The sequence below is a fragment of the Nymphaea colorata genome, chromosome 11 (genome assembly GCF_008831285.2).
Source record: "Nymphaea colorata isolate Beijing-Zhang1983 chromosome 11, ASM883128v2, whole genome shotgun sequence".
Taxonomy (NCBI): Eukaryota; Viridiplantae; Streptophyta; class Magnoliopsida; order Nymphaeales; family Nymphaeaceae; genus Nymphaea; species Nymphaea colorata.
The window spans coordinates 16,129,139-16,201,227 of record NC_045148.1 but is presented as its reverse complement, the minus strand read 5'-3'; the positions used below and the strand labels follow the sequence as shown (position 1 = coordinate 16,201,227).

General features: G+C 41.1%; 3 protein-coding genes across 3 annotated transcripts; 1 reads left to right on the top strand and 2 right to left on the bottom strand.

The window, feature by feature from the left end:
- The first annotated feature begins 14,665 nt into the window (after positions 1 to 14,665).
- Positions 14,666 to 16,076, top strand: LOC126410549 (protein NEGATIVE REGULATOR OF RESISTANCE-like). The gene is made up of 2 exons (XM_050080604.1): positions 14,666 to 14,706; positions 15,215 to 16,076. The coding sequence occupies exon 2, from the start codon at positions 15,259 to 15,261 to the stop codon at positions 15,775 to 15,777; it is 519 nt and encodes a 172-aa protein (XP_049936561.1). The 5' UTR covers positions 14,666 to 14,706; positions 15,215 to 15,258; the 3' UTR covers positions 15,778 to 16,076.
- A 24,136-nt stretch (positions 16,077 to 40,212) lies between these two features.
- LOC116264636 (uncharacterized) lies at positions 40,213 to 41,022 on the bottom strand. Its single transcript, XM_031644965.2, has one exon. It carries the CDS (start codon positions 40,890 to 40,892, stop codon positions 40,341 to 40,343), a length of 552 nt encoding a protein of 183 aa, XP_031500825.1. The 5' UTR covers positions 40,893 to 41,022; the 3' UTR covers positions 40,213 to 40,340.
- A 24,964-nt stretch (positions 41,023 to 65,986) lies between these two features.
- LOC116264236 (alpha-xylosidase 1-like) lies at positions 65,987 to 71,608 on the bottom strand. Its single transcript, XM_031644344.2, is given in 5 exon segments — positions 65,987 to 66,742; positions 66,745 to 67,058; positions 68,213 to 69,161; positions 70,489 to 71,192; positions 71,282 to 71,608. Coding segments are annotated over 5 exon segments (2,814 nt in total). The 5' UTR covers positions 71,488 to 71,608; the 3' UTR covers positions 65,987 to 66,101.
- Between the last annotated feature and the right edge of the window lie 481 nt (positions 71,609 to 72,089).

The following is a 72,089-nucleotide window of genomic DNA, read 5'->3' as shown; positions in this document are numbered from 1 at the left end:
AGAGTCGCCGAAGGCATGCACTCTTTTCACTTGAAAACTCAATAAAGAACGAAGTCCTTGTATGAGGGCTTCATATTCAGCCATGTTATGGGTACATGGAAAATCAAGTTTCAAAGAGTACGGGATCATTTCGCATTCTAGAGTGATGAGTAAGATGCCTATGCCTGCTCCCATCACATTTCTGGACCCGTCAAAGTACATCTTCCATGTCGAAACCGTTTCCAATCTTAGTACATGTTCACCTGGAAACTCATCATTTGTTCTGATTTCTTCGTACTGAGGGAAGTCTGCTAACTGATCCGCAATTGTTTGTCCTTTGATTGACTTTTGAGACACATATTCAAGATCATATTGCATCAATAGAACTTGCCATTTTGCGATACGCCCATTAAGGAATGGTTGTTCCAAGATGTACTTCAGAGGATTTAGTTTGGAGATTATCTTGACCTCACAAGCCAATAAGTAATGTCTCAACTTCTGACACATCCAAACCAATGCCAGACAAGTTTTCTCTATTGGAGAGTACTTCTTTTCGTACTGAACAAAAGTCTTGCTAATGTAATAGATTGCATATTTGATGCGACTTCCTTCCTCATATTGTGCCAAAAAGCCGCCACATGCTGACTCATTCACTGTGATGTAAAGCAGCAGTGGTCTTCCCAACGTTGGTGGTTTTAGAATTGGTGGATTTAGAAGGTATTTCTTGATCCTTTCGAATGACTGTTGGCATTCAAAACCCTATTCAAACTATTCAAACTTGACACCTTTCCTCAGTAGCTGGTTGAATGGCTCGCATCTCATGGCCAGATTGGAAATGAATCGTCTGATGGATTGGATTCGTCCTTGCAAGCTTCGCAACTCCTTGATATCGGTAGGTGGTGGCATATCGATTATTGCCTTGGCTTTTGTAAGATCCATTTCAATTCCCTTCTTACTGACCATGAAACCCAACAGTTTGCCTGACTCGACCCCAAACACACATTTTTGAGGATTCAGGCGAAGCTTGTACTGTAAAAGCCTCTCGAATACTTGGGCAAGAGTTTCAATGTGATCTTCTCTTGTCTTGGATTTGATCAATATGTCATGGATATATGCATCCATGATTTTATGCATCTGGTCATGGAAGATGGCGGCCATGGCTCTTTAATAGGTTGCTCCAGCATTCTTCAACCCAAATGGCATTACCGTGTAACAAAAAGTACCCCATGGTGTAGTAAAAGCGGTCTTAAGTTGATCTTTGACTGCTAATTTGATTTCATTATATCCCGAATATCCATCCATGAAAGAAAACATTGCATGGCCTGCAGTACTGTCTATCAATAGATCAATGTTTGGAAGAGGATAATCATCCTTTGGTGTGGCTTTGTTCAAGTCTCGAAAGTCGATGCACAACCTAACTTTGCCATTTTTCTTGGGGACCACCACGATGTTCGCCAACCATTCGGGGTAATCGATGGCACGAATGAATTTTGCCTTTAGCAAGTCCTCTAGTCCTTCTTTTACAGGGCCTTCTAGTCGAGGGTCAAGCTTGCGCAATTTTTGCTTAATCGGCTTGCAATTAGGATTTAAGGGCAAACGATGTTCAACCAATTGGGGGTCTAAGCCTGGCATATCTTCATAAGTCCAAGCAAAAGCTTCTTGGTTACTTATAAGAAAGTCCACCAATCTTTTCTTCTCATTCGCTGACAAACTGGTGCCAATTTGAAGAATTTTAGGATCTTCACTGGTTCCAATATTAATTTCTTCAATTGGATCATTCACCAAAGATGAGGGATGCTCTTGTTTCTGAATCTGAGTGAATTCTAGTAATTCTGACTCGGGTATTGCCATACGTTCCATTTCACCGACTGCTTGTTCGATAAATGCTTTCTGGGGGGACTTTCGTGGAAAAAGAATAAACTGAGACATATTGAGTTCCGACATCCTGTAAAGAGGATAAAGGAAAGAGTTGGACGAAATTGACAACAAAAAAATTACTTGCATTTGCATATATATAAAAAAAAAGTTCTTAGTTCATAGAATGGGTTCTCTCATGAGACGAGACAAAAAGATGTTCAAAATTACAAAATTCATGGGAGGATTTTGAAACAAAAGTGAATACTATCAGCCCCCAAGATCTTCTTCAAATTCCTTCATGATATCCCAGTCCTCTCATGTTCATCTGAAAAGATATGATAATCGGTTGCAAGATGCCATCTTCATTTTTCCCAAGGCCAGTGAATGGACGGTAGCCACCTTTCAGAAGCAACTGAAAACCCTTGGGGTTTTTCATGAAATGAACATACAATAGGTGTTCTTGGTAACTTGCACGATTGCTTGAAATAGCATAAGCATTCCCGAATGGTTTCTCTATCTCCATGTTCTGCATCCATTCTTCCAAAGGTCTGTCCTTTGTTGTTCTTATGCTCGGTACATCTACCGGATCAATTGGCCTAGGGAGCATATGTTGCATCAACCTCTTGACCGGATCCTCAGCACGGACAGTGATGACTGATGGACCAAAATTCCATTTTAGGCATTGATGAAGAGTGGATGGGATCGCTCGTACTTGATGGATCCAAGGTCGTCCCAAAAGCAGGTTGTATGATGGTGGTACGTCTACCACATGAAATACAATGCAATGGCTAGTATTTTCAATGATCACATTCATGTCGAGGGTACCTTTGCTGTTCAAGCCTCGGCCATCGTATCCGTAGACCTTGGTATTATCAGAACGATATTCGTTTTCACGAAACCCCAATGTTTTAGCCGTGAGATCAGGACAAATATTCAAACCACTTCCTCCATCAATCAAAACATGTGGCACTGTCATCCCATTAACCTGAACAACGATGTAAAGAGCATCTTCATGGAAATATCCCCATTTTGAGAGGTCTTTTTCTGAGAAGGTAATTGACTGATTTTTAGAAGCTTGAATTGAGTCTCCCTCATCCGTACGCTCTTCCAAGGGGAGAACGTCCAAATAGCATGGATCTTCATCTGAGGAGTCATTTGATGATTCGTCGCCTTGTAAGATAAAAGTCTTTGGAATCATAGGAAGTTTCTTGGGCAAACTTTCTATCCTGCCTTTCATCATAGCAATGAAATCTAGAGGTTCCTTACCTTGGTCTACCACCATGATTTTGTGTGAGCTGCTCCCAATATAAGGTCGAATGTGCTCTTGTGGATGGTACGGAAGTAGAGTGACTGTAGTGATCATGGCTACTACCGCCTTTCTGTGGTCAGGGAATGGATTCCTTAGTATCTCAGGGGTACTATCATCACAAATCTTGAGATCTTTGTTGATGAAGTCTTGAATAATATTTTTGAGAACAAAACAATCCTCAGTGTCATGACCAGGGGTACGATGAAACTTGCACAGTTTTTCTTTATTTCCTCCCATCATTTTCGGAGGCTCTGACACTTTTGGCAAGACGATAGTTCCTTTGGCGAGAAGGTATTCCAGGATCTTCTCCCGAGACTGGCTCAGAGGAGTGAATTTTCGGTCGTAGCTCCAACCTGGGTGTTTGTTCTTTCTTTCATCGTCGCCTTTGAGAAACTGTGTGTTCTTCTTGAAACTGACTCCCTTGTCATGCTTGTAGTTATTATCATGGTCCTTTCTAATGCCAGCATTGGCTATGAATTGTGCAGGCAGTTGCGTCCTTCCTCCTTTCTTTCCATCTTCTTTGTACTTAGGAGCAATAATTCCATCAAAATCTCCTTCCTCAATCCCTTCTTCTATCGAGTTTGCTTGTTCAATTAACTCAGCAAAGGTTTTGATCGGGGCATTGCGGATGAGACTTTTCAAGGGTTGGGCAAGATTTTTCCTAATGAGTGACAAGACTTGTGTCTCAGAAATGGGCTCCTTCATCTTATTGCATTGCATTCTCCATTTTTGGATGAATTCTCGAGCCTTTTCTTCCTGTTTCTGACGAAGACTGCAAATGGTACTGAGGGTTGGAGCCATGGGAGCATTTTGTTCAAATCTTTCAACAAACAAGTTAATCAACTTGTCAAACTCCTTCAGCTCGATTGGATTGATATTTTCTTTATACCATTTTGCGGCAATGCCTTCAAGACTTCTTGGAAAATATCGGAACAAAGCTCGATTGGATTGAAAAAGGTTGAAGGATGAACGTGTGGACAGGTGGTTCCATCATATCTGATGAATTCTTTGGGCAAGCCTTTCACGTCTTCGTCTCCTTCAATGCCAAGATAGTAGTCCTCACATGAGTATGAACGTTTCCCCTTCCCCCTAAGCTCAAGATTGTTCATTCTTTTCTCCATTTCGTAGAATCTGCGCTTAGTCGGACTTTCATTATCACTTGATTCGACCAATTCTGGCCTGGTCTTTTTCTTTTTGCCCTTGATCTCCTTTACTTTTTCTTCAGAACTCTCACTGTCTGAGCTGCTCCTAGTGATGTATTTCTTTGTCTTTTTTACTTTCTTGGTAGGTTTTCTCTTCCTTTTGGGCTTCTCTTCCGAACTTTCAGTGGTGATAGGACTGGGTGAGCTGTTTTCTATCATAACATCTTTTCCCTTTTTATTTTTCTTTGTTGTCTTTTTCTTTTTGAGAGAAGACAGTTCGGGTTTTTCTTCATTACTAGTTGTCGAATCTGAACTCAAATGGTCTTCATCCTCAACAAAAGACTTGTTTTTCTTCTTTCTTTTCTGCTTGGCAGTCTTTTCATTATCCGTCTCTGGAGTAACCATCAAAGCCTTTTGCTCTTCTTGCTCCTTCATAAATCGCTCCATGAACAAACGAAACATATAGTAAGCTTCTGGCTCGATTGCTGGGAGGCCAAGTGTTTCTGGACGGAGTTCAGAGGATGAAGCCTCGTTTTGAGGAGTCTGCTTAGCTTGCGATCTAGTTTCAACCATCTTGTTGGCTTTCAAGTATTCACCTTACGACATAAGGAAATAGAGTTATTGGATGGAAATGATGACAAAATGAAGGTTCATATTGCATTACAAGTTTTAAAAGTTACATCCATAGACACTAATAAAGATGACAACGACAGAAGGAATACAAAGTTGACAACATAAAACTTTTAGGGAAGGATGAATGGTGGTCGGTTGGCATCCCACCACTCAGCATATTCCTTCTTCACCACTGGGCCTATGAACCAAGTGTATGATATTTGTGTCTTCCATTCTTGTCGAGCTACTGCAAACAATGCCGTCCATTGAGGAGAACTAAGGTCAAATTCAGGAATAGCTCCAATTGGTGCATGCACTGAGACCATCTTCTGCCTTTGAGAGAACTGTCTCATACATCTATCAGCACAATAATCAACTATGAAGTAAGGGCCCAAGAGTGTGGTACGCCCATGATGATGGTGAGTGTATCGAGGTAGGCTTTGCCGACGATCACAATAATCCCAAATGATCTCTCCTTCATTCAATTGCTCGATCAAACGACGGTATTGCTCCAAGGTTGTTAATGATCCATCAGTGTTTCTGAATAGACTGGCTTGGGGTCCCGCATGCTTGAGGAACCACAATTGTAAAGCATATGTGCATCCTTCTATGAAGTCGATATCTCCAATGGTAAAGCGAGTGAGTCCTCGGTAAAGGAAGGCTAAAGCTGTCATTGCTACTGACAAGTGTCGGGTCCCTCTATGCCCCCATACTCGAAAAAGTTGGGCAATACGGACATCTAAAAGGTCACTTCCATTGGTAAAAAGGGTCACTCCTACTGTGCAGAGCATCATACAATGTTTAATTCTCCCTATGGCTTTTCGAGGTAGGGTAGAAGGTTCAACATAGGTTCCAAATTCTTCATACAAATTTTTCATGTTGATGCTTTGATTTTCATGGTTTTCTACTAAAGGCCAAGTTTTCCGTCCAGTAAAGTGAGCAATGAGGTCATTTGCATTGACCTTGGTTGGGTTCATAAGGAATTGTTTTTCCAATAGATCATTTGGGTCACAAGTTGGGGTAGGGAGGTCTAGTATTTCGGCAAATTCATCTAGTAATATTGTCATTTCTCCCCATGGAAACCAAAAAGAGGAGGTCCTTGGGTTCCAACGCTCGGCGATTGCATGTACCAAATTTCCATCAACTGACTGCATTCCTCCAGCTGCCACTGTCTCTAGCCCACATTCTTCAAAGTAAGAAGGAAACATCCGAGAGAAGGTGGGATGCCAAGTCCAATACCATTCGGGAGCCAAAGGTTGAGACTCAAGAGAAATGTAGGTGGACCGTTTGGGACCTTCCCCAAAGAGGATGTGATAATAAGGGAATGTGACACCACGTTGGAAAGAATACATCTTGAATGATGACTCTAAAAGATAAAGATGGAATTAATGGAAAACATTGACTATGTTGACAAAGACAATATGAGGTAGATGTGCGGAATGAGGTTGCAAATCATCACATAAGGTTTCACGCACATAAACATTTATCATGATTTTTTTTTTTTTTTTTTTTTTTTTTTTTTTTTTTAGAAAATTGGGTATAGGAACCTAATTGAGATAATTTTATATCACGATAATCCGATATCAAGTTATGCTTATATACCTTACCCAAATGGCTTAGTATGAGCATAGATTCTTCCTTAGGCAACTAAAGATATAGCTCATCAACTTCTTCTTGATCACTCGTCGATATACCATAAATTACCACTCATGGTACTAACGAGGGGGCGTTCCCGCCCAAAGTGTGGTCTAGTTGTAAGGTTTAGTCTTGTGCTACCGCCAAAGACCAAGCCCGGCAACATGATGACCGGGACAAATAGGTATGAGGAATTTTGAAATATAAGAAATCATATAAAATGAGTTGTCTCTAATGCAATGTTGCCTAAGTTTGAAGATTAAAATAGAAGAGCAAACATGGTTTTCAAACAACTCCTAAATTGAGAAGGGTGGTATGTGATCATAGATATGTGTGAACATGATTGATCCTTCTCAATTAGTCTTATGTGCAAGAAAACAATCACAATCACAATCACCAAACAATACAATGAAATGCCAATGGGGTCGAGGCCAAAAGAGGGGACATGCTTTATCATTGGCAATGTATGAGATGTTCAAATTATTGAAAATGCATCAATTATAATCATAGCCAAACGATAACGGGTCCCATCACGGTCGCCATCTGTTTGCATCCCAAAATTTTCATTGGTTTTGGAGTGCTCCAGAAAAATAAGGTTTTTGTTTTGAAAGAGGAAAGAAAGGGACTCGCCCATCGGTACGAGGATCGACCATTCCCGGTGCCTTTACCGGGGGTAATCAACCCAAGGACTATGTTTATCATTGATGCATTTCCTTTTAACTTAAACATCTTTTTGATTCTATATGCGGTGTAGAAAATATTGAAAGTTTGGAGTTTCAAACTTTTGAAAAGGTTCTTGAAGAATTGCTTGAAAAAGTGAAATGTTTTGAGGAAAAAGTGAAACTAGTAAATATCATTTGAAAAACTTGTGAAAACATTTTGAAATCACTTTAGTGTTCTCTTAAGACTTTAAGTAGGTTTGAGATTTTGCTCTAATTCGGTTACCACCTAGCTAGAGCTCCATCCCTTCTTGCTTAAGTTCTTTTAGAGAGGTGCTTGTGATCATAAGTGAAATAAAGTGGGTGAAAATGCATGAATGCATTTACCCTATATGATTGAAAAAAAGTAAAACATTCCTACCACAACATTCATCTAATATCATTCCTACCACAACATACATCTAAGATTTCGTTGTTATAATTATTATATATAAGAAAGAAAAGTTTTTGAAAATGGATAGAGATTGTAGACCATCAAGCATGATTCCAATATTGGGTCATTACTTGATTTGTGGTGTTATTGAAGTTGGTAAATAGAAAGTTCATGAGATGAGAATGTTAAGAAGAATACAAGAGATAGAACACTCTTATGAAAGGAAAGAGGGAGATATAGAGAAAGACATGCATATTTGTGTACATATCATCACATATAAAGAGAAAAAGATGTATTGATTCGAAGAGAAAGAGATATTTTAGAGGAAAAGAAAAATATCATACGCATATATGGGTATGAGAAATGTTATAAGAGAAGATATTTGTCTTGAAAAGAGGAATAAATATTTGAAAGAGAGGAGATGGAACACATGTACATACGTATTCATGCACATATGAAAATTTATAAAATAGAAAGTGAAAGCATAGAGAGAGAAAGATGGGGGTCATCATGTTGGCATAAATGTATATAACATGTGTATACATCCATACCTTCACAAGATTAAAAAAAATCAAGGAACAACTTAAAATTACCAACTTCAAATTTAATGTGGGCCGAAGGGGAGCTTGGACTCATGCAAGAGTCTAAGCTAAGTCCCTAAGGCCATATTAGAAGGTTCTTTTTCAAAATGTTTTGGAAAATATGATTTATATAAGTATAGAATGTTATTATTTAGTTTGTTGTAAGGGCTATATTTCTTCCACCGTTGGGTATGAAAGAAAACAAGCAACATAACGAAGCACTCGTTAGGGTTCCTAATGTGATGATTAAGAAAGAATCTAGCGCAAAATGTCATGAAAATGCATATTAATATGTACATTTTCGTGAGGGTTTATCCCGGGTTGGACAAGTCCCAACCTCAAAAATTAATATGAAAATAAAGAGTCCCCAAACCACACTCTCATTCCCGCCATACATTCACATGTAAGTAAAGAACCAAGCAATCATGCGTGCATAATTTATAGATAACATTCAAGGAATGAAAGAAAGAAAGAGAATGATGAAAAAAGCAAAGTTCAATTAGGAGGGAAGACATGATGTAACTATGAATTGATATACCACTTCATCTTCTCATGTTCCCGGTGCACTTTAGTATAGCCTCTTGACTCTAAAATAGAGATTGAGAGCTATCTCTTTTGGTCATGGAGAAATGAGGAAGAGAGGAAAATAAGAGGAAACAAAAAAAAAACAATAAGAATGTATTCATGAAAAGAAAGAACATGATTAAAATGAAAGATCATCTCATCTTTCCATGCTCCCGGTGCACTTTGAGTATAGCCTCTTGTCTCTAAAAAGAGATTGAGAGCTACCTTTTTTAGCCGTGGGGAGATGAAGATGAGAAGAAAATATAGAAAGAGATACAATGTTATATTTAATAAAAGAGAAAACATGATTCAATCATGAAACGAAAGATCTTCTCATCTTTTCACACTCCCAATGCACTTGAGCATAGCCTCTTGTCTCTAAAAAGAGATTGAGGGCTATCTCCTTTGGTCATGGGAAGAGGAAGAAGAAAGAAAAAAAAAAGAAAATAACAAGGACAAGACTATTGAAAAAATGAAATAACAATAACAACAAAAATATATTCATTAAGGAAAAGAATAACAACAACAAGAATATATTATTGAAGAGAAGAAAGAGCAATAAGATATTAATATAGAGAAAGAACAAGAACAACAAGAATATTTGAAAGAACATGATTTAATCATAAAATAAGATATCATCTCATCTTCTCATGCTCCCGGTGCATTTGAGCATAGCCTCTTGTCTCTAAAAAGAGGTTGAGTGCTATCTCCTTTGGCCATGGGGACATGAAGATGAGAAGAGAAAATGAAAACAACAACAACACTATGTTTAAGAGAAAGAAATAACATAATAATAAGAACATTAATGAAAAGAAAGAAGAGAGAAATGAGAGAGATGAAGATTACATACCTCTAATAGGAAATGACTTAAGGAAGATGAACACCTTCACTTGAAGATCCCATTTTGAATGAAGCTCCAAAAGTGCTTGCTCTAAGTTGGAGAAGGAAATGAAAAGAGGAAGAGGGAGAGAAAGAGAGAGCTCAAGAGAAACTCTAAGTCTTCAAGTGAGAATACACTAGAGTTTCTCCCAAGGACCAATCTTACCCAAGAGGGGGGATATGGGGGGTTTATAGAGGATTTTGGAGCCAAAACCCAAAATTTGAATTTTTTTGACCTAAAAAGACTAAAATCACCCTCCAAAAAGAGATTTTTTGGCCAAAAGGAAGGGCAAATGAGTCTTGTCCACCCAAAAAGACTAAAATCACCCTCTAAAAGAAGGTTTTTTGGTCAAAAGGAGGGGCAAATCGGTCTTGTTTGAAAAAGACTAAAATCACCCTGAAAAAGACTAAAATCACCCTTTAAAAGAAGGTTTTTTGGTCAAAAGGAGGGGCAAATCGGTCTTGTTTGAAAAAGACTAAAATCACACTCTAAAGGAGGTTTTATGGTCAAAAGGAGGGGCAAATCGGTCTTAAATGATTGATTTCGATCTGAACTTGGGTTTTGGATCTAAAAGTAGTATTTTGGATTTAATTTGGATCTGAGAGTTCTATTTTGGATTTAATTTGGATCTGAGAGTAGTATTTTGGAAATCTTGTGCCTAAATTTGAATTTCGCATTTGGATAAAACATCATAGTCCTTTAGAAAAAATTTGGGGTGATTACACAAACTCAATACATATGCACGATTATAGATAAATTTTGTTACCCTTTAGCATTGGTCAACAACTGATTTCATAGCATACACATCTCACTAAGATCTTGAAGTATTATATTAACACAATGGGTGACATATGAACTCTAATAAAATGTTCTATACTTTTGTAATAACATATCTCCTACAACTCTATAATTTGTAGCATTATCTGTAATAAACTGTACAATGTTTGCAGGTCCAACTTTTTGTTAGTCATTATCAAAATGTTAAACAAAATCTCAGCAGTCTTAAGAACATAAGACAAGTCAAAAGATTTCAAGAACATTGTACCTTTAAGGAAATAAACAAGAAAATTTAAAATGTTCTTGACCTGTTTAGATACTTCTTTCACTTTATCATCGCAATGTTTAGATACTTCTTTCATTTTATCATGCAGAATTTTGCCTCTCAACTGATGATTTGAAGGCATTTTGAATCCGGGGCCTATAGAAGCAATCGCATTTGCCATGACTTGGAACTGAAAAGAATTAGCTACATTAAATGAAATACATGCATCATAAAACCATTTAATTATCATCTTTTGTGCATGATATAACATATCTTTAGTTATCATAGCAGCACGAATCTACGGTCGACCACCTGAACTAGTATATGAAAGGAAAAAATTCTTAATAGAACAAACACTAGACCTACTAGTAGAAACTCTACCACTAGGTGGTCGCATTCCATGTCTGGCCCTAATATCCGATGTGCCTCTTTTCTTCCTTCCGATTATGCTAGATCTACTTCTTCTATACATGAATTATTTCCCTCTAAAATGTCTACCTCTTGAGCTCTCCAAATTTGTTCCTGCTCTCATTTTTCATCATCATCAACATTTTCATAAGTTTTTTTTTTCTTCTTCAACTTCTTAAGGCTCATTATAGCCTATATCTGCCTTTTTCATTTCTTTTTGTATCTTGCTTTGATATAAAACATTAAACATATCAAAACATTGTGACGCACAAATAGAGGCAAAAGTTTGTTTGGTTTTCCAACACATTGAACCACATTTTTAGATGTCCCTCCCAAATGGTGTTTCATTCTAATAATTCTTTTGAAAAGATATTCTTACAAAAGTTGTATTTGAGTTTTAATCGGTTAGTCTCCTTCACCCTTTTGCACCATTGCCATGTAGGATCCCTATCTTCACAGTAAACTCAATGAAAAATAATCAAAATCTTTCAATCTAAAGTAAAAATATTTAAATATATGGTAAAATTAAGAGATTTCATACATTATAGAGAAGAAATCAAGAAAACCTCATCCCTCCCAACAAAAATCAACCACCCATGCACAAATCGATTATTTAATCTACAATTTCACGGTGAAAATCGATGTTTTCATGGTGAAAATTGATGATCTCCCCTCTTGGATGCACAATTCCCATGACAAACGAAGAACCCTTGAACGTTTTAAAGAAAAAGTGAAAAAGGAAGCGTCAGGTGTTTCTTTTTAAAAATTAGTCCGTATTGTGTGATACGGCCACTGTATCATGATAGTTGCAATATAGGATCGATACACCCCCATTTACGATACGATAGGTGTATTGTATTGTAAAACGTGATCGATACGATGCGTATCGTACAATATGAAGGTGTATCATACGATGTGTAGAACACTGGTTTTTGGACTCGAAGCAAAGTCAAACATGATAAATCATTATTTGTTTCGACCCCCATTTAATTATAATAGTATCTTAGAAGGTTAATTTTCTAATATTACAAAATAAATTCGACTGGTAAGAGTTAAGTTATACACATATATATTTTTTTGTATAGATAAAAAAGGTACGGTGAGCGGCCAGTAAGCCGCCTGTCAAGGTCGCCCTGTAGAAATGTGGAAGGGAGAGTAGAAGATGAAAGGCTTTTACCAGGAAGCAGCGGCATCACATGTGGTTGGGCATGCATCTCTTTCGTGGCGAGTTCGGGAAAGTGGTGCTTATTGGTGCCTTAAACATTCTACGTCGGCCGGCGGCGTGGAGTTGGAAAATAGAAACCAATAGTGGAAGAAACCAACACAGAATATTGGAAGAAGCAACACTGCGATGCGGCAAGAAAGACTTCGTGGAGTCTTCGCATATTGTCATCTTGCTCCATCCCATGCGTAGCTTCTTCTTTTTCCTGTCTTTAGTTCCATCTGGCAAGGTAAACCTCAACACGTTACAGGTTCTTGGCAGGCCTTGGAGTAATTTGACCGTCCTAAAATTTGAAATGAATTTTAAAAGTGGGGCTCCAAAGATGTATTTGATAAAGAATAACTGGACAGTTTCAGAATTTTCATAAGTGCATCTGACACGCAGAATTCTTGGTATATATTTCACTATCTTCATAAAATATATGATTTTTTCCCCCTTGTATTAGATTCCTTATAGGATCATATATATATATACATTAAAATTGATGTTCCAACTTAAGATGGGGTTTTGTAGATTCGGTCATCTACTTCTTGCTTGCTGGTTCAATTGGTGCCCTTCTGCCATCCAGCTATTTGCAAACCTATGATCGTTCAATATTTCTGAACGTTTTAAAAAATATCATCTCTCATGTACACGATTAATTTATTGATTTTAAAAAACTCCGAGATTCGGGCTCTAACAAAAGTGGCCCTGAGGTTTTGAGAATTAAAACTTTGCATGTCATGATTTTGAGAAATATTAGTTTAGCCTCGGTAAAACTTTTGGATAAATAATACAGCCATCCCTTTTGAAATATTTTCAGAAATTTCATTTAGTGGGTGGGCTGGATTTTTCGGCCCTCCACCAGAAATAGAATACTGGTTCCGCCGCCCTGAATAGTGCATGCCAACCAAATAACTGGGACCTTGCTTCTATTGCATTTACAACCAGTTTGTTGTCGTTCTTAGTATTCGTGGAGGAGGAATCACATATTAGGCAATCGTGAACGGTGGCTCACACCCACTCCACGAAAACTTTTTATTTTTTATATTTATATTTTAAAAAACATTTGCTCATTTATGTATGACACCACCTTCGTGCAGTCATGATTGGAAGAAGGACTTGTATATATATATATATATATATATGTCAATGTGACCTGATTTTAGAATTCCTGTAAGATCCATCCTAGTCTTCATGATCAGGTTGTTGAATAAATTCTATATTTTTAGACAAATGGGATCTGTTCAAATGTTTGAATTCATAAAAAGTAACTCTAAAATGACAAAAATAAGTTCTACTGACACAAAATGAGTGGCATAATAAGTGATATACACATATATCAAAAACAGGTAGATTTCGGTCCCTTTTAAGTGTCAGATCCGTCAAAAAAAAATGATCTTGGCCATTAATTTTAATTCAGGTATTTTTTGTTGGAAAAAAAATTACATCACATTCATTTAATTAATACATTTTTACATACTTTTCTTTTTCTCTTTGTCTTCCTCAATGGATTCTCAATGGATAGGTTTGGCTCATACAAATCTTTTTCTATCTTTTTCCTTTTCATATCTTTTGTAATAGGTTTTATTCCGTAGGTGGGCGATGAGGTAATTTTCATCAAGTAAAAATTGTAAAAACATTTAAAAGAGACCGGATCAACCAAACCCATCCGGCGATTAGATACAACCAGGGGTGAAACCAAGATTTTTTTCAAGGACAAGCTGAACAGTTGTTTGACCGGACTAAAAGGGTTTAACGAATTTATCCAAATAAAACCAAACTAAATCAAAATACAAAAATACATTAAACAACTAAAAATTTTAACTTGTTGATGTAATTTTTTTTTTTTTTTTTTTTAACTTAGCTACGGTGGGGCTTAGGGGGGTCCCCTCCCTCCGCCCCTGGATACACCTCCCTCCGCCCCGCATACGCCTCCCTCTGCGCCCCTGGATACAACCGCTACAGGAAAATTAATACGGAAAAATTACCAAATATTGGTCATCTTCAATGTCCACCGCTCATCCTGATCGCTCGAGGGGCCGATTGTAATTATCGTGTAGAAGAAAAGTTGGAGGAGGAGACAGTAGACAGTAGACAGACAGGATGGACATGGCCACGCAGCTGCTGATCTCTGCGAAGATGACGCCATCCAGTTGACGTCATTAGCCCTTCTGCCCCCACACGGCCCACACAGCGGGCGTCCACTTGGGGCCCACCCCTCCCGTAGCTGTTTGTACACGGCCTTTTATTTAGCAAAATTGCAGACGCCGACCGAGGTCAGGCGAGAAAGCAACATGATGGAAAGAAAGAAGGGAGGGAGCAACTTCCTTTTACCGGGGACTCCTTATTCAAAAGTTTCTAAACCGTCAAAGGCAAGATCTGACCTCCGTTTACTGCGAAGGTAAATGTAAAAAATTCTTCTCAAGAATACATGAGCTTTTTAGTTCTCCTTTCATCATCAAAAAAATGTAGCTGTCGATTTGCTTGAGCATTGAATTGAAGATAAAAGTCGCTGTTTAGGGTGGACCATGGAGCTCTCGCTGTTCCATTATCATGCCTCACTTTTCATGCAAAACAACGTTTTACTGAGAGTTTTATTGCCGCAGTAAAGAAGGGTCAGAACCTTTGTTTTCCCTTTTCAAACTAGTTGATTTACAAAATATATAGAAGTATAGACAAGTTTCTATACAACATTTACCACAAAAGCGACTATTAAAGGGTGCCAAGTTGAATCAACCCCTATATTTAAAGAGTTTGTTCGTTCCAAAAAAAAAAAGAAAAAAAAAAGGAGGAGAGTTGTTGTCAGCAAAAAAGTAATACTCTGCGGGAAAAGCAAAAAAGAAAAGCTTGTTTCTAAATTTTACAGCCAAGAGGTTGTCCTTGATCACAGATCTTATTGAAAATAAAAGGGCTAGGGAGGAGTGTGGGGACGCCTATTAGGCCAGCAGATCAAATGAAGGCGGCCCTAAAGGACCTGCGGACAAGAGGAAGAATGGAAGGAAAAGGCGTTGCGGGTGGGGAGAAGGAGAAGCAAGGGAAGAAGAGGCCAGCGAGCCTGAGGGACGGCGAAGAGGTGAAAAGCTCTAAGGCGAAGAACATCGACGACGTGGAGGTGGAGGAGTTCTTCGCTATCCTGCGTAATATGCGGGAGGCGTCCAGTCTTCTCCGCAAGCACAACCCACGAAACCCATCTTTCCGCGCGGAGGACTTCGCCCACGTCTGCCGCACTGGAGGCGGCTGCGGCAGCAGCAGCGCAGCCGGCGGCGGAGGCAGCGGAAGGGGGGAGACCGAGACGGCTCAGCCATCAAGGAACAACCACTACGATGCCGAAGACGAGTGGGAGCGAAGCGAGGACAACGGGCTCCCCGGGGGGCTGGACCTGAACGTGGAACCTTGCGGCGGTAGTAGCCAACACCAATTGCCGGAGCGTCGGGGTGGTCGTTCGGCCATGGCGGAAGGCGAAGACGAGTGACGTGAAAGCTGAGGTGCGGATTAATGTAATGTTGTGGTCGAACTTGCGGTTCATCACGGAGAGTCGTTCACGGGGATTCCTCCGACGCCCCAGTCACTCATGAGGACTAAAGTAAACTCTCTCTCTCTCTCGCTCGCTCGCTCTCCTTTCCTTGCTCTTCTGTTTCGGTGTTGTATTTTACTTGTTCTCTGGTTCTTGCTCCTCTCTTGCTTGTGGGGTTTGTTAATGGCAATGTAAAGATCGTTCCCCAGGGAGATGAATCTACACTCTTTAACTGTTGGTGCTTCTTCTGATCTCAATTGCAGCTTACTCAGAGTAAATAAATCTAGAAAAGTAGAGAAGAAAAATTAAAAGGAAAGACAATTCAAGTTAATTAGACTTCATTCTCTGATTTCAACGTCAGGAAGCTCATATGTGTTCCGACCAAAAGAAAACGAAAAGGTAGTAGTCCAGGGCGTGAATAACAAGTCTACTACTTACCCTATAGCCAGTTATCTTTCAAGGCGTGAAGAACAAGTGTCGGGTGGTCCTTACCCATCAAGGCAAGCATAAAGTCCAACCTTCAGGTGACCTGAATTGTTCTGTTATATGCTGTCCCGTGCGTTATAAATGGAAAATAAAGAGCGTGAATTGCTCGGAATATATTTGTTTGCTTCTGCACCTCCATTTGACACAGCGCTGAAGGCATCATTTCTCTTTCTATCTGGAGAAGAAGGTCTCCACGCCACCTATCAAAACTTCAAAACCAGAAAACTTGGAGAGGATCATGAAATTAACCTGGGGCATTGAGATCGTTCACGGGAGTTGATTCATTTCATTCTGGACCGCTAGTTCTGTTCACTCTAATCATTTTAGGGATACTGTCTAGAAGAGCTCTCAATTTCTGGGAAGCAGAAGATCCTAACCCCAGTACCTAATAAAATAATATAAAAAATCAAGAAGGCGACGAAATTAAAGAATATCGATGCATGGACATAATTGTTGCTACCCTTGTGCACATAGTTATCCGTCCTGCCCATGATGGTCTTCTCCGTCCAAATGAAGCAACCCATGATTGATCACCTACAGTAAGAAGAGTGACAATTTTCGCAGAAAACGACACCTTTTTTCCACATATACGCTTATTACTCTGAAACACGGACCTGCTTTGCAAAGTAGACATCTTGGTAGTCTGAAAAAATCGAAATACTTGTTTGACACCAAATCTAGTTACAGTAAAAAGAAAGAAAATAAGAAAATATTCGAACAATAGAACTCGGTTGAAATGGAAGCAAACATCAGGTGCAGCACGCAGGAAACATGCTATTTCCAGGTTTGGGATCGAATTTCATGGTAATTAGGAGTTAAAATTTGGAGAATGAAGCAGATAAACAGCTCAAGAAATGCTGCCACTATCCTTGAATAACGCTTGTTATTCGTTCTGTCCCCTTCGAAACCAGAACAACACGTCCTATCCTACCTGTTCTAAAATCTGCCAACTGAATATATTTTATCTTCACCTGCTTGAGGGGTGGAGGTAGGTGTGGGCACTATCCGAGCAATTAACTACAAAGGCTCACAAAAAGTTTGTATTATTATATTGATATTTGAAAGAAATTCTCCTTATTTGTACAACGAGAAGGGCAGAGTCAATAATTTTTTATGAGAATGACCAAATTAAATTTTTATAAAAGATATATGAATTTTTTAAAAATTTATATGTAAATTAATTTTTTTTTTGGAAAGGGGCCAATTTAAAATTTTCTAAATAATGCTCTTCGGTAAAAATTTTACAACTCCACACATGTTTGTCCAAAAACGATTGTTTAACAGTTGCATATTTATTGATCTCCAAGTGAGATTTGCGAGATATGCAGTGGAAGTTGAACCTCAGTTATCTGTCATCTCCTGCAACATATGACCGCAATCGATCCAACTTCTTACCAAATCATCAGAGGCAGGCAATAAGAATCAATCTCCACCTACACGATTTCCGTCTACATTAATTAAAAAAAACAGTAGTCCATGGAAGGAAAGTAAAGAAAACTAGTCGTCAGAGAGGATCAGTTCTGGTCTCCAGCTGAGTCACCTCATTGCCAGATTTGTGACAAATCCACATGTGGCCTAGAAGTGCATGCTTTGACACTTGCCTTTGGCTTCATAATTGATGGGGTCGTATGCAGAAGGCATGGGTATCATCGGGAAACGTGTCTCCCATATTAATTCATTTTTGAAATGAATGCACCAGGAATGTTTGATGAGAAACTGCATCGATTCGATTCGGTAGTTGGATCCCGGTGCTGCCACATTGCTCAGCTTACCTAATTGTGACGGCTTTGCATTTGAGTTCGAGTAATCCATAGGCGCTGCTTTTTGAAAAATTGCAGTAAAAAGTCATTGCAGAGATTAAAAAGGTACACTGAAGGAGTTTTACTGCTATTCCCGAAAGGTTAATTCTCGATCTCATGTACAAATTAAATACATTGATGTCACAAACTACAATCAAATGTAGATACCATTATACTCGTACCAAGCCAAAACCAAAATCTGTTCTACTAATATATATATATATGTGGAATGTTTCTGGATTTATATTCTTAAATTGGGTCTCACATCTCCACTAGAAGTTGGTCATGTCTAATCATTTTCAATGCCAGTGATGGGCAGATCAGTGACCGCCTGGATAAGAGAGTTACTCTCAATTAGGACATTCAGCGAAGACCTTAGATTAGAGTGTTCAAATTGAATGACACATAACAATTTTTGAAACAGCATGCTTTTGTTTTTCTCTGTACTTAATTCTGAATGAACCATATATCTTGAAGTCTATGGATACACAGTTGCTTAAAGCCTTTTTTGTACAACAGGAAGAAAAGGGTTTGCTTTAAATATGCAAAAAATAAAGTTGAAAAATCATGTAAAACATTGGAATGACAAACCTACGTTTTAAAATAAGTTATTAGAAACTACATTAAAATAAACAGATTAAAGACGCCGGGAAACTTTACCTGAGATCTATCTAACTATTGAAAAGCACCTCAACAAACACCAAAATGTTTTGGTTGCATTTGTTTGTGCAATGACCAGAAATATTGAATCGCGCATCACATGTTCACACAGGAATGATTTTGCGAATTCCACAAAATCCATATTTAAACAGGCGCAAAAGCATCAAAGTTTGACCTCTGTTTTATGCTCAACATGACCAAAATTATTGATTAAAAAGGAAACGGGAAGGGTGACAAGTTAAAGAACCCCGTGACCAAGTAAAGCTTCCTCTTGGTCTTCTGACTTGATGGTTTGAATTTCCTTAGTTTTTGGTTTTTTCCTTCTGTAAGTCCACAAAGGTAACGTCAACAGTCATTTCAGTTGAGAAACGTCGGGCTTGGTCAAAAACTCCAACCGAAAACCAATTATGTTTCGCAGAACTAGCAGTTTGTTACTAGCTGCCTAAATTCTAGAGTAGAAAACTACCAACCATTTGGGTGGGTTGGTAGGTAAATTATCCTTTCACTCATTTCTTTCTTGACAGAGGTTTTGGACTTCTTTCTGAGAATAAGCAAATTTAAGGGCCTTGATCAGGTTGCGACTGAGCCCTTCATGTGTTTTAATGGAGTAAGCAGAGCAGAACAGTCCATTGGAGGCCGTTTGGCAATGACAACAGTAACATACTATCCCATACATTTGCTCCAATTTTTGGAGCAGATTCATCGATCATAGTCTCATAAATCTGTCTTAATTTTTTGGACTGATATATGAGATAGTATGCTACTGTTTCCTTTGCCAAAGGATCCCTTTAAGTTACATGAAAATGTCGCACAAGATGCAATTTGATCATTCTTATGCCAAAGCAATATAAAATTTCTGATACATCAAAGGAAAAGTGAAAATTTCAAGCTTTGCTCATGGCTAGTTATCGAGGAATGTGTTTCTAACAAAGACACAAGTATTTCTTAGGTCTGATCATATGATCATTGTCACAAAAATGCATTTATTTTAAGAAATGTGAAAAGATAAATAAATTAGCTGTTTAAAACTTAAAAAAATGCTATATTTTGAAAAAAAAATGTTAAAATGAAAAAAAAAGTGTTTTTTTGCACTTTTTTCATTTTTCATATTTTTTATTGCCAAACTGCTTTTTTTTTTTAATTTTTATTTGTTGCAAATCTACTTTTTTTTTATGTTTGTATTATTAGTTTTTATTTTGAAAGTTTTTGGTGTTTATGGATCTGACATAATTGGAACTAGAAGTTGATTCCGATTTGATTTCAGATTCAAATGTGATTCGTTAAAATTCGATGCAGATAGAACTAGTCATATTTGATACTCCGACTTCGGCAATCATTCTCAATCAGTATTGCAGAAAGCAAGTCAACAATTAAAGCAGGTTGAATCAGGGCCTGGTAACAACTGTACCATCGAGACCTTGATCTTGTGTTAACTGGACATTCCTCAAAATAATGCCTGCAGCAGTGGCTCCCTACAATATTGTGACGCCATTGAGCGATCCCTTTGAGAGTCATAATCGAAGAAATCACATTCTGCAACAAGGACTGCAGTCATCCTTAATGCGGCAGGAGAGGGTTGGTGAGGGGATGACTCTGGTTTACGACCCTTGAAGAAGTGGAAGCTAGCTGTTGCAGAGGAGACAGAGCAATCAATTGATGGTCTACAACTCTCTATTCAGTTTGGCTAATCTCGATCTTGAGAGGAAGTCAGTTCAATTGTATTCTTTTCCCAGCTCTCTTAGTTCAATTGACAGGTTAGGAAGACCTATTGTTCTGATACAATGTTAGTGCTATTGCTGGCCGACCTGTTTCAGATTCGTAAAGCATTTCAGCAAATAAAGTAATAACACAGGAAAAGGTCCATACCACTATGGACCTCTCTTAACATATTTCCCAAGTTGCAATATGGACGTTTCTTTTCCCAGAAAAAGGTCCTAGTTGCAAGAAAGACGCCTTCAAAGCTTATACCGAATAAACATCAGAGCTGAGGTCATTCTGTTTTCAAAGAACAGAAATGTTGCCATTTAGGTCTAATGATGAGATAAAGAAATATTATTAAAACGGCAACTTGCTTCTGACTTTCATGCCTCCTAGCAAGTAGCTAGAAAGGAAGTCACTGCAGAAACCACGCACTTCAAATCCTTACATAAAGTTATGTCTATTTTAATCACAAGTTGATATATCACAGCCATAATTGTTTAATCGGTCGTCGTTGACAACATGATTACACTTGTGAACAATAATCACAGGTTCACAAGGCAGAGCCAGATTCAAGAATGTAATTAAATTGTTTCTTTTACATTTTTATTGCCTAAAGCACAGGAATTGAAAAATCATGAGCTATACAACCAGAGCCTAAACTATTAACAAAACGAGAAAACTGCCCCACGCAGGCGGCATTATTGAATACCACTGACAAGGTTCCTTCCCTTACTCATCAGTAGCATTCTTCCCAAATCCAGCAGGCTAAATTCTGCTACTTCATCCTTAGCTTTCACTGCATCTGTACAGGTCACAATCAAGTCTCCATTTTGATCCTTCAACATCCATCCATATATCTTCTTCCTTCCACGTATAATATAAATTGCACGAGCATTTGGAGTCTCACCCTGTCCACTGCTGCACACAAGACCAGATTTAAGCCACATCTGGGCCACCTTGGCATCTTGGTTTTCTCTTGATTCGATTTTATTGCCATAAAAGCGTCTTTGCACGACTGCCAAACAATTGCAGGGAGACTTCCAATCTTTCCTTCATCCCAATTCCCATGAATGGCATCGTTCTTACCCCACCACATCTTCCCATGATTGCATCGAATATAGAAGACTATTCAGGCATTTCCTCCGCCATCCCAGCACAAATCCCATCTTGTTCCGTGTTTTAAATTCTGATTTTACATCAAGCCATGGAATTTGAATCTTCAAAACATGTTGATTGCTTTCAGCCTCCATTCTACACAATCCATATCTGTCAACAATGCTGAAACCCTTCCTCGGAATTCTATCCTATGTCAGCAAATTTACCGTCACAAGCCAAGTATATACGCCATCTTGTTCTGGCTGGTGCTTGACTATTCCAGATCTCATTCGGCCAATTCTCGTTGTTAACCCCCTTCTCTACAAGCTTCATAATTTCACTACTCACCATATTCTACGCTGCTCTGATTTCCATATGATTTGATCAAGACCTGCTGTTAGATTAATGGAACTCAAAACCTCCTTTTACTCTTCCATAGTTCTCTTTGGCTTCCACCACAATAAGCATTATGTCTACTTGCGTATTCTTTCTCCACTAATCTCCCTTAGTGATTCCTGCCCACCGCCCACGCCATCTACCCTGACAGAACCTTGCCGTTTTATCATCGTCCACCTTCCATTACACCTCGTTTCCTATCATCTTCCATCCCGCCCCCAAACTCTTCCATCCCCATGAACCCTTCCAGGTCTTCTCAACTTCACAGACTGCTAACACCCTTCAAATATCTACCTTTTAGGCACGGGTACAGAACAGTATTGTTACTCATGATATTACATAATCTACTGGCCTGTAGGGCAGAGTTCCAGATACTCGTTGGTTTAAGCCCCATTCACCCTTCTTCCTTAACAATTGCACAGAGACTTCTGTGCCAAGAAGTGAATTTTCCTTCCCCCGCCATAAAAACTTCCGCATCGTCCTTTCCTGCTCCCTAAATTGTCATTGTTGGCAACATAAATGTCTGCATCCAGTAAACAGGCAGGACAGCAAGGTTGTGCCTAATCTAAATCGATCTGACTCCGTAAGACGGTCAAATTAGCTTGAAACTTTCTAAGTTTAGCTGCCATTGTCACCAATAAAGGTCTGCACAGGCTCTCAGTCAAGGTGCCCTCAAATAGGGGAATCCCCAAATATGTTATTGGTAACCTCTCTGCATCCAACTCCATCAATGCTGCCAGTCTTTTCTCTTTTTCTGCAGGAACATTTATAGTTAACGCTTTAGATTTGCTGCCACAAATCTTCATGTTAATTCCCTCCAAGTAAGTATGTACGTGCCATTAACAATGTATCAAATGTCATGCATTAATATGAATTTTTCTTTCTAACGGCAAATCGACAAACCAATTTTCAAGTGAGAATTATGACCATATAAAGCTTTTATCTTCCATATATATATATACATACAAGCACAACATTTGGACTGGTGACCAACCACTTAATAGCCAAAGCCGTTCCTAAGAATGCAAGCTCCAAATGTTTTGTAATATGCGTCAAATGTTATTTTTTCAATGAAATATAAATAAGTTAGATCTAAAAGTATTTCGTGTATGGCTGATAAGACGCGGGCCACAACTTTCTTATAAAATGGAACATGATTATTATATGTCATATATATAACAAAACGTAATAAAAAGAACTTTGAGGAACAAATTAAAGATATCTAGCCGCACGAATTGAACATTTTCTTTCGACATTATTGCTTTCGCTTCTTGCAGTTCCGTGAATAGCAAAATACCGATGAACGACCAATCGAAGTGAATGTGCGTAATAATTAATGAGTATGATAGACAAGTCGGTGCTCATTGAAAGCGCTATCTATAGTTTCTCAAGCCTACCAAATTAAATGTGTTAGGTGCGTTTGACTATTCAAATAATTAAAAATTGTAAAGAATCGACGTGTTAGCAGTATCTTGAGTTCTGAAAGGACTGAACAGAAATGCCCAAACTATCCAAGTCCATGAACTCAATTTTTTATAGTTGTAGTTTGTTTTTCCTCTTGATTTAGGGATCTTGATGGACTAAAGTTTTGCTGGCTTCTTGCCTTAGCGGAAACGCATTGGACACAAAAAAAGGGGAAGTTCTTCTACATGATGTTAGAATATTGTTTGTATTGATTAAGTTGTCTTCAATCTCCTATACGTTGTAGGATACAAGAACTGGAAAAAAGTTCTGATGCACAGTCGTGTAGGTAAGCTTCTATTGGATCTCAGTTATCAATCCCAGAAAGCTTGCTGTGCCATCTAGAATGCATCCATTATTCACTTAATTAATCCTTTTCTTTTGTCAAAAGGTTAGCTGGGTAGGACGGTCATCACTTAATCTTATCAAGTTAATAGATATTTTGCATGAACTCAACACCACATGCAGTTTTTGAATGCGGAGTATGATAGAGGATTGAAAGTAATTCCATGGGCAGCTTTTGTAAATTATAAGTGATATACAATTCTTCAGATAGCGTTTGATAAGAAAAAGGTGGTGCTTTTGGAAGACATCATAAAAACACATGTTTCAAGGATGACATGCGATTTTTGGATTTAAGAATAATTAGCATCTGTAATCACATTGTTCCCCTGCGTCTAGAGTTTGTATAGTTCTTTGCTTATGTTGAGTCTTGGTGTAAGCTTTAGTGTTTACTTGTGTCGGAGCACCATTTCAAAACGGCCCCAAGTGTAATATTGGGATTCCTTGTTTTGGATGGTCGGTATGAGAATTCTGTAAGCAGTTTCGGTCATCCTATGTAAGTAAAGTGTAAAAGTTTATTTGCTTTCCCTTGTGACGTACTCAACTTTTCAAGTGAATATATTGCGAGTTTTTTTTTCGCACTCTTGTGTACTTTGTGTCCTTTGTTTTCGAAGTGAATATATTGCGAGTTTTCTTTCTGCACTCTTGTGTACTTTGTGTCCTTTGTTTTCGAAGAAGCGTTCAAGTGATATGCGTTCACTTGAACGAAGCGAAAGCTTGCGACTTATTGGCGAGAGTTTGCCGGGCTGTGTAGTCCGAAAGAGTCAGCCCGTGTGACACACACCGTGTTTCTTAAAACAAAACCATGGTCCTCTTGAAATGTGTCCTAGATGCAAAAGAAGAGTCATGTTTGTTACGAATTATTTTAGCATAGTTTGTTCATTTTGAGTGCTTGCTCGTTGGGTGTTTTTGAAGTTTCGGTCGTTAAGATCGAGTTTCTGCTTCGTTGAATGCTTACTTTCTAGGATGGAAGGCAGAGGGAACAAAGGATATTGAGTAGCAAGGGTCCATGGTCATGTCTGGTTCTCGTTGCTTCTCTATCTTTCTAAAGAATTTCGAGGAAGATATTCTCTCTTTTAGGCACGCTCAAGGCGTGAAAATTTGGAAAGGAAAAGACAGAAAATCCATATTCGGACGATGGTGACAAATGATTTTGCGTCATCAAATTGAAGAAAGAGATTAGAAGAATAGGAACAAAAATTCCCTATGTCAAACACATTCTTGAGATGCAAATGCCATTTTTGGTACTTAGACATCATTTTCGTCAATCTACAGAACAGCTGAAAAAGCATAAAAAAAGCGAGTTGTATACGGCAAAATCGAGGCCTAATCGGTGCGTAGTCGGTTTCTTTCTTGCATGTCTTGCCAAACACGCCTTCCCCCTTATATTCTTTCTCCATGTTCTCTCGCCCCTTGATTCATGATCGACTTTGGTCCCTTTACAAACTCTGCAGTTCTGCTGCTTTAAATGAGATTAGCTGCCCAAAAAAGATATGCATCCTGTGCTTCTCAAGGCGTGTAACATTCTCCTAACGATTTGCAATTTGGCATTTAAACCCTGTCAATGTTTAGCCAAATGGTATGAGATACCAGAGAAATGAAATGTATTGGGTGCCCTTACTCCTCGCCAACAAATGCACCTAGTCTTTATTAGTAATTTGATCATTAATTAAACAATCTTCATAATTTTACATATTTTTCAGCCAATGACAGTTGATTATATACAATCTTCATAATCTTATGTATTTAATGTCTCAAAGAGGCAAAATATAGCTGGTGGATTTGGTGGCCAGGAAACTAACATGTCGATAGTTCTATTCTCATAGTGGCCAGGAAACTAACATGTCGACAGTTCGATTCTCATGGTGGCCAGGAAACTAACATGTCGACAGTTCGATTCTCATGGTGGTCAGGAAACTAACATGTCGACTGTTCGATTCTCATGGTTACTATATATATATTTTTACCCGAGCATCACACCGAGTCGACTGTCCACACGCAAGCCTCGACACAGCCCTAATAATATTGGAAGTAGATTACTTCAGCTAGCTGGAAGATGGGCAACCCTATCTCACCCTGAGTTTGTAGTCAAAATGAAGAGAAAATAAAAGGTGAAACACTTAGCTTGAGATTGTAAAGCAGATTATGCGAATCTTAGTTACCTGCCACTATCTCCGCCCTAACTGCATAACAAGTTAGGAAGAAAACAAAGATATAGATGCAGGAAGCAACGTGGGTGGCCCGTCGAATAAAGTTGTAAGAAGCTCGGTCCGATATCTTATTTTCAAAGTCGAAGGGAGCAAAGGTGTTCAAAGGAGAGCTAAATTTGCTGACCATGATTTCGAGTCTAGACCACCACAGCAGCATTTTGGCGGCGACGGCCGGCCACTAAAGGTAGATCCAATCTTTGAGTTTCCAACACGCCATATGATATGGCCTTGAGTACGGATCCAGAACGTCTCATTTGTATGTTCATGAACGAACTTCCCCAATAAACTAGAATGTTTTAATTGGTTTGTTACATTCAAACTCGATCATGTCTAAGTGACCCATATTACAGATTTGACAAGAAATTTTTTTTTTCTTAAAACTTGAATCTTACTTGTGCCTAGGGTTATATGACATCTCAAAAAAAAAAAAAAAAAATCAGAACTCGCAAAAGTTGAATGAAGAACATATACTGCATTATTTGAATGTTCAACTTTATCATATCACCACGTAGATCACGTTTCGGCGATCGAATTTGATCACGTATACCTAAAAGGTAGGTAGAGGGAGTATTTGTGGTCATAGTGTTGGACATGGCTTTTACCCAAACGATGCCCAACTTCGTTCTTCAATGCCTAATGTTCTCTTGCACCCGATTTGTTTGGGATTAAACTAAATTATAGTTTCAAAATTTTATTTGGGATTAAAATAATTTTTTGTTAAATTTGTATATACGCTTAATTAACTTTTTTAATTTATAAGTAAAAAATTTTGATTTTTTTTTTTAATCCAAGAGGGGGTCACGGCCCCTGCCCTTCTCTCTCTGCCCGTGCCCTCCATTTGTTTAACATCTTCTTTCTGATCACCTCTCTCTCTCTCTCAATCTCTTAGAGGCCTCGGGTACTAGTCTTTAGAGACCCTTAAAAAGGATTGTTTGGTAACAACGACAGTATGTTACTGTTCTATACATCTACCTTATAACAGTAGAACAGATTCTTGCAACACTTTTTAAAATGGTCGATGACTCTAATCAATTTTGAGATTAGATGCATGTGTTGTTGTTGTCTTGTGAATTTGCTGAAAAAAAAGTAAATAAATTCATAAAACACTTGTTAATGTGTTTTAGATAGATTTATGAAAGTTAGAGTAACTGGTGGTTGTCAAACAGCTCCTAAGAGAATGGCCATCAAAGCTCTACAAGCATAGTAGAGCTAGTTTGATTTTTTTTTTTTTTTTTTTTTTTGCTGAAGGGCACAAATATACTTGGGTCAAAAAAATAAAAACCATGCCTAGGGAAATTGAATCATGACTCCCGTGTGTCAATAAAGCCAGTTCAACTACACCAACCTCTCTCTCCCTCTCTCTCTTGTTTGGGAAAGGCAAAAAATTAATGTCATACACGTTTTTAATTTAGTCGCAGTGAGGGAGTGGGGAGGGGGACCCGCCTAGGTCATGGCTCCACCCCCAGCTAATTGAAAAAATATATATATATTGAAAAAAAATTAATAATTTTTAGTTACACTATGTATTGTTTGGATTCGGGTTCAATTTAGCCCAACCCGAATCTAAATGTTGGACTCACTCGCTCCTAAAAAAAATATTGGCTCCGCCCCTAAATGGAGTTGAACATTCTCGATGTGCAACTGGACCATAAAATCGAGAGCTCATGATCAATTGGCTGATGAAATAGACTGATGGCAGTATAATAACGGTGTTCACATTAATAGTCAATAGGTTAGCCAGCGGGTTAGCTGAGGTCCTGCTGCATATTTACCAAAACTAGACAGTTTATCAAGGAAAGTTTATAAGGAGTCAAATAGGGGATGCCCTCTTGATTCGTAACTTAAGGGAGAACGTGTTTGTTTAACCGGACCGGCTGTCATGGAGAGGATTCTAGGGACTATTTGTCCCATTATTTTGAAAAAGAAGTAACAAGAACACCAGGTCCTATGTATACAAGTCGTCTGCCTGTCTCACGGTTTGGACAAAGCGGAATAGTTCAATACCATTAAACCACGTTGATGAAACTGTAACGCATGCTTATTAATAAATGTGATCCTGACAGCTCATGCAGTTTATGATTCACAAGGGTCCGTCTGCCATGCGTAAGTTTGTATACTATTCTTGCTTCTTTTCAACTTATGAAATTCTGACATTTATGGTACATTGTATTTAAAAAATTATTTGATATATAAAGCTAGCAATTAACAACATGGTATTGTTCATCGTGGCACTTTGCTTAATATGTTAATGGTTCATGTTTCTATGTCTAATCCAATGTTTTTCCAATTCATCATCCATGAACAAGCACACTTGGACTAACATTTTAGGAGATGAGAAGTTTGGTAGAAGGTTCGGCCAGAGCAGGAACCAGAATTTTTTTTAGGGTCAAACCAAAACGATTACTCACCAGGCCAGGATCAGGCGACGAGGAGCAAAATTTTTTTTTAAAAGCAATTAATGCTTTGAAACGTTCTCTATGTGTCTCCGCCTTTATACGGGTTTGAACCGGAGAAGCGAACCAAGTCAGTGCCACCGGCGGCGACAAGGCATTAATTTCTACCAGACGTACAGCTGGTGAAGAAAAATTAATCCCACGAGCTCAGATATTCCATGGCTCTCCGTCGGCCGCCATGGACTTCTCTCCCCGTAATTTCACTCTCGCGGTCGCACTTTCGATCGCCGTCAACGAAGACGAAATGGCCCGAAAATGGGGAAAAAAAAAGAAGGATGGAAACGAAAGATTCCACCTTGGAGACGAAGCATAGTTCCGTACCAAGCTGCCAAATCTACACGTTTACTTGGTGTGCTCTCGGCTACCCGGACCACTACTCTCGGCTACCCGGACCACTACTCCGGCCACACCTCCACCGTCCGATGAGAGTATCGGCTGTGGACCGCCTTCGCCGTTGATCGCGACGATGGACGGTCAACGTTGGGGTCCACCAGGAAGGTGAGTTGTCGCTTCACTTGGTTTCCTCTCTCACCGCCGGCGGAATTTTGGGAAGATCCAGCTGCCTCCGTTTGTGATTCACTAAAATGACAGATGCCGTCCTCGTGGGTTTTTGAATTTCTTATATACGGGAGTAAAATGCGGCCCTCGTTTGCAGTTTTTCATACCAAGTTTGGAGAATCTAGAAATGGAAGTGTTTTCCATCGTTGAGGTGGGCATGCGGACGGTCAGGGCAGAACAAGGATTTTCTTCAAGGATAGAGAGCGGGTCGGCAGTCCGACCTCTGGATCCAGGTAGGACGAAACTGAATTCAAATACAAAAAATATAATACGTAATTAAAAAAAAATATCATTGGTTGGGATGGAGACATGGCCTAGGCGGCCCCCTTCCCTCTGCCCCTGAGAACGGTGGCAGGTCGTTAGGTCGTTTGGTCATAAGTTCAAATTCTATTGGAGCCCTTTGTTGGACAAAGCCCGAAATGCTTATCGAGTTGGCAACTCCTCCTTTTTGAGAAGATAAATATGCTAACTCACCTCTTTGAATGAACATCTTTAGTTATTTGATCCTATAAAGCAAATCGTTGAAAATTGTTGCTCATATTTTTCAGCATTGGTATTTCAGTAGCCTAAAAAAGAAAACAAGATCTTCAATTCTTTCAGGATACCAAATATCCACATTTGAATTCTATAGGGCTCTAGATCTTCAGGCCCATGGATTTCACATCTAGGCAATCGTTTTCCCAAATCATATGATCCTCGAACAGACGTCTTCCTGATTCAAGTCTAAATTAGTCTCTCAGTCTAACTTAAGATCATAATTAATTCATCCTAGTTCAATTTTTAGTGTAAAGCTCACCGTTTATGTATGATCGAACATAGTCACAAATTGCTTATCTATTGAATTATGATGTTGCCTTATTAGTTCCACATTCATTTTAATTTTGAATCTAAAAAAAATACCATATTTTCCCTTTTTTCGAGCTCATCATATTATAATCGAGAAAAAACTTGTCGTTTAAAATACAAAAACGATATTTATGAGTATCAAAGTAAATTCAGAACCTTTTTTACTTGAAAATGTATTACAAAGCTTTGGTGGTATGTGCATATGTGCATGCCCCATGTGCGTCAGTAAACGAACGGGCATTTTATAAATTACTTCACGGGTAAATTGCGGCGCTTCTTAATAGAGTTTAAACTATGTGATGTACATAAATTGCAATAAAAACAGTGTCGGGCGTCAGTAAAAAAAAAAAATAGAGATGGCTAGAGAGCCAAGCACGTGACGGTCATTTTTTAGAAATAAGTGCTGGGGAGTAGTTAACACAAAAAATTTGGGGTTTCAGATCTGGTTGGCCTACTTCTAAACTTTGGGATTTTTCAGGATAAAGAAAAGTTCTCCGACGGCGCGCGCCGTGCACCTAATTCACCGTGGTCTTTCTTTTCTATTATTTCTGGGAGTAAGAGCGGAGGAGTTAGTGCAAAATTTGCGGATTTCGTATTAAAATCGTTGGCCAATGCTATTTTGATTTCCAATTTTACATCGAACATTAACTCTTTTGTAAAACAAGTAAAGATCCGCAGTGCTCTACACCTAATTTTGTATCATCTAATTCGATTTCATGTTCGAAGTAATCAAGTTCGAACCCGGAACTTAAAAAAATAAAGGTAACCTCTTCCCTGACATCACAGACAACATACCATCTTACGAACGCAAGCTTTCCAAAAGCTTCAACATGTGCAGCACAGCGCATTGACGTCACCCACATACGCCATTGTTGACGCAGGTCCCACTGTGAAAGAGGGGAAAATTGGAAGCAACACAGAGACGAGTGACGACAGCGACCGTCTTTAAAGAAGAGGGGGGAGAGGTGGAGGAAGAAGCGGAGAGAGAGAGAGAAGGAGAGGCATGTTTTGCTACGCACCAACTTTGAAGATGACGACAGCCGAGTGACATCAGAGGGGTCCCGATCTCCGTCTTCTACTCACCCCACGTCACCTGCCGACCCCGCCTTTCTGTCATCATTTCCTCCCTCCCCGGCGGCCTTCCTTCCTTCCTCCCCAACCTCTTTATTTCCACAAGCCGTCGTCTACTTATATTCCTCAGGCTTGCATCTTCCCCTCCCCTCATGTGCATAAGGACGAAGGAAGACAGAAAAGGCCGAAGCAATCGGACGTCGAAGTTCACAGCGCATAGCGAAACGGAGCGTGTGAGAGCGAGGGAGGAGGGACTGTAACAAAGGGATCGAGGGCAGTTTTTCTTTTGCAATAAGATGGAGAAGCAAGGAAGGAAGAGACTGGCGAACCGCAGCGAGGAGGAGGAGGTGAAGAACGCGAGGGCGAAGACCATCGACGATGAGGTGGAGGAGTTCTTCGCGCTCATACGGAGGATACGTGCGACGTCGAGGCCCGCCGGGAAGGACAGCCATCGGAGCCCGTCCTTCAGGTGGGAGGACTTCGCAGCCACCGCCAGTGCTGGGGCCAAGGCGTCCAGCAGCGACGGAGGCAGCGGGCGGCCGTCGGAGCCCTCGTCCACGGATGAATCCGGGGAGGTGGTGGAGGGCGAGGACAAGGAGGAGCCGAGGCCGGAAGGCGGCGAGGATAACGGTATCCCCGCCTGCCTGGACCTAAGCCTTGGCCTTTGCGGCGGTAGCCGCGGCCAGTTTCTGATGGAGAGAACCGTTGGGTCGTCAGCAAGAGGAGGCATTATCTCTCGATGCCATATTTCAGATCGATCATGATCGCAGAGACAAAGCGACCGGGATGATGATTCTTCCCTCCATTGTTCACAGGGAATAAAAAAACGATATCTTCCAGGATTTGTTTTTTCTCTATTTCAATTTGCTTGTTTTGTTACACTTGCCTGGTTAAAAAATTTTCCCCTTTCTGCTCTAACTAGCATCTGGCGGGGTTTGGTAGAACAGTTGGCCCCTCTTATCTCTTGCATGGAGTCGAAGGGCTGTCTCTGTTTAGGTCGTCAAAGTTGGCGTCCGTTGCGAATTGGGGTGGCCAGATCTTGGAAGCGTGGTCGCCGGCAGAAGAGGAAATTTCGTCCCACCAAACGTACGCCTGTAAATAATAGCGAAAGGAAAAATCTAAGGGGACGTTTCTCCCCCAATATTCCTTTGGCATGCTGTTGTCCAATCCTCTTGTCATGCATGGATGATAAATTCTGTGTTTGCGGTGTAGGAAGTGCAGGATGTAAGCGTCTTGGGACTTGGTCAAAGTTTTGCCCCGTTTCCAAGTGGGTCTGTCATGGAAAAAGAATTCAAATTTGTATTTTGCAATGAAATGACAAATTTCTTCCTCAGCTTTGCTATGATTTTATATATATATATATATATATGTGTGTTATTTTTCCTGTGATATGACCAAGCTGTTATACTATGCTTCTTCTCGACCTCTTTCAAAAAGCTAGGGAAAAAATCCGCTACATAGAAAATTTTCTCGCGGTGAGTTTGAAAATGAATAACAATAATAGATCCGCCATGCTGATATAAGTTTATGTTTTCCAGTTTCAATTTTGTTAAATTAATATAAATACTTTATATAATTTTTTATCAATTAAAAGATTACAAACAGGCTGACATGCGTTTCCCAGCATGTTCTACAAAACCTTGTTGAGATAAATAGTCCCTTACTTGCAGTTTCAAATGTGAAGGAAGTCTCTTTATCTTTTTGGTAAATATAAACCCTCTCAATTCAAAGGAATCCCTTCCTGTCTTGTTTTGAGATAATTGATGCAGGTGCCAATAAACGGCTGTTGGGAGGTAGGCTTTCATCCTTTTATTACAGAAAAATTAAGATATGTACAAGACAAAAAAAAATTTACACAAAGCTGTGAAACAGCCACATCAAGGGAAAAAAACCCAAAACCCAGCAAGGCAAGCACCAGAAGGCCAAAAATTTCCACCAGCGTTTCAGCTCCTAAAAAAGGCAAAGACTAAAACAAAAAACAATAATAGAAAAACAAATGAAAGCATTAACCACCATCATCCCTGCCATCCTTTTTTCCCATATTGACACATCTGGTCTCCAGCCTCTAAGGTAGGCAGTTGACTAAGAACCCTTAGACGTTGGCTGGCCGCCCTCATGTGTTGCCATTTCTGGTTAATCGACCTCCTGCCCTCCACATCTAACAATGAAGGATGGAAGCGCAGACTTAGAGAGATAATTGATGCAGGTGAATCCCTTACCAAACAAACAAAATTTTCCCTTTCTTTCCACTCGTTCTTAGGTATATGAATCCTCCCAATCAAGAAAAATAACACCATTTATTTTGTTGTACTATATACCTTAGGGCGGATTGACCCTCAGGATTTGAAGGCATCGGATTCTCATCAATGTCTGCATTACTCAGTCCGACATGCACTTTTTCTTCAGCTTTGTCCAACCTCTTCGTACACTTCTGCTCCACTTATATGTGATTTTACTTATCACAACTTTGGCAGATCGCTTAGCGGAGTTCATGTTTGCATTAAGAGCACTCAATCAGTGAGCAATTATGCGCTTTGGCTTCTTCTAGCAAACTCCTAGCAGTTTGTGCACCTCTACTTCCTTTATATCACTAATTCAGTAGTTATCAATTTATGAACCTCAATTGGAGATGTAGGTTGTTTCCCTCTGTAACAGTTATCTTATTTAGGCAATGTAATTTTAAGCAACAGTAATTATCTTTTAGACTGTGAGCTATCGACATGCACCGGTTATCTTATTTTGCCCATCCGGTGATCAAATTAACGTAAAAAATTAAATACCCGAGGAGTAATCTCTCATGGCATAGAACGGCATGGCCGGGGCTAACTCTGATTCACATAAAAACAAAAAAGGAAGAGAAAAAAGCAAACAATTAATTAGTTAGCACGTCCAATTGCCAGCAGGATGGATGATTGAGCATATTATGACTTTCAAATTAATTGACGTAAAAATGCAGATTATTTTTTAAATTAGGTTTCTTATATTGAAAACTTTAAGTGGTGTTTGGGTTACACCCAAACCATGTTTTGGACGCTGAACCTGGTTTTACTAGGCAGAATGAAGCTTTGGTGCCATTAAAACTCAACTTTGACAAAATTTGGTTTTGTGTAAAAGGGAGTAAAGGAAAGCATGAACCTTTTCATGATCAATTCTTTCAAAATCAGGTTTAAAAAAAACCAATTTTTTCAAAACTCATTACTAAGAAGAGGGTGTCAGCTCCTAAAAAGATGCTAAAGATATGCCCTAGAAGCACTCTTGTCATGATTTCTTCCTGGACAACAACATAGCTCCATATTACGTTTCTCATTTTCTACAAATCACATATTACTGAAAGGTTTGGGGGCAACAAAACCGGAGCTGGTCAGCAGCAGCGGAAGAGATTCGAAAACAAGATAGATAACGTCAACAACAAGAGGTTGATCTACGAGATGACATCTTAAGCACATGGTGTGTCACTTCTAATGTCTATCCAGTTTCGTTATGTGCCATTTTGAATTTTTTATTTGGATGGAGCAGATTGCCAAAGACTTTTTGGACGTCGGGTCTCCATTGTTTGTTTCCTTCGGTCAGGACTTGTGGCCGTACTTGTGTCCATGCCGATTTTCAAATGAACGGTATGTATCTGTTTGATTGTGAATGTCTTTTAGGGGCATTTTTATCTCCTCTAGTATGAAGTGAGGAGCTCAAGGTTAGGGGTGAACACAAGCTTAGTTGAGCTCGAATTCAGTCAGCTCGAGCTCAAGAATAGCTCGATGGAAGCACTTTGACTTGGTAGTTATGTGTTGAGATCGAGCTCGACTCGATTAAGGCTTGACAAAATTGTTTGAATAGAATTGATATTTACTGTTACATGTTGAACTCGAGCTCGACTCGATTAAGGCTCGACAAACTCGTTTAAATAGAATTGATATTCATCTTTACATGTTGAGCTCGAGCTTGACTCGATTAAGGCTTGACAAACTGGTAAACTCGTTTGAATATATTGACTTGATTAAAGCTCGACAAACTCGATTAAGGCTCGAGCTCGACTCGACAGTTACGTGTTGAGCTTGAATTCAACTCGATTATTTGAACAAGTCGACTCATGAGCTTGAGCTCGACTCGTTAAGCAAATCACTCACAAGCTGAACTTTAACCGGTCGAGCTAGTAGCTCGACTCGTTGTTCACCCCTACTCAAGTGTGACCTTGGATCCATCCACTGGTTGATAACAGGAACGATGCTTTCATGGAACGTTGGTTCCAAAGAATGCAGCGTTCATGTCACCAAATGACCCTTTAGGATAGGTTTAACGATGCTTTCATGGAAGGTTGGTTCCAAACAATGCAGCGTTCATGTAACCAAATGACCCTTTAGGATAGGTTTACTTCACATTACTATAATCCTAAGCCAACTGACATTCAAAAGAGCACTTAAATCTGCGATAGGAAAAGATGTACTCTGAAAAAAATTTCAAGCCATCAAACGCTGAAATTTCAACCGGCCGTGGAAAAGCTTTGACGTCATTCTTTATTGGCAATGCACTTAGATAAATGAGAAGCAAACACGTTAATTAGGTTCACACGTTTGTAAAAAAATAGACTACACAAGGATGAAGAGCATGTGATGTGTCGAGGAACATTGAAGGGAGATCCAGGCGCTGTTGGTTCTAAAATGGTCCCTCTCATGGTCATTTGTTGAGAAAAAAAAAAGACATTAAAAACAAGCGATAGCTCCTTCAACCCAGTCACGGTGGAAATCCAGAAGGATTAGTGAATTCTGAAAAAATCCCCAACCAATATGGTGACAGGCATGAGATGTCGAGTTTGAGGAGGAAATTATGAACCATTGTGTTTTCCCAGTTGTTCGGGTAACTCATGACCAAGCAACGGTTGTTCCTGGATGATCCTTGAAGGGGAGGAGGCTCCTTAAATCTTAATAGAGATGCTTTTCATGGAGTTAGCGATCCATCATTTCTGTCATGACAATTGCACAAAACAGTTGTTCGAAAATCTTCGATGCTCAATGAACCATGAAATTTTGAAATGAGAACCAAATGCAGCATTCATCTTCTCCTCCCAAAGACTACCCCACTGGTAACATATATAGAAATTGGTGCAAAAAAAAGATCTATTTTCTGCATCATTCCGTAAGGGTCTGCTCTCTTGGTTAGATCAGCGAACCATCAATGGCGTTGTTGCAAACTAAATCTCAAGTGAAACTTATGCCTAGTTCGTGAAGCTAAGAGGATAATTCCTGACCTCTACAACATTGGACCTAAACTTTGGAAATCTTGTCCTCGCTGTTCTTGTTTTTGGTATGGGCTTGGGAAAAATCTAAAATTTATAATTCCCGGAAACAATATTCTTTATTGAGGGCATAATCCAACTCTGCCCACCCTCTGCACTTGCAGAATTGCTCTTCTTCATGCTAAGTTGCGCTCTTTTCTTTGGATCCTGCTACTCTAAACACGTTTCTCCAATAAATGATGAAACCGGAGAGAGAACAGTTCCATTCCATCTACCTGTTGGTGTATGGAACTTGATCCATACTGGTCGCACAGATGGAATTTTTTTTATGTAAGGGCATTTATGTCATTTTGTATAAATGCGGGTTTGCCCTAATCCTTATGTTGTGAGGGGGGCCGCCGATTCTTTTTTGGTTTTCTCTCTGATATTGTCTGTGTTCATCTAAGAGTGAATAGTGAAAGATCTGTGCGACCGTGGACGTAGGAGATTATTGCTCCGAACCACGTAAATCTTTGTCTTCTTTCTTGTTGCTTCTAATCCCGCTCTTCAGAGTGCAAGAGGAAAGTTTTGTGTGTTGTTCCTAACACTACCAAGAACAAATTCAAAGTGTTTGCGAGAGATTGATCATTCTGCAGCCTGAGTGCAAACACTCCAAGTTGTTTCAACAGTGACTACATATCCCTCTGTTAAGTGTCCAACGCTCCAGGAAGTTGAAAGTTCCCTTTCCAAACTCTCTTTATGTGCTGTAACAATCAACGAAAAGAGGGCATTATCATCGGATGCTCCTCTACCGAGAACGTTTAGAGAGAAATTGAACTCAGCAGATAAAGAATCTATATTGATCAACCTCAATTAACTTTGAGATTTCGGCTGGACAAGAAGTGATTTAAAGGATTGATTCCATCCTTTGAGTCTTGCACTCGACCTTTTACACAACCCACATTTTAAATGCCTCTCCAAGGTGGGATATAATATTCGTATATGGACTTTAAGGTTTCCTAAACTGATGCTCCCAACATTTTAAGCCGCACAAAATCTGTAACAGGACATTATATAGATATTCTTTTCACGACACTTACAGATTTCTGAAAGTCGAAATCTCATCGTTGCAATTATTTTTGAAAAAGAACACCAAGAGTGGTTTTCTTCAACTATATTAATATCACAGTGCCTGCGCAAGATTATAGTAACATATAATACATATACCACATTCGAAATTAGCTGCTGCGGTTGTTGGCTGCAAGATGTTCTCCGATGGTTAAAAATTCGAACTGTAGATAAGAACTTTCAATGACTGCTTCAATTTTTTAGATCTGCAACATCCAATATCGTGTGTGAGGGAGACACACACACAGAGAGCACAGAGAGAGAGAGAGAGAGAGAAAGAAGTAAGTCAAGGAGGTCAAGATTCTTTTAATCTCATCACTTTATCAACTTTCTCGTTTTTTTCTATCATTTAACCACCAGCATCAACTCACCTACAAACAAAGGTAGAAAAGCACTTGCAGCCCATTCAAAGGTAGGGGAAATCAACCCGTTTACCGGAATTACAAGCTACAAACAAAATCTAGCTTCTCCATATTGTTGAATTTTCGTCGTAGCTATGTTTTTCGCGTTTTCCTTCTCTTCATTCGTATGCCTTTTTTAATGAGATGGACCTTTTATGACTCGTGGACGGTGGATCCCTTCCAGGTTCGGCCCTATCGAAATGTTTAAACCTCGGGGCATTATAATATTTTTCGGTCTAATACACAAAAAATGGTGCACATAACCAGCTTGGGATGATATAGACCACGGTTGAGCTTTCCATGAAATAAAAAAAAAAAAAAAAAAGATTTCAACCCTACTTGGTCAATTTTCTTCGTTATAAGAAAGAAGAAGAAGCTGGGGACAGACATGGGTTCACATGCATGACCACGAGAGCCAACTAGAAGCGTCTCACATGCGATTGAAAAAGAGCTTCGTCCACTTGGCTGAGCGTCCAATTTGGCGTGAAATTATGTCAAGAGTTCCTGCCGGAAAATTCCTTCTGTCGGAAGAAAACTGGACCTAGTTCAAAGAAGGAGACGAGTGACAACTAGATAGATCTACACACCCACCAGCTTCAATAAGTTGGTGGGCTTGGTAGTCTTCTAAACTCGGCTGGACCCAGATTAGATGCTGCCTCAACTTACTAATGACCCTGAAAATTAATAGGAATCAGTTCATTCACGGACAGAGCCAGGAAACCCTGCATTTCATGCAAATATAAACTGTTGAAGGTCTTAAATTTCCAATTGGATCAGATCCTAGCCTGGTATTTATACTATATGTCACTGTGACTAGATTTTACTGCGCACACGCCTCAATTCTTACCCCAACGTTTGAATGATGGGGCATCCTTCTTCGAAAAGGTTACGACATTTCCGGGAAAGTCACGGAAAAATGGTTGTTTGATCTGAAGGCGGAAAATGATAATTGAGGCGGAACTTGCCATCGCCCTTCCTCCGCGAACATTCCCATCGTCGGGCTTCATAGAAGTTGGCTACTTTTCATTGCGAAATTTCCAAGAAGAATGATTGTGCAAGTTGCAACTCAGTTTAATAAAACCTCGTTGAAAAACTTAGTCCCCGAGTAATTCAAAAACCGATGAGTTAACTAAAAAAAAAAAAAAAAAGTTTCTAAAACTCATTAAAAAGTTTGCTTTTTTTCATCACAGCTAGTTTTCTGTCATCCAAACGCACCCCCATCCACGCATAACAAATTCAAAACTTGTTAGGCTTATGAACTAAATAGACCCAGAAGCTGAGGTTCATTCAAAGCCATGATGTAAGCGTGGTTGCCGGAAACGAGTACCAATAAGACTAAAAAAGCAACGGATTGTAATCGGTTCTTCGAGACAAGGAGGATGGTTTTGGGTTGATTCCTTGTATCTTCCTCCAGCTGCTATCTTTTTCTTCTTTTTGATGATATGTGTGAACACATCAATATTTTGTGATGGGTAGATGAGAGAATTATACTGGATTACAATGGACAGATGAATCGCTCTTCGATTTTCTCCGTGTTGCTTTGATTCATATGATCAACTGCTCGAAATTCACGGTCAAATATGTGTTTGGGGGGTTCATGTGAATGTATGCGTTAGAGGCTCCCCTGTTAGGAAGCATGCCACAAGGGGATGAACAAAACCTGGACTGACGTAAGGAATTTTTCGACCATCAAACACGCTCTTTTCCAAGGGATAGAAAACCGAAAGTGGGGCAGGCGCATGTGGTAGAGCACCGAATACCGACTCTGGTACCATTGCCTGCGTCCTCTCAAAAGGAACCCGGCGAAAAATAAGGTTTTCGCAAGAGCAAGTTGCTAATATCGGGCAGACACCGCGTTTCATTAAGAATTCATAACGCGGAGGCGGAGCTCGAGGGAAGCAGTGCAAGTTGCAAGACGAAATATGGTGCCCGTCGCCTAACCCACTCACCGGCGCTCCCTTATCTAACCCAATCCAATATTTTAGATAGCCTTACACCTCTCCACCGAGAATGGCCGTCGGTCCCTGGATTTCATAATTCGACAAAGACCAGCTCATGATTCCACGGTAGAATAATTCAAACAAATAAATTCGAGTAAATAAAGACCCACAACGGTCCTCATCGTGGGACTTTTTGTGCTGTAAGATGGACACAAGATAGAAAAATATTATTGGGACCTCTGTAGCTACTAAATTGAATCAAGCGGCTAATGCGTGTTGACGTCATGGAAATCCCTCAAACTCACAAAGGCAGAGCAAGTGGTTCTTTAAAGAAAGATTGTTTATCATTCCGACATGTATCAAGTTTTTCCGGCGTAAACACGACCCAACAGAAATTGACCCTATAGTTCGCCGCTTCAGGTGACGTACTGTTTTCATGCGAACGGTCCCGAAAGTGAACGGCTCCGTTGATGATAGTTCACTGGACGCTGCGCAGAAATGTTTGGCCATGAACGGATGTGCCGTTTAATACCAATAACCTGTTTAGATCCGTATAAGGATATTAGATTCAATGATATACCACGTATCGGACAGTTGTTGGTTCAGTTCATCTTTCATACTCAACAATGGTACGCTCTGGTTGGTTCCTTTGTCATTCTTTCTATTGTTCGTTTAAAAACTTTATACAGTGTGTGATTGATTATACAAAGATATGAAGTAGCTAGCGGATCACTCTTTCTTTTACAGACTTTTGTCGATCACAGGAAGCTACAGAGCAGGCATTGTTTCATGTCTCCACAACCCCATGGACGAGAAATCTGCAGGCACGGACGCATCCGAGTAATCGAAAAGACCATCCTGATCCAACACGACGGCCTCCTCCCCTCCATATCTTGCCTCCCCACCGGGAAACCAAAACTCCTCGACCGCAAATCCCGGAATGCCCTCCTCGAAATCCCAAAACCCCACGAACCCAGGCACCTCCCCAAGAGCTCCGTCATTCTCGATCCGGGGGACGTCGTCGCAACCCGCCGGCGGCAGGCCCAGCTCGTCGTCGGTGGCCTCCAGAAGGTACCCGAGGTCGGGCTGGGCAGAGGCGGCCGGCGCCCTGGACGCCGCATCGTCCCCGTCGATCTCATCCTGGAGGGACCTCATAACGGAGTTGAGAAGCTCCTCGGAGGTCGACTCCGACTCGGAGGTGTCGTCGGAAACCACGTCCTCCTCCAGAAGGCCGAGAATGTCGGACCTGAGGCGCTTGGCCTCGTCTTCCCCACATTCTGCCTCTTCCGCAGACCGCTTTCTCTTGCTCTCGTTCTCCATTACGGAGTTCAAAACAACACTCAAAAGGAGAGTCGCAGAAGTAGCCGGAAAAGAAAAACAGTACGGCGAGTGGATATGGAGAGAGGCGAAGAAGGAAGCAGCGGCTTTATAGATGAACGAATGACGAAACCGCCCCATCCGTTCTTTTGTTCTTTTCTTCCCATTTCTTAAAGGCGCGAAACAAACGTGTCGCGCAGAACCTTTCTTGGGGCGCGCGCATTCAACCGCATTTTGGTGTTTGCTTTCACGTCCGCGACTTGGTTCGGGGCCCACGGCAGCCCCGTTCCCACCGTGGACTAATTTTCCAAGACGTGTTGCCGCCAGGACGGCCTTCCACCGGCGGTCCCGCGCCCTCTTTGACGCGTGTGATCACGCCCTGCCTTCCTCTTCCGGACGCTTCGCCGTTCCGGATTTTATTTCTCTGGATCCAGCCCACGATCCGAACCGCCTAAATTGGACCCACGGACTATCTTTATGGGCTGCCTTTGCTTTGATTAATGGGGTCTAAAAAGACGAGCCACTCTAGGGTTTTGAACTTTGAACGCCGGCTTTCCCGGAAATAAAAATTTTGAGACTAAGACTTATTTAGACTGACCGGAAGAAGCTGAACTTAACAAAACTTACGGTTTAAACAAACCATAAACTCCGTCCGGCCTCGTGAACACGGCCGGAGAGGCGGTTTACTTTTGTAATAAAGAGATTAAAGATGGTGTAAATAAATGCGTTTGACAGCGGGGAGCCCATCAATCACGTGACCGCCCACTGACTGAGTCGTACGCTATCTCGGTACCTTGAAGGAAAAAACAGGAAAGGTTTTTTGAAAAAAAAGGAGAATAAATCCCAAAGTTTGAAATTTCGTTTTGTCATTGTGCTTTTGGTTAGGCGCTGTGGACCGTCCGATGGGCTAGTGGACGGGCCGATGGACAGCCTCATCCGAGCTGGGGTGAGTGGGGCGCGCATGGAGTGAAGGCGCTCGAATCTCTGTTTCGGGGATTTGGTTTCCTGCTTTCTGCGTCCACTGGAGCAGACACAGCAGGGATCCCGTGTTGCCGCCCTTTAAATGACTTTTGCTTTTCCTTGCTTGTTTTTTTGTCCCGCCCCGCTCTGTCCTTTCTCTCCCGAGTGGACAAACGGGGGACACGCTGCTTTCTCTTCCGGCGATAAGGACGGCCGCCTCCCCATCGCCATGAGTCGGTTTCGACCCACACCACTCGCATTCGTTGACCGCGTCCGAAACGTGAGAGGTTCAAGGGATTTAGGCCCGAACCCACCGAACCAGGCCGCCTTACATCGGCTGATCTCACGACGAAAATGACCGGCGCCAAAAGTTGAAACCAGGGCTACACCTGTCTAACTTGACTCTGATTGTGGTTCTGATTCCTTGATAATCTCACTTTGACCGCGCACCCGGTTCTAGATCTTCTGCATGGGAAATAAATTAAAACATTTAGCATGTGAACTTTGCTGCAGGATTACATTCTTACTATTTTCATGTATTATATTTAGAATACAATCGCAGTGGCATGTGTCCTTATCATGTAATGTCTAAATCATTCTACAGCATGTCACGTGTTTGGACCTCACACTTGCTCGATCAATAATACCGTGTAAGTGATTCTCTAAAAATAAGAACCATGCGTGCTGTGATCTAAAATTCACCTTTCTTTATTTGACCGCATTGTTCTCTTAAAGTATTGATCGACATGATGAAGCGAAAAAAGCAAAACCATTGAAATGATCGACGTGATGAAGGGAGAGAGGATTGTTTGAGAAGACAACACAATTTCCAAAACAACTCTTATTGCGTCGGGTTTATGTCATTGGATCTTCCAACCGTGGACCTTAATCATTCACACAAAATTGTATAGTCGGTTTCTTCCTTATCTTGGTTATCTTGGTGAAACTGATCGCTTGATTTTGGGCAGAACCATGAGCCAGTGGGCACACTGGAGGAGCAATATGTAGGTCAGGGCAAGCAATAGCATTGCGAAGCTCATGGCCCAAGAGATTCAAATATAATTTTGAGTTCAGAAGTAGCAGTGGTCATGATCCAATGCTCTCAGTCTTTGTTTCTGGACCATATTTGAGCCGGTTCTCGTTCCATGCAACCTTCGATTGTGGTCGGCGGATATGGCCAGGGATCGACGTGTTGTGCTTGTAAGAATCATTTGGTGGGTTGACATATGTCACTAAGGAATTTCAGACATTATAACTATCTTAATGTAAATATCAGATTAACTGATTTCGTTTGGAGATATCACGTCATTTAATATAGTATGAAATATTTTTATAATGTATAGATGTTTGTACGTAATTACGAATTCTTTGATAGGTTGAGCCTGAAATTGCTCATAATATGAAAGGTAGTGATTCATGGGCCGTGCAAATAGTGAAAAGAGAGTTGAAACATCGCTTTATAGGGTTGTCTTTTTTCCATTTGAAAGAAACCGCACGTGCTTCACACAGACTTTGCAAGATCCTACTGCGATCTCACCATGCGGTTTGTTCAGATGGATTCAAGTACGCTTTCGTTATAATTAAGGTTTTGATTCAGTAATTTATCATGAACGAGATCTTGCTTTAAGGCATATTCTTTTGTTTGTACATGAAATCTCTATCAATGCTGAGTCAGAATTATTTCAACTCCGGGTCAGCCTAAGAGTATTCATCCAATCTAGAAGAAGGCAAATGAGGGCTGTGCATGGCATTGTTGGTGCTCCTACATGTGCAGCACATTATTTGCGCTATCTTCAAGAGAAAAAGCAAACACTTCTTGTGGGGATATTCGGTTAAACCTCCTTTTCAAAGGAAAACGAGAAGAGAGTCTTTTCACGTTGGTGGCGGACAAGATATGCACTCCCTTGGACTTTACTTGTCCACTGGGTTTACGTCGTTGATACCGTCGGATCTCATCACCACAAAAGAGAATTCCTTTTTATCAGCAAACAAGATGGATGTCTCGATTCCAGAAGTTAGCCCTTTTCCTTCCGCTGTTGAGAGCCGAAAACCATGACAGGCGTCGTCTTTCGTGAGGCAGAACTTTGTGTATTTTCGTAGAAGAAGGCGCTGCAGGTGGTTTAGTCAGAGTTATCAAAAGCGATTAATGAATCGAATGAGTTTTCTCCACAAGAAAACCAAAGCACCCAGTTAAAATTTAATTGATGGGTGTTAAGGAGACATCTTGCGACAAAAATTAATTACATGAAGGCATAATTTTCTTCGGACTAGTTTTTTCGCACAAAGACGTATGAAGAGGAAGCGAGGACCTTGAAGTGCCGTAAGGAATCAACACTGCAGGAAGGTTCATGTTATTAATGTGAACAAATGGCTACACTGTACCAAAGATTATAAAACTGAACTGCAAGGGGAAGTGGTTCTATTCGTTGCCAGAGTTCAAAACAATTTCAGATCTTAATAACTTTACCATGTGCACATCAGGATTTAAACTTCAAAGCGAAAACTACGCTAAACCAATTATGCATTTATGCTTAACGGTATATTGACAGATAATAGTTTTCAGAGAAGATCATAGAAGCTTATTTTGCAAAGAGGAGGAGTTCGCTGCTTTTGGTGTTTGCCTTTGAGAAATCCAATTTGAGGCTTGCATCTCAACTCGAGAATCGATATAAGTAGCTCCGACCTTGAAGGGAACATTCATTTTTTTCTGCTCATAGTCAATAACTTAATTTTGTAAAACGACTAAGAATAATGAGATTCAATGACCGGGCACCACTGGTTTGTAGTGCAAGGCGTTCGAACCCCTTACTTTTCTGGTGTTCCTCGTTGCACAGGATTCCTGTGGTTTCATTTAATTGATGGCCGCGTAAAGACCCGAGGATTCTAAAAGTCAATCGGGATTCAGGTCCGTTGATGGAGAGGCTTCCTTGCTCCCCAAGGAACCGTACTGGCTCCTGCCGGACCCACTTTCCGGTCGTTTCGTGGTTCTCCTACGCTTGGGAGAGGCTATCCTGAAACCAGTCAACCGGATCCAGTTGTTTGTCTGGGTTCGAACTCTGACCAAGAACGGTCAAAAACGCTGGAAGGATACGGCGGCGCCGGCCAAGTTTCGGCAACTCCGACTTCGTCGGCGGAGATGGTCATGGAAGCCAAGCCGCAAGTCCCACATTTCCGATACGAGGACAACCCGGTGGATAACACGAGTTGCCGAAGTAGATGGTTCCAGCAATTTTTTGTGCATTCTCTGCTGGTCGAGAGTTCAATAATCAAGAAAGCAGCTCTCCGTTGGCAGAATTTGGTGAAGCGGAAAACTAACCGTTCACTTGTAGTTTAGATTTCTCTTTTGCTTCGCGGAATCTGATACAAAACCCACTTTTCAGGCTTTCATCTTGTTTGAGTCAAACGCGAATGCTTCCTGTTTCAACGAAAATTCCACAGTATGAAATGTCAAGCGAAGAGTGAAGAGGCTATGCCATCACAATCTTCGTGTAGGTTGAGCAGGAACTCAGTCTTTTGAAGACCTGAAGTCAAGGTTGATCTGCAGAGTGAAAATTGGGATGCAATTGTTCTGATGTTTCTGACGTCGTAAGAGCTCTTTTAAGCTTCCACATGGTTGCTGCAGCATCCTGCTTTCTTTGGCAAAATGCGATACATATAAGAGGGGTTATAAGTGGATACCTTACAAGGGCTTCATTATCATTTCCAGTAGTGAATTGGGAAGAATTGTCACTGACCATGAGCTTGAAACCCACAAACCCACAGGGGAGCATTTCTTCACAGATTTAACTGAGGGTTTACTGAAGCAAAGTTAGATGGTCACTGAAGTTTTCTATGTTCAAATTCTTTCCAGCTCTCCCTTCTACAACAAGATCATTGCGACTGTTGAGCCATGTAGCTCACTAGCATCAATGATGGGGTTAGATTTCCCAATCCGTCAAAATACTGACGATATGACAGGGCATCTGCACAATCAGGAATTAAATTTTGCCGACTGATTCTCTATGCAAGTGGCCTGATGGTATCCATCCGTGATCAATAATTCACATTGGAGCTTCTACAGCACATCAAGATGTCATGAGACTGATCATCTGTACGCTAACGCGATCTCACTATCGTCCCCAGACAAACATCCAATAACTTAAGGGTCTCTGACATTGTTGTTCCAATAATATCAGCAACTATTCACTGAACTCTCTCTCTCTCTCTTTCTCTCTCTCTCTCTCTCTCTCTCTAAACCTGTGGATAATTAAGTTCCACCCAAATGAAAGCAATAATTGTTTTCAGCAGTTGGACGGTTGCCGCGTCAACCGAGGTTTTGCTTGATGCTAACTGATTAATAGCAAGTTAAAGATGACACATTCTCGTTATTGCAATTTAGCGGGGAATCCCGCATGGGAAGCTCCAATTCTCATTGTAAAATTCAGGCGATTAATGCTCCACAGACAACTTCCACGCAGCTATATTTCCGCCTCCCGAGCTCAGAAGAAAGGCCCATTCATGTCGTAATTAATTAGGATCTAAGATCAGGATCTTATATTCAGGAAGCTGATACGGCATAGCCACGAACACAGATCGTTTAACAAATTGAGGTTCGATCACAATTCAGGCTTAAGATCCATACATGCTTTCACAGTCACAAACTTTTTGTTCGAACTACCAAACTGTCTTATTAATGGTACTTCTAAAAATCTGAGGACCTTCAAATGAAAACTTATCGAGGTCATCAAGCTTCCCCTTTGTGACTAAGGATTTTTCAAAGAAAATGACGTCTGTGGTTGTCAAGCATTCTGTATGAGATTGAAACCCAAGTCGATGATGAATTTACTTTCAATTACGTAGTTTGGAGTTCAAGGGTTTTACTAACAACACGCCTGTTAATGCATGTCTCCTGATGGTTGGTTTTCGATCGGCCAACCAGAGACGAATTGAAAGACACTTATTCAGTATTGGGTTCCTTCATTTTCTTGTTGTGGGAGAGACCCAAACATTGGTCCATTTGTATTGCAATGATTTTTAGATGGTTAATGGCTTACCTCTTAATTCATGCTTTGAAAATGTGTATGGTAGATTGCCCTTCAAGAGTGCCCCACCTCAATATTTGCCAAAAATGAAAAAACAAAAGCATTTGGGCCAACTTTTGAAACATTCTGTGATGTGTGACAAGGAAGAGTGGGATTGAGGTGACAAAGATCAAATAACTCTAGTTGCCGACATTATTGGATCAACAGTGTCAGATCCACCTCCAAAGTGCACTGTAGGAGCGGCAGGTAGACATGTACACTGCCACCAAGGACTGAGTTTTGTGGCCTTGCATCCATTATCTGGATCACAATTGTCCCAAACACAGAAGCAGTAAAGAAGGGGCCCCAGCAATGGAAGGCTGTCGTGGTTGAGGGACTCAAAACGCGCACATCATTTTCTTTTACGATCTATGAAAAATTTGACAGCTGTCACGGAGGTAAAAGCTTTAGAAATGGGAAAAAATGAGCACTCTCATGAGGGAGGATTTTCTGGAGTTGATTACATTTGTTGTCTGATTTAACAGATTTCAGATTCCAAATTTAACATTATTCAGATTTTGATATGAGCATGATTTCTGCTCTCGTCTGTATTTGTATTTGGATGGGAACATCGTGTTCAGTTACTGACCGGCGTCCCGCATGAGCTGCAGAATCTTTCTGAATTAACGGATGTGAATTCAGCCTACTGCGGGGTTCTAATCTGGTTTCCTTATTCCTTGCATGACATAAAAAGAAACATGCTTAATTGCCAGGTACGACGACAATTAAGTTAGTGTTGAGTGAGCCGATCTCTTCCCAGATACCAGCACAACAGGGTTCCATTGTAGTTTAAGACACCGAACCAAATCTAGATATAACATGAGGACACTAAAGTTTGGAAAACTACTGAATCATGAGCCTGCTTGGAGACGCCGTCTTGCAATTGAAATCTTGGTCCTTCAAAAGCTTACGTTTGCGTATAAAACATGCTGATAAGAATGGCGTTGGATGTTTACGTTTCAGTTTAGTGCGTATAATGTAGACATTTTCCAGGTAACCAGTTGCTGGAGGCTCTGTTAATATGATGGGAATCCTTCAAGGATCAGACCCTTTAACAGGCCTCTTCCTCGAGAGAGAGCCCCGATCACCCCGAGACATGAGTTGCAATTACAGCACCTTGGGAAAGCGCAAGCCGCAGAATGACCACGCTGGTAACTTGTCGACGGCATACAGGGGAAGCCTGCAGATTGTCTCCAAGCAAAGGCCGGTCCATGTGTCCGTAGCAATCGAGTCTTTTAACTCTTGCCAATCAAGAATCTATGATTTTTATAACCAGAAACGTTGGTGGCATGGAATCCCATTCAGGGATGCAGTAGGCCGCTTAATTAAGGAAATTTCGCCTTTGATGTGGGCCCTGCAGCACCATGATAGATCAGTCCATAAATAATTATGGATTATTTCTGTCCTACATATAGCTCGTTCATTTTCCAATCATGAAGAAAAAGGAGGATGAAGATCATATCTTTAGGATCCAATCAGTTCCAGGAACTCGTTTCTGTTCAGAATTAGCTATACTCTTTCTTTCTGTCAAGATTACAAAGAATTTGGTTGAACTTAGTAGGCCTAGTGTGATTGCCGTGATAAAATAAACGAGTAAAGTTTGTAATAATTTCCCCGACCATGTGGTATGACAAATCAGGGACCATATCTCCTTGAATACTGTAAATTTTGAGTTATACTTTTCAACAAATAACAAAAGGTATGAAAAACAAACTAAAATGCTTCTTTTTAGTTGATTTGTTCATGGGGTAACGAAAAAAACCAAAGGGAAAATCCCTGAATGTCTGGATATAAATACAGTAATAAGAAAAATTGGGAGCCAGAGGCCTGACAGGAACAGCTGGTGTGGATTTTATCTCTGCTTTGAATGTGATGTCCTCATCATCGAAATTTGTGGAGAATATCGACATACAAAGTATATTTGCCCCCCTGTTACCCATCTTCGAGACAGGAGTGCATGACATGTCATGGCGATCTGAAGGTTTGAATGGGAGGCTCTTACGAGAGAGAGAGAGAGAGAGAGAGAGAGAGATTTAAAGTGAAGACGTGGAGTAAACATCATCACGAAGATTCAGGAGCAGTCATTTAACAGCAATCACCAACTTTTCTGCCTGGAGAGGACAGGGATTCATGGGGAGACGTGGAGTTCTTGGTGCACGCATCTAACAGGAAATTGCAGACGACCTGATCTCATTTTGGTGTCATGAAAATTGTGAGAAGGATGAAAAAGAAACCATCAGTTTTATTATTTATATGGGTAGCACGGGAAGGGGAAGTTGCCAGCTGATAGATGCTGCAGCGGGGCAGTCCGCAGGGTGAGAAAGTTAGATGCCTTGATCAAATCTAATGAAGAAACATAATTTCTGTGAAGTCAGAACGCTAGTTGCTTTGTTAAATCTTATCAAAAGACATCTTTGAACAGACTCTGAAGGAAAGCCTTTTTAATTGATTCCAGCGATGTAGTGTTCATTCACATCAAATCAATCACGCAGCTCACGTCCACATTGAACAACTTACAGCCATCAGATACCATAAGCGCTCGTGCATTAATTTACAGCTAAGCTTTTAATAATCACAACTATGGGGGGACGTGGGCGTGCATGTGCTCTGCCGACTTTGGAGATCCTTCGCCATCACAAAAGGTATGGACAGAGCCATCAATCGATTATCCCACAGAGACACAGACAGAGAGAGTCAGAGAGAGACGTATACCACTCTTAATTTTAACCAATACAATAACACATTTTTCAGGATTTTTTGAATCCCCAGCTACAGTATTCCATTATCCTTACCATTTTGTTACTTTTTAACATTTTTGATAGAACTTATCAGGAAAGCCCACAGAGCATCTCCCAGTACCGCCGGACCACAGTCCGTCCAAAAGTGAGATGGCAACCACGGTGGCCGATGGAGTACTGGTCATCTCCTTTACTCGAAAAAGTTGCCCCTCGGCTACACTGGCCTTCTCGGGCATCGGCCCCCAAATTGGTAGAATCCTGCTTTTGGTGGTACATCAGAGTCCGACTCCGGCAGGAACCGATTCCTCTTCTTTCTACACTCTACAGAGAGGGCGGGAACAATAGCTGTCCATGTTCAGTTGTTCTTCTTCCCCCTTTAATTTTACCCTATTCCCCATTCCATGTTTCCCCTTACCTCACTTCTCTACCTTGGTTCCTTCTTCTTTATTTGGTTTCATGGTCCCTTAGAAGACTTTTGATGGAACCTCGATCAGCACCATCTGCCCAATTTCTGTCAGTAATGTGTTAAAAATTCTAGTGTATAAACGTGACTTACCCGGTTAAATGCCTAAAGATTCTTATTGAGTAAAAACATGATTTTAACTTTTCACAGGTCTTAGACCTTTCAAACTTGACCCTCACAAAATTCTGTTTGGGCAACAAAAAGCACCATTTTGATTAGCGATCGATTCTTAAGTATTAAACTTTAAATCACATCTATATTATTATTAGTTAAGAGAAAAGTCCTCAAAAATTTGTCAATATAAAATGTAATTTGCATATCTTTTGTGCAAGTGCCATGCACCTGGCCCTTTCTCGCCGTGTCATAAGGACGCTTTCGAATGACGGAAGAAAACGTCTGAGACAAAGTGTTTTGTCTGATTCCTGCCCTACTCTTGAAAGGTAGAAAGTCTGTCCCTCCCTTGGGGGTGGGGCTTGTGTAGTGGGAGAAAAAAATCTCACATTTTCTTCTCCCTGCATTCAACTAACCGTTGATGTATTTTCACTTGAATTGTATTGTCCTTTCTTAAATTGATATTGGCATGAGAGGAGCGCATTTTGCCACGACATGTTCGACAAAAACTTAATTTGTCTTGACCACCTTCCTTTCTAAATCAGATTCTCTCTGCGTTCATCTTCTGAATTAAAACTGAAAGACTGTCAGACTGTTAATCCCCTTATGTTTCACCGTGAGGATCAAGCCATTACCAGAAGCAATGACGATTCTATTGGATGCAGTGCTCTTAATGGCCACAAAGAGGAAAACCCGGTGGTCCAAACCGAGAGGTGGAGGCGGATAAGAGTAGTCCCCTGTCCTGCACATTCCGACCAGACTGAACCACATTCTTCTTCCAGGTAATGGAACCTCTAAAATGATTGATCTGGCGGACAAGCCACCACGAATGCAAGCAAAAGAAATAAAAGGAACACAAACTTGGCTTAACCTTTTTCTTTGATCATTATAATTCACAAGTGAACAAGAAGGGCAGAACCCATATAAGATAACAAAATATATGGAGTCCTGATCCTTGATTTCTTCTGTTCCAAGAAAAGAAAGAGAAAAACAGAGGCTGCGATTTCCATTTCCTCGTCCATCTCCTTCTTCTAGGTCTCCTTCCTTCTTGGTGGCGTCTCATTGATCTGCCTTAGTTGCCAGATGTCGTGATCCCACAGACTCAACTGCCCAAAATCGCCACCATCACCATCCTCATAGCCATGCCAGTACTCCTGCTCCCCGTAAAAGCCGACGAGGTCCAAGTCGGAGAAAGGAAACCAACCAAAGCAGAGCTGCTCCTCCAGAACGCAGTCCACGAGCCCCCCACCAAGCGCATCCGCCGAGAACTCATCCACGGCATACCGATCCGACTCCTTGTCGACCGCGAAAAAATCGTCCGCTCTCTTCGTGGTTCCTCTGGACGCGTCCCCATCTTCGCCAGCCGCAGCGGCTTTGGGCCTCTCGATGGCATCGATCATGGCCATGAGGTCGCATGATCCGCTGTTGGCCGTTTGGCCGATCAGCTGAACGCCTCCATGCTTTCTTTGGTTCTTCTTCACGATATCGGACGCCATGAACACGTCTTCATCCCTGCTTCTTTTCCTCGAAGAAGCCTCGAAATAGTTCATCTTTCTTGTTAGGAAACGAGGGGGAGAGGGAGAGAGAAGTAAGGTATGGGAATGTGGATGTGAGCATACATATATAGAGCGAGGGGAAAAGAAAACAACCTGAAAAAGGGTGATGTAACCGATGGTGGTGGGGAAACATATGAAAGCGTCCGTTTATGGGAAGGGAACGAATAGTGGTAGGAGCTTTTGCTGCCTGGTTTTGGAAGGGAAAACTGTTGACGTTAATTTTTAATCGGATTTCTGGTTTTGACGGGGGAGAGGTGAGGGCCAGATGGGGGCCGCTGGGGCCTCACGTGGTATTCTCAAAGTGGGGGAAGGAAGGGCCGCTCCCCGCCATTTGTGCTGGTGCGGAAACCGGAGAACGGGGCGAGGCTTTGACCGGCGGGACAGGCGCGAGACGCGCGGCCGGTTACGAGCCCCCTTCCCTACTTGTAATTCAGGAAGCAGCAAGTTTCGGTATCCTTGAAATGCCACAAAAAGTTTAGTGATTGTGAGAGATCAAATTCCTTCCACTATTTGCACTGCCAATCAGTTGTTGTTACGCTGGTTTATGACAAGATGAGCCCATAAACCTGTGCCGGCGTCAGCTATATTACCCATGTAACGGTACGATTCCTTTATTTGATTACTTTTTTAAACGACAAAGACAGGACTTGCCTTTTTTATTTGTTAAAACTTGTTTCATGTTTTGAAATGGAAACAAATCAAAATATAAAAAGATAACATAAGTAGAGAAGCTATTAATTTGAATCTCCGTCAGCTCTTCAAAGTTTGCAACTTGGCATTCGTTAAAAGCCAAAAACTTTGATTTTCTATACAAGTGGCGTAAAATACTAAACACGTGCTTGGATGACAGCCTCATAAAAGGCTGTTTTGAAGAAGTTGGTTTTTGTGAAAAACGACTTTTTAATCATTTTTCTAAAAATTGGTTTGTGTATTTGGATGACACACAAAATCTAGTTCTTATGTCATCCAAACATTCCCAAAAGTTGAAGTTGTCATTACCCAAGTTTTTCCAGTGGGAATAAAGTTTTCTAATCCTCGTTGTCCCCGTCAGGCTGTAAAACTTAATACTTGGCAAATGAGACCACAAATAATGCTTTGTGAGAACAACTTAATGTGACAGATTGGCGACGTCAAATCTGCAGGTTAAGAAAGTAAGCAACTTCCTCAAGATAAAACCAAGCAATCCTATTTAGCCATGAAAAAAATTTAAATTGCTGAATTTTAGATACTCATTTCTTGAATCTTCTTCCATAAATAAGACAGTATCCGAAGAAGGTAGCAAATTTTGCCCTCCGTTTTTGTGCTTCGCAGATCTGAAGCAGCGTGAGGATGATTCATTCCTTGGTTGTATGTCATCTTTAATGAGTTTGATGTCTCTGAAGACATGAAGAACTCGCGATTAATCACACACGGACGAGGCATGTGTGCAGATATTTTTTTGAGATTGTTCTGGAAGCTTATTTGGCCTACGACTTCACGGCACTAAACCAGGAGCCATGCAGCAGCAGCAAAATAAAAATAAATGAATCAAAAGAGCTAGAGAGTTCGATAGATCGTGGTATTCTTGTCGCCGAACAAACTTTCTGGTGGCAGCGCCGACGCCTCGAAAAGAACCGATGCTCGTCAGGTTTTATTTTGTGGTTGCTTGGTTTGGTTTCAAACCCTTGGGTTGAGTGGTATACTTGGTTCCTCTTTTGTATTTTTCTTCTCATCCCACATGGGGGGCACCGGGTAACAGTAACGCATCGTTCCCTGGACTAGAGAGCCGGAGCGAGCTCGGACGCACTCGGATTTTTCGTTCTTGGTTTTGTTGAAGTAACAGAGGAATCACTTACGTTGAATTTTAAGCGTTACGTGCTTGTTAGTAATAGATTTATAAATCACAAGAAATCAGAAACGAACATGTCAACCATCTATACATAACTCTCGCGTTTCTCCATTCAACTCAATTTAGAAACCTGTTCACTGGTGTCTCCCTTACGTTGAAAATAACGTGACTTCAACCATCAGTAAACCAGAAGATTAGAACTACACGAAAACCGGTCCAAAGTTGACGAAAGAGGAAAAAGGGGGCGGACCTGATCTGTGGCTCGCAGCCTTCGTTCGTTCAAGCAAAAAAGTGTCGCCTGAATTGCACGTTAACTTCCGATGTACGTAATGAATGATCCAAGCAAGACGAGGAAAAAGCGAGAGCGAAAGATACAAATTCGTGTCGCCAGTTTCATTCGAAACCTGGTGTGACAAAGTTTGGATAAGATTGATCATGTTGAGCATCTATCAGGGCGTCCATAGGTTTGGATATGGGCCGGATCTGAACCCAGTTTCTTAAAAACAGATCAATCGAAGTGTCAGTTCAGGCATGTGACGTCGGTTTTTTGGAGGTCGGGTCGTCGGGGGGAGCGGAGCTCATGGAAATCGCCGATCCAACGTACGTATGGACGCCGGAGTCTTCCGTGTTTAGTTTAATTCCGTTCAAAAGTTTCAAGAGCCCAAGTATTTGATAAGACACATGGAGTGTATCTACGTTCCGCCGGACAAGTGTCGTGGGAAGCCATGAAACTATTTAAATATATAAGCAAAAAAATAAGTAAGAAGAAGAATTGGCTCTACGAGGCGAGGAGAGGCAGCCCATGGATATTAAAACAAGATCAGGCGGCTGTCTAACACAACCCGCCAACACTAAGCCCACAGGGATCATTCTTTTTCCCTAAGAAAATTAGTTAACCGAATGATGAACTACTGACGCAATGCTATAAACATTTCATGTATATAAAAATCATCTTTCGGAAGCGTTATATTTTAATCTACCGATTCACACTAGAAGCTTTTTATAATCAGATAACTATAATCAATAAAATTAAAATCTTGACAGGCACCGGCCCATCTGCAACGGGGATGGACGGCATGGCCTGTAAGTCATGAAGGGACCCGGCCTTCGCGTCCAAACAAGCACCTCCGGTGGATGTCTTAAGAGATACCGGCAACAACTATATAAAGCTGGATTAATTGAATAGAAACAGCTATTCTCATCGCTATAGAAAACTAGCTTTTGAATAGATAGAACTACTTTTACAAATGAAATGCGTATTACCAAACTTTGAAACTTGTTTGTGGTTAGCGTCCATGCCTATGGCACGTCCGGCCGCCTGTTCTTGGGGCCCGGACTGCCGACCTTAATATTATATCCCCGCATCCCTCGTGCTGCCAAAAGGAGTGGCTACTGGAACCAGGTGGCCCTGTATCCGCGCCGCAGTGGAGCGGTCCAGGAGCGGTGGATCGAGTTGTGTAGCATCTCTAGGATGATGGGAGTGTGGTTACTACGTACTGCAATTATTTTGTCTCGCACAGGCCATACATGGGGTGTGCTTTTGAGACATTCCTCAACTTTGCCGCAGCCAAGTTGCAGGCAAGAGCCGAGTCGTTCCGGTCACCTCCGGCGCCTGCAGCTCGGCTCAAGTCGTGGTAGAGCTTGACACGGGTTGACAGCTCCAGCCTGAGTTGGGCTCCGATGTCTGACTTCAATCTTTGGCTTGAACTCCCCTTTTTAATAATATGGGCGTTGAGCTCGAGTCAAGCATATGCGAGAGAACTTGAGCCACTTGACTCATTATGTTTCTGGTTTTAGTTCCTTTTCGTTTTTGACAAACAGATAATGTTTAGTAGTGTGGACTTGATTCAGGGTTTCTAACTTGATACGTTTTAGATTTTCAACAGCCTACTATTGTATGAACAACGTTTGAGGAAGTTTTGGCAGGTAAAACCCCGTCATAATACGTTCCTTCTATTCTCACAAGACATCTTCTGCAGAAATAAAAGTCTCAACCTTTCAAAATAATGCGGAATTTAACAAACATCTTATGATGAAGTATAAATGATGGTCTCAAACAGGAGCCGATTTTTGGAAGAAATACATGCGATCATGGATACTTCCATCTAAAAGCACCTAACGATTAACAATTTTTGAATCGGCCTTTAACGTTATTCACATTTTCCATCTGCATTTTGGTGGTGGTGCTTTTTCTTAGGGTTTGGATTCAAATGGTTCGATCATTCAGAAGAATCTACTTTTAAACAGGAAGACACACTCGCGGATCTCATCTCATTGAAGGAAGGAAGAAGAAACTACACGAAAACCAGGACTGGTTTATTAATGCAGGTGCAATTTTAATTTTGTCAACGTTCCCACAATTAGAGCCGTCTCGAGTCCAGCCAACTTGTACCTCAAGCGACGGAAATTAATACGGGGCGTGAATTCTCAAGTGACAATATCATCGGTGCGTTACAGTTAGAACCCAAATCAAATTTAACAGCTTCTTTAAGTAGGTGGAGTTGAATCACAGTCAGGTGCGAATATCATCTCTACACATTTTCTGACGCTACATTTTAAAAGTATGTCTCTTTCCAACTCATCACATTCGCCGAGTTAGAAATACCTCTCGAGACCAGTTACTATTGATGTATGGAACTTGATCCATACTGGACACTCATATGCAATACCATGAATGAAGCTATATTTTTCTTTGAATGGGCATTTATATCATTTTATACAAATGTGGGTTTGCCTTAATCCTTATGTTATGATCGAAGCGATAGTGAAAGATCTGTGTGACCGTGGACATAAGAAATTATTGTTTCGAACCACTTAAATCTTTGTCTTCCTTTTTGTTGTCCTCTTGAGAGTAAAAAATGAGAATTTTGTGTATTGTTTCTAACAGTTACATTGATGATTGAATTAGTTTATCATTATATACAAGTAGTAAAATTTCGTTCCTGCATCCATCCAAGCAACTCGATCTAATTAAAAAAAGTATTTGTATCTAAAAATTCCACTTAGACAACATTTTGGAAACAGACTTCCCTTTTTCTTTCTTCTTCTGTCCTGCCAAGATCTGATCCAGATTTGGGGGGCTTGTTGCATTGCTCCCGGACGCGTTGCTGGAGCCAGTGGATCCAGCCTTGCGCAGGAGGCCGGCCGTCATTATCCGTGGGGCCGAGCGGGTGAGGCGGAGGTGCCTTCCGTAAGGGAGACAGCTCACTCCAAAGTAAAGCAGCGGCCGGCGGTGTCTTTTCCATCTCCTCTCGTCCTTTGCTTGGCTGTCAGAGGCAGCGTGAAGATTTTGTACGTAGCTGCGACTTGTTCGTGGGGACCACGTGGAAAGAAAGAAAAGGAAGTGGTGGGGCTTCAAAGGCCGAGTTTGACTTTGACTGTTACCTAAAAATTTTTAGAGTGCATGTGACGATGGTGGGGGCCACCGCCACCCGCCAACTTGAGTCTTCTTCTACTGCGCTGCCGGTGCAGTCCAATGAACCTGCAACCGAAGAGGACAGCCCTTAATGACAGTGCACTAGCTAGCTTTCGGGGTGTGTGTGTATGTATATGTGTGTTTCTTTCGGTGTGGATTGAAAATGGCCTGTATCCATATCTACACGAAAACAAAGATGGAGAAAGAATTCCGAAGATCCAACGGACTTTACTACAGACTGGAGGGCTTTCTCATCTCATCCCAAGAGATACAGTTGTCATGCTGACACTTCAGGAAATCTTCTTTAGGACGGAGAACTATGAACTTAGAGAGAGAGAGAGAATTGGTCATAGTTGATGACCCTTTTCATGCTCAACATCTTATGCAACTCCTTTTCCCAATCTGTTCTCCCCCCTCACTGTGGCTGTCTCTGTTGAATGCTCAAGTTGTTAATTCTGAAACTACATGTGCCGCCCTGCTTTCGAGCATGCATAAATGCTTTTCATGAAACCACTATCAGCATAAACGGAGTTCCAAGCAACTTCATTGCATTTCTAAGGGCATGTTTTAACGGAGGAGAGTTTATTAGAGAAACCTTTCTCCTCGTAAAGGTTTCATCTTTGCGGGAATAGTTTCATCTTTTGCTGCGGAACGATTTGGGAATAAGTTTCAACAGTATAAGATTGCGCCAACTATGTACATGTGGTCTTCGGCCTGTGCATATCTAGGAAAAATGTTCTCCCCATGAAAGCCTATAAACTGGAGAATGAGAATGTCACATATTTTTCATGGCAATTGCCACATCAACACCTGTCACTTGTTGTGCGCAGGAGGCTGGTAGCATTACTAAGCCTGGTTTAGGGACTGAAAGATAGGCTTAAGATGGGGATGAAGGTCATTAGATAGAATGCGTTGCTGGTATCTATTGTCTAATGCTGACCTGCACCCTCCTCTTTCTTCTCTGAAGGGGTCAAAAAGTTCATTAGATAGAATGCATTGCTGGACAAGAAAAAGCTTCAAACTTGTAGCTCACATCTTGTACAGAAGAACGGAGGGACGGAATAGCGTCGTGGGAGGATCTCTATCACTCAATTCCTAACAACTTGCGCAGGGGAAGGAAATTGAGTCAGAACCAACCTTTCTAAAATTTTCGATGTTTCGGAATGTGGGAAGATAGTGGGCAAGCAGCCATAGGTCGTTTTTCTTGATATCAGGGAAGCACACTCTTAGCAATCCAGCCGCACTAGCTTAACCTGCCATACAGGTGATGATTTTACCAAATGTTTACATAATCATTAAATAAGAAATATGCAAACATAATGCGAAATAACCTCTATCTTTGCAGGCGCTCTTGACATGGCATTGGTGAAACATTACGAGTTTCGACCCTGCTCGACCTTGCCGTTTTGTAGCTTGAGCTTCCCCTTGGTACTTGCTAGTGTTCTCCTACTGTCCTGTTCCATAGAAAAGAAATCATACGGCGTCTAACGCTTCGTGCTCCCGAACCGTCAAACTTACAAGAGCTTTAGTTCCAGAAACTTAAGATTAAGCCTGTTTTGAAACTAAAAGCCTGGAATTTCAAAAACTTCTGCTTCTCTGCATTCCAGATACTAGAATGCCCACTAATTTTAACAGCTTCTTTTAAAAAATTTTTCTCAACGGCAACAATCCATAGAACCAGAAATTTTTGTTTCTAAGGACCAACTATAGTTTCGAAATTTTAACAAGTGCCGAATCATAATTTTTTAAATTGTAAGTATAGGTTAAACTTGAATTTTTAAATTTTACGTGTAAAATTTAGAATTTTTAGTAACCTTTAAAACGTATTATGAACAACATGTATGTGCGTGTTTTTATACGCTGATATTCCATCTCTTTTAGGTTGCTCACTGCTCCTTGGATGCAGACCTCACGGCCCTGACATTTGATCGCATACTATCCGGAGTGATTCTGGGTCTTCACTTGAGCAGCTTAACAGATGATTCACCATTGCCCATTTTATTCAAGTTGGATTGCAGACCGACCATAATCTTCAAAAGCAGTAACCATCTATATTAATTAAGCAGACGATGAATTCACCTTTGCTGTTGAAAGAGCACGGCGGAAACAGAGACTTTAGGTGCTGAGAGGATCCAGCTTGGACTTCCGCTAGAAGGCTGGTTGCGTTAATGTCAACGCTTTCAGCAGCCAAGCAAAGGTAGAGAGAAGCAGGACGAACTGGGAAAGTTCAAAAAACTCCAACTTAATTTGGTTGACTGACTGCCGAGGTCAGGTCTAGTTTGGGAGCTAGCTTGCTTTCCACTCCTTCCTGCTTAAGTTTGTAATCACTTCACTCAAATTATTATTCCTAAAACCTGATTTTTCCAATCTAAGTTTTCTCGGTGCAGTTCTTTGACATTGATGTAAATTAAGTAAATTCAGATCAAGTAGGAAAAGGATGAACTTATTTACCAGCCACCGGACGCGTCATGGTGATAGTTTGTTGCTCAGAATACGGTTGCAGACAGAACACTGCGAATAGCATAATAGGCATTATCAAGTCTAAGCAAACAAGATTTTGCTTGGAGTTGGACCTCGAATTGGAGTTGCACAAACTTGTTAAAATTAAATCTCGATTTCACCAACATCAGAATAGATTGTTTTTCTTTCGTTCATTCTTCCATTTCATTTTATTACTGGCTTAGGCAGGACTAGGCATCGTCCCGTGATATACATCTTGGCCTTTCACCGGCCGGATGTTGTTCTTGTTGGTCGTTCGGTCAGACAATTACAGGTAATGGAATTTGGATTTTAGTCTGATTAATTTGGAATTGGACGCGAAGTTAGACAGTGGGTTCAAATCTTATAGCAACTGCAATACTGCTTCTTCTACAATAAGATAATTAATTGTATTCACATTCGGGTTAGAAAAAAGACAAGTACCACCGGCTGATATTCCCTAATTAAAAGGTGCCATCTATGACAGAAGAACTTCTCTCTTCCATCTCTCTGAGTATGAATTCAAAACCATCAGTATCCATGGCAACCATCATATCCCGGAAGAAATCTCTTGGTCGGCACATGTTCATCAAAAACAGCAACTTTGAGAATGACAACTGCCCATATTAGTCTTTGAGAATTATTACGAAGAATCTTGGTGACCAAGCATCCTTATCTTTCTCTCTTATTACCTTTAAGTATTATCCCTTGTGTTTAGTGTGTTCTCATCTATGTCAAAACTTGGGTGCAGTACACACACATGTGTTTAGTGTGTTCTCATCTATGTCAAAACTTGGGTGCCGTACACCCACATGTGTCATGTATATATGTCAAAAAATTTTAAACAGAATAATATATTTGAACGTGTGTATATATATATATATATATATATATATCAAAAATTACAAACATAATAACATATTCATAAATCATAATCCAAAATTTATCACTCTAAATTCTGATTCTCCTCAGTCGCATAATTAACATTCAAAATACATCAGCTTTGTTAATTCTCATTCTAAATAGACCAAACCTATCATGAAACGATATATCACACCAATAACTAGGGAAGATGCAGAGATGATAAATATGCAAGAGGAGACTCAAACCGGTTGCCGAAGACATTTATCAGCGCATTAAATAACCGAACATTGATAATAGACACAAAAACAAAAACTAGAACCGAAAATAGAAAATAGAAACTAAAACCACAATGAGGAACAAAGGGAACAGAAAAAACAGGACGTTGTCGCTGTCTCCCTTCATTGGTCATCATCGTCTGACGTCGCCGATCATCGTCGGCGGTGACGGCAGGGGCGGAGCCGATGAAAATAAAAGGAAAAATGACAAAAACAAAAATATACCATGACTATTCGCCTCCTACCACCACCGCTCGCCGTCGTCGTTCGTCTGCCGTCACCATTCGTCTGTCGTCGCCAGTCGCCGCCCCTACCTTCACTGCCGGACGTCGCATGGTGAGAAGAGAACAGAGAGAAACCATTAAAACGAAAACATGTTTCAAGGGTTTCAAACTTTCGTTTTTTTAAGTTAAAATGGTTTTAAACGATAAAATCTAATAATCGTTAAAATTAAAAAGAAAGATACATTTGGACTAGGTTAAAGTTGACCATGCCTAAAAAGGGTCAAAAATGACTTCAGGTGAGTTGACCATACTTGGTACAATTAACGCACACCATAACCATACCCAACCCGGTACCCAGAACCGGCGTCATACCAGTACCAGGTACCATACAGGTCCAGGTCCGTGGGACATAGGTTCTCATATGGCTGTTTGATTTTCACTCCTGTCAGTATGCAGGTTGTGAACTCTGCTTTCCGTCGGCAAGTTCCAAGGCGTAGCAAACATGTCTTATCATGGGTTTATCGCTCTAGTCCAGACCCATCAACTCTGTTAAGGCTAACTGTCCAACCGTTGACACTCACTATGTCAAGACTTTGTTGTCTAGTCGTTGAAGAGATTTGCTGTCCAGCCATTGCAAGTGAAACGGCAGATCCAGATCGACAGCCAGCCTCCTCAATACGTAATCACTGGGATACAACATCCGTGGTTAGGTGAAAATCTTTCTAGATTGAATCATTTTCAAACTTATATTCTTAATGTACAAATCATAAGTATATCATTGTTACCATGACATACAGTTGCAACATACGAATGAATGTAAATAAACACTCTATGAGATATTGTTCAAACATAGATAGGACTATCCTCTGTTTTAATTTTTTGGTGCTACACGTTACCCTGTGTTAATAGGTTATACTCGAGACAAGTTGAAGCCAAGACTAAGACGTGAGTTCTAATTGGATTTGGTGTCAAACACAAGGGTTATATGTGTTTTTCTCCCAAAAAGCAGAAGTCGACATGTTTTCTTTGACCAGAGCAAACTTGAATTCCAGTGATTGGAAATGAACAACAGTCATGGCTCTACTAATATCAATTTATGGCAGCATTTTTTCATGAACATAGACCATCAAAACCAAATGACCAATCGGTCTAGCATCAAGCCATGACCAAACCAAAATAGCCCAATGCAACATCCCTCTAGTTAATCTGAACCATTGTGGCAATGTCATGAATCCATCACCGCCCTCACTCCCTCACCACCACTGAATTGTTTAATTCCTGTGACCCACCATTTCCAAGTGTCAACTCCCATCTTTTAGGACTCGCTTCCCCTCATACACGTTCCTTTCCCTCGTTACCACCATCCACTGCTCCCACTTACACAGCCACCATCCCTTCACCCTCCACCACCGAACACCCATCTTTAAGCCCTCCCCACTTACCGCTCACAATACCATTTGTGTCCTTACCTTCTCACGCACACCTCATGATCACCAGGCCAATGACCGGTCATCTCAAACCTAAAAGCTATGTCACCATTCAGTCCCAGACCACTGCAAATATACTTATAAGGACGCCTCTCAATCACATGCTTGGCTACGTGCTATGGATGCCGAGCATCAAGCTTTGTAGCAAAATCACACATGGGAATTAGTACCTCGTTTGAATCATTTTCATATTATTCGATCCAATCCAAGTGGGTTTACAAGCTGAAATACAATCCTGATCGCACAATTGCTAGACACAAAGCTCGGCTCGAGGCCAAAGGTTATATCCAAAAAGCTGGTGTTGATTTCAATGAGACATATAATCGTGTCATTAAACCAATCTCTGTACGCATGCTTCTCTCATTGGCAGCTCTGCACTATTTTGATAATGCATTCTTAAATGACATTCTTACCTAGAAAGCTTATATGTTGTAGCCTCAAAGGTTATGAAGACCCTAAGAAACTCAATCATGTGTGTCATCCTATGAAGACTCTATATGGCCTCAAACAAGCACTGCGTGCCTCGCATATGCAGCTCAGTAACTTCCTCCAACACTTGGGATTTCATGTCTCCACCTCGCATCCCTCTTCATTCATTTCTCAAGGATGCTAAGCCTTCGTTCTTGTCTATGTTGACGACGTCTTGGTAATTGGGTCGTCTACTGAGGTAATATTAAGGGTCATTCAAGAGCTCAAACAACATTTCTCTATCAAAGATATGGGTTGGTTGTCGTATTTTTTAGGAATTGAGGTTCTTTATCAAAATAATTGTACTGATCTAAGTCAAAGGAATTATCTACTCAATATCCTTAAACAAAAACACATAGAAAAAGCCAGGGCATCGGCTACACCCATGAGCATCACCCACAAGCTGCATAAAGATGGAATTTCACATGAAAATGACACCTTCTATCGAAGTGTTGCCAGTGCGCTTCAATATGCCTGCTACACCAGACCAGATCTTTCATTTTCAGTTAATAAAGTATGCCAAAACATGCATCACCCTACAGTTGATCACTCAAAAGCAATCAAAAGAATTCTGTGATATGTTCAAGGTACTTTCCACTATGGTTTGTGTTTCAAATCAACCACGTTTCCACTCGCTTGAAACTATGGTTTGTGTTTCAAATCAACCACGTTTCCACTCACACTTCAAGCTTACACTGATGTTGATTGGAGAGGTTGTTTAGACGCCGAAAGTCGACTGGTGGATGTGTGATATTCCTTAGGGAAAATGTCATTCCATGGTTTTTGAGAAAACAATGAACTGTAGTACTATCTAGCACCGAGGTTGAATATAAGTCTGTAGCCAGAGAAGTTGCAAAATTACTTTGAAATCAGTCCTTACTACAAGAATTTGGTTTCAAACCAACCACGACTCTTATACTATCCTATCCTGTGATAACATTGGAGCACTTTATTTGGCAACCAATCCAATCTTTCATGATTGGATCAAGCATGTGGAAATCGACTTCCACTTTGTCTAAGACCTTGTCAACAAAGGGCACATCAAGGTTCAATTCTTATGATCAAATGAACAAGTTGGTGATGGTTTAACAAAACCATTGAATATTGTCAACAAAGGGAGTATCAAGGTTCAATTCCTATGATCAAATGAACAAGTTAACAAAACCATAGAATATTACACTACATCACCAATTCATGAACAATTTGAACATGGTTGATTACATGCTCAAATTGAGGGAGCATGTTAAGGCTAACTGTCCAGTCGTTGACACTAACTATTTCCTGACTTGCTCTCCAGCCGTTGCAGAGATTTGCTGTCCAGCAGTTGCACGTGAAGCGACAGATCCAGATCGACAACCAGCCTCCTCAATACGTAATCACAGGGATACAACATCTGTGGTTGCGTGAAAATCTCTCCCGATTGTTACCATAACATACAATTGCATTATACGAATGAATGTCATTATAAATTGAGTCCAACCCCACACGCTCAAGGTGTGGAGGAAGATTTTTTTTGTCTTCATTATCTTGTTTCTAATAAACTGGTCCCCTGGGTTTTGAACTTGTGATGCATCACTTTTGTGGAAAGCCTATGGGCTTGGTGCCGAAAGGGATCCTCATCTCAAAGCATGGACTATTTAGCCTTCGTTGCACCACTTTTCATTGGCCTAGATTGTCTTGAACAATGGACCATGTCAGTTATCCGGATCGGCCTACTGGTGGAGATAGGAATATTTACTTGAAGGTATTCACCATGCATTTGAGGGGCATTTTATATGTAAATGTGTAAAAAATTAGGGTTAACCAATATGCTAATGCAAGGGACTGCATTGAGCTATGTGAGATGTGAAATGCTAGAGTTAAAATAATAAATTGGCATGCCTGTGTTAGAACTGGATGAGGAAATAAAATGACAAAACAGGGCTGGCGTCCAGATTCAAATAATTTGGCCACGAAGTCATTGCAATATCTAAACCCGACCGAAATGCAATCAGAGTTTTGGGATGTTAAATCAAAACAAATGTGACATATTGGAGCATGTCCAGATAATGTATAGCACTGCGTCATAAACTTCCAGAAACAAAGTATCACCAATTCTAAACTTCCTTCAGCACAAAGGCAAACTAAAGATCTAAAATAAAACTTTTTCGGTTATAGAATATTTGTTAAAAAATTGTAGCACATAAAATCATTCAAAGGGCACTAAGTATATCAATTGTTTCTATATTATTGTAAAAAAAAATGTTCAAAAGTGTTACTGTACATGCCTCTCTCTCAGCAGGGTTGCATCAGAAGCGTTACCATACATAAAGGATTGATAAATATCAAATCTCACTTTGGTGTTTCTTTTTTTTCATAACGAGGTGAGTACAGACCAGACCCTTGTGGGCATACAACGTTATGGGAAAGCTCAGGACACCTGAATGACTGACTGGGTTGAGATTCGATCCAAGGTTTTCAAATCGATACTCTCCACGCACCCTTTCTACCCACTTTGTTGGCTTTTGTTGGTGTTATCGATCTTATTATCAAATCTCACACGAAAGATAAATCCCTCTATGCCATCACACACCCTAAAGCCATGAACAAAGTTGAGCACTAATGAATTAAACGACACGGCCAAAGGTGTTGCTCTAGCCTGTAGGCTAATCATCTGACAATGGGCTGCCGGGTGACCATCAACTTCATGGGTCAGGCTGTGGGCCGGCCGATCCCACTTAACCCTTGCATTAGACCGGCCGGCCGGGCTCGTTGCCGCCATTATATATATATTGATGATGAAAGACACAAATAAGGTTTACCCTAATGTTCGCTTTATATGAAGGGGCCCCTGTCTAGTATACTCTTGAATATTATGCTAGAGATCTCACAACTGTCCAGTCACTAAGACCTTAGAAGAGAGAATTGGGAAAGTCTCACATGATCACTGAGGGCACTCTCCGGAAGACACAATCCATGCGCACTATGAGCAACAAGTAGACAGTCATTCATATAAACTGACTAGACACGTCCGGGTAGGTGGAGCCTGTGAATCCACATTGAGATAAAGACACCACAATAAGAGACAGAACACAAGTCTTCCGGAAGCTAATCATAGTGATCCACGTGAAGCAGTAGGAGATCTTAGACCCTAAACTCATGGCGAGAATGTTCGCCTGCCGGCGAAGCAATTGAAATAAAGTGCTGCTCACTTTATAAATTGCAAACTTTCAGACCTTCCGCTGAATGATCAATTTTCATCATTTATTTAAGTCTAACAAAAGGTGACCATGAAGACACAAACAATTAGGGACCAGAGGTAACATTGAGTTCCCACGTTAGGGAGAACTTCTTTCCTAAAGGCAAAGCAAGCCCACCCACTTGCACCATCATGCCCCCTTTCTTGCCCGTGCTGCCCTCTACATTTTCAGCCATCCCCATATTCTCTATGGCAGTCTCACTGAAGGATACTTCACTGATTGAAGATGGAGAAAGTAGCTGCCCATCAACCTCAACCTGAAGACCATGGCTACCTCCAGCCGCACCAACAACTATCACCTTCTCAATCACTAAACCCAGACCAACTGCAAACTCACCATCGTCCACCTTTGACCAGACCTTCACCTTGCCCTTGCCCACACTAGCCAGGAAATCAACGTAGGTGGACTTGCCATTTCCCAACTGCATCTCTGGATCCTCATCATCATCTATATAAACTTTCCCGGCAGCATCGGCGTCTTCGGCACCCGAAGGGAAGGTAATAACAAGCGTGAAGGGAGTTGTCCTAGACTCCTTGGAAAGAAGCCCTCCCTTTTGCATGGGAAGGATTGTGTTCTGGTAGACATGTACGTTGACAACATTCAAGGGGGCATCCAGAGTGAAGTAGTTTCCTTGGGACACAATAGCCAGGGACAGGTCGAAGAGGCTGTACCAGGTTCCAGGGGGAAGAGGGCATTGACGGTGGTGGCGTTGGGCTCAAGCACCGGCGACACTAACACACTGCTCCCAAGCAAGAACTGGGTGCTGAGGCCATAGGACTCCACAAAATTGGGAAAGGAGAAGAACACAGGCCGGGCCACAGGTGCGCCTGTAGTGTGTGCCTCATAGTTGAGTGTGTAGAGGTAAGGTAGGAGTTTGTAGCGCAAGCCAAGTGCGTTGCGAGCTGATTCGGCGACTGAGGGCCACTGGTAGAGCTCCTGGCGAGGAGAGGCGAAGTTGGCATGGTCCCTAGAGAAGGGATAGAAGGCACCGAGCTCGATCCACCTGATTCAAGAGTATGGCCCCATGTCAATCATTGAACTCACAGACATTTGCTGATTAAGCAACAAAATGAAACAATGAGATCCACTAACAGTCACCAACAACTATCATGCAAAGCGTGCATCCTTCAATGGCAAGAAACCAAGCAAAAGAGTCTGAGTCTGATCTTTTTGGATTATACCCACCAAAGGCGGAGCTTCTTGGCGGGACATAAGAAAAACCTCAGTTTTTCCTCAAGAAGAGAAGGCAATTGGTTTTCTTTACCAATTGCCTCTAATTGACTGGCATCGCCTAATACGTTAATCAACTTGATCGATGACAAGTTGATAACTGATACATTTTCAACTCATATAAAAGAGGTAAGACACCATGGAAAGTATTAATTGCGTTTGGCCATTAACAGGAGAAAAGCTCAGAAAGGTCAACAACTTCTACTATTTAAATTTGTCTCCACTTGTCTTTTGCACTGATGAATCACATTTAGTCTTAAATCAACGTCGCTGACAAGACCCTAGTATCCGTGCTCATCTGGTGCCTTGCGTTGTTTGGTGTCTCCTGCAGCCAGCCCACCAATTATGCCGTGAATTGGCCCAGAGTGACAGGACACTGTCGGAAATCATTTTGGGGGTTGGAGCTGGTATGATATGTACCGCACCACGCTATGTACGTTTTAATGATATTATCCACATGAATTCAGAATCATTTACCCGACAATACTCAAAGAATTGATAAAAGGATTAAAGTATACCCCTCTCAGATGTCAAGAGGGTTCCTCTGGCACTATGAACGACAAAGCCACGCAGGAAGCAGAAAGTCAATCCTGCTGAGCTCCCCGAAAAGGGGAAAGCAGGTAGCTCGCCCGGAGAAAAAGCCTATATGTAAAGACCTGAGACCATAGGAGGCTCTCCCGTCGAAAAAACAAAGAGACAATGAGACTTGAACGAAGTAAACAGACTGATTTGGCTTGATGATGAAGACTTGAAGACCTAAAAAAAAACTATGAGTCAATAATGCTTGATGAAGAACCAGTGTTAAAATCAAGCCGAAAGCGTATGAAATGGATTTCTGTGCACTAAGTAGAACGCGTATACACATGCAAAAGTAGTAAAAAAAAAAGAGAAATTCAAGGGAGACTGGAAAGTCGAAACGTGAATTACCGGTTGCACAGCTCCTCGAGTGGTGTGGCTGCCGGGTAGAAACCGCAAATATCAGATCCAACCATCGGCATCCCGAAAATCCCGAAATTGAGAATGGTGGATATGGAGTATCTGAGATTATCCCAGTCTCCCTTGTTATCTCCTGTCCAATGAGCCGCATAAGCGCCGGAGCCGACGAAAGTCGACCGGGTGAGCACGAACGGCCGCTTGCCGCCGGTCGACTTGAGCAAGGCCTTGTTGGTGGCAACGGTTTGGGAGAAGCCATACAAGCTGTGCGCATTGTACTCCAGGACCCCGTTATAGTGGGTAGCACTGGTGGCGATCGTCTTGTTCCCAATCGGCGCGCTGGTGCCGGACGCGTTGATCTTGTAGGGCGGGTTGTCCCACTTCGACTGGGTGAGGACTGTGCAGTCCAAGCAGCAGAGCCAGGGGTAACTCTTCGGGTCTGGACAGGGGTGGTTCTTGGGCATGCTGCACTTGCCGGTGCAGAAATTCGAAGGTTCGTTCATGTCAATCCACAGGCCGTCCACTGCGAGCAATTTCCTGAAAGTGGAGATCTCGTTGGACCACCAGTCCACGGTCTTCGGGTTGAGGAAGTCGGGGAAGTAGACCATGCCTGGCCAGACCTGAGCCAAGTAGGGCTCGCCGTCCAGCTTGATGAAGACATCCTCCTCCATGCCGCGAAGGTAGGTCTTGTACGTCCGGTTCACGTTGATCCCTGGGTCGATGAGGACCACGTACTTGAGGCCTCTGCTGTGGAGTTTGGAGAGGAAGGCTGCCATTTTCTGGGGAGGGAAGTTGATGGGGTCGAGAGTGAAGTCCTTTGCAGCGTCCATGTGATCGTCGTCGGTCCACATGACATCCAGAGGGATGCTGGCATTGATGTAGCCATCGACCACGGCTGCTACCTCTGAGACGTTGTGGTACCCCCACCTGCATTGGTGGAACCCTGCCATCAACGCAGAATGTTAGAGGACGCGCAACCAAAAACAGAGAAATGGTCAGGTCGAAGTTTTTTTACGAAAATAAAAATAATTCTAAAACTTTTTCTGTCCTCATACTTAATCGGTGTACTTTACCACTTTCTTTTAGAAAGAAAAGAATCAGAAAGCTTTATTTAGAAGAAAACAGTTGCAGAGGTATTATTATGATTTATTGACTCGGAAGGTGTTATGCCTTTTGGGTCCAGTCAAGATCATGAACAAATCACGCTTTTAATCCCTAACCGATATGATATAACTAAGAGTAGGCATTATGGCAGCCCTCAAACATTGTAAACTAAAAGATAAAAGGACTGATTTAGCAGATTCGATATCAATGCGCCGATTCAGATCAATTCTGACAGCTTCCATTCCAAAGCGAACCAGTAAAGCAGAACCTTTTTCTGATCTTCCATAAAGGTGAAAGAATTTCAAGAGGTCCCGAACACTAGAAAAGAGAAACAGAGCACGCATGAGTATAAAGCAAAAGGAGTGCTTACCCCTACAGGACACTGACAACCACAGGAGCAACCAGAATATACAGTAATACGATATTCATACGAAAAAGGTCGCCGGGTGAACTGCCTCTTAAATGGTCGCTACCGTTCCAAATTATGGGCATAATTTACGCCAATGCTGCTCGTCCAAACACGGGATCTTCACAAAACACCACTTCACCGGACTAGATGGACTACAGGAAAAAGCGATTCATTTGTATGCCTTTGGTTTGAATGGGGAACATTGCTACGAAACATCGGACATGATACTCTTGTACTAGCAAAGAAAAGGATGAGAGTAAATGGTGAAAGGACTTGGCCTTTGTTAATGAAAGCAACGAATGGAAAGGAAGCACCACACCCTTTGTTCCCTTCATGAGGTGTGTAATAAATGCAGCTCAGCTTCTGTTTGGCCTTTCTCATAAATAAGAAAGAAAAACAGGGGCGGGTTGATGAATACAGGGGAAGAGGCATAGCTGCCGTAAGGTCTTCACTCTTCAAAACTAATCGAGTTCGATGAAGCCTTATTTACCTTCACGTTCACCTTTAGCATCCAAATTAAAATTTCAACTCCAAAGCACTGGTTTCGAGGTTTTGGGCAACAAAAACCTTACAATAATGGAGAAAGCTTCGAAATATAAATTATGTATAAGAATGTATGTACAGAGATCTGCACGATTTAATTAGTTTCATGTTTTGCAACCACCAGCAGAAGAAATTCAAAAACTCCAGCTTTTTTGGCGAATACATTAACAACAACATCTTAGCTAAGAAGGAGAAAAAGTTCATTTGTGCTTACCAAGAGCCCAGTAAGGCATGGGAGCAGGGCGTCCAACAAAAGAGGTATACTGATCCATGAGTCCCAGAGGGGTAGGGCCAGCAAAGAAGTAGAAATCAAGCACCCCACCAATGATTTTATACGTCAACGACGAACCCCTGTAGAAAACATCCATGCCGTTGCTGTTCAACAGAAGAACTCCATGAAAGGACACCTCTCCTCCATTGTTCCTCAGCTCGACATAGTAAGGATGATCTCCATACAAATCTGTATTAAGATTAATTGCAGAGATATCGGTTGTGTAGAGAGTGTAGGGGTCATATGGCTGAATCCTAATTCCTTTGCCCTGAGTGTTCTCTCCCAAGCCATAGAGGACAGAGTCCTTGGGCAACTTCGTAGAGATTTCGAGATACTGGTCCTTGAACACCATGTTGCCATAAGGGCTTTTGTCATCTGCACTGGAATTGAAAAGGGTCTCTCCATTTGATTTTCTTCTTACAGAAAAACCAAATGGGTCGGCGGTGAAACCGAAAATAAGTTCACCATTTGCGGATTCAGAGGGGTTGAGATTGAACTCTCCCCCTTTATCCGTCGTGGGAAGTTTCCGGGTGGATGAAAGGGAGGGAGAAGGTGCAGCAGCTCGAGGAAGGAGGTTGTAAGGGACCTCCCATCTTTGGCTCTGTGCGTCTGTAATGTGCACCCTTAGTCTTTCCTCAGTCTCATGCCTGCATAAGAAAGACACAACCACGTTAAGATATCACTGGAGAGAGAGAGAAAGAGAGAGAGAGAGAGAGAGGAAGAGGGAGATATGCACTTGACATAGAGTTGCAGTTTTGGAATGTCTGGCCCATAAATGCTCGTCTTCTTCTTCACTTCAAGCAGGCCTCTAAGGCTTCCATCGGATGTTTGTTCGATGGATACAAGGCGATATCCTTCTCCGATTTTAGAACTCAAGACTTGAGGAGAAGATAGAGAGAGAAGTAATAGGAAAAGTGGAAGCAGAGAAGGAAAAGCAGACATGGCGGACTGTTGGATAAGTAAGATGGTAGGCAGAAGAAAGGAAACTTATAGAGAACCCCAATGCAGAAAATTCAATTTTTTCACAGAAAAAGAACAAAGTTCAATTGAAAAGGTAAATGACATGGTCAAAAATCTGTAGACTGATTTTGTCAGTTATCGCGATATAAGGATCAACGGATCGTCTCCGTCTTCCTTTTGCGAATTTTCTTTTCTTCTCGTGATATATTCGCAGCTTTTTGGCAAAAATTCGCGGTGACTTCACTATTTTATTTGTATTTTTTAAAACGGGTGCCATTTATTCATAAATTATCCGCTTGCTTTGCTGTCTGTATTTTATATTGATTGTTTATTTACTTTGTTGTCACCTTGTCTTGTTGCAACAAATATGATATTTAGCCTGAAAGAAACCGAAAAAACTAGATTGAAACAAGTGATTATTCTGAAAAAAAATCGCAGAATTTATAAAAAAGCAACCAAGTGTTGCTAATGAGCGAACATGTGCTTAAGTTCCGTTGAAAGGGAAAAACATAAATTGTTCATGCTTAAGCTTGCATTTGTTATTTAGTTTTTGTATGTTGTTAACTAATATGATGATTCTTTTA

What these genes read in the sequence shown, in the direction of transcription:
- LOC126410549 (XM_050080604.1), top strand. Translation starts at nt 15,259, where the DNA reads ATGAAGGCGGCCCTAAAGGACCTGCGGACAAGAGGAAGAATGGAAGGA.
- LOC116264636 (XM_031644965.2), bottom strand. Translation starts at nt 40,892, where the DNA reads ATGGAGAACGAGAGCAAGAGAAAGCGGTCTGCGGAAGAGGCAGAATGT.